The sequence below is a fragment of the Dermacentor variabilis genome, chromosome 11 (assembly GCF_050947875.1).
Source record: "Dermacentor variabilis isolate Ectoservices chromosome 11, ASM5094787v1, whole genome shotgun sequence".
In the NCBI taxonomy this organism is placed as follows: Eukaryota; Metazoa; Arthropoda; class Arachnida; order Ixodida; family Ixodidae; genus Dermacentor; species Dermacentor variabilis.
This window is the reverse complement of record NC_134578.1, coordinates 21,340,761-21,412,849: the sequence shown is the minus strand read 5'-3', so window position 1 is coordinate 21,412,849 and position 72,089 is coordinate 21,340,761. Positions and strand designations below refer to the sequence as shown.

Here is a 72,089-nt window from a genome sequence, read left to right as displayed (position 1 = left end):
TAAAACTGCATAAACTATTAATATTTTAGAAATATTATAAAGTAACCTTTTTGTGTCCACACTAAAACTGCAAATTGTGAGCAAAGGGAATCTATGGGTGAATCCCAGCGAAAACACCTCAAGAGCGAGATTGGCTGGCGAAACTAGTGGTAGTTCAATTTGGCGAAATAAAGCTGCTAAAAAATTAATTTCTCCTAAAAATCTGTGACAAGAAAGAAAAGAATGCTCTGTAGATTAAGACACATTGCAAAAATGGCAAAGGCGACAGAGCCTGACCGGACCTGTGTAAGTCAAATTTTATGACTGTATACGGAAATCGTCGTTTTGTCAAGAAAACTTCACGTTGTCTTGAGGGACGCGAAATAATATTCCATGGTAAACACAAATGATGGAAGTCAGAAGACGATGTTAGAGTGCATTTTGCGAAATTTTGAGATATGAGCTCTGTACCTAAAGCCGCGGTTACATAGGCTGAAGTCGGCAGAATAAAAACAGCAAGGTCAATGAAGGATGCTCACGCGAGCGAATCTGTCATTTCACCCGAGTACAGTCCACGGTTGGCTCGCACCCAACACTAATGAACTTGCAGTAAGCGCGGAGGAACCAGTGAGCCAAATTCTCGTAGAATCGCTGCATTTGAGGATGCAGTAAGTGATGCGCGTAGAGAAAGCTAGCCGCTCGTAATAACAGCTAATGAGGCACTTTGGGGAAGCTTTAGTAATGCTAGTACAACCGCTAGTAATTCTGCCCAAAAATACAGGTGTGAAGTTAGGAAGACGAAGAGAGTAAGACCATAGATGTGTTTGAGAGAGATCGATCTCCCGTAGTCTGCATGCAGAATAATATATGGAGCAATCAAGCAAGCAAGCAAGCAAGCAAGCAAGCAAGCAAGCAAGCAAGCAAGCAAGCAAGCAAGCAAGCAAGGTGCACACTTCTGCATTTTCATTACACAGAGAAGCATGACGTGGTCTCGTAGAATATCAAGTAAATATGTGGTAGGAAATAGTTTAGCATGGTGGAGAAAGGTGTACTTAAACTCAAATTTGAGGTGTTGTGAGACATCACTCGAAGGATGAACTTGGCGTAAGCACTTATTCAGAGGTTACAACTATTCTTCTAGAAATGTCACCTGAGGACTCTCTAACCGACTAGCACGTCATTGGAGCTGTGGTCCGGAGGTACAGCTGACCGGCGATACCCTGGCGGGTCAAGATGCGCTCGCCCAGCAAGTTCGTAGAACATCCATGGCCAGTGGAGTCCCGGAATGCGGACACCACCCACTCGAATTCAAGAGCAATGACCTCGATGGTTTAAGTAAATGTGTTCTCTCTCGGTCTAACGGCGAGCAGGATGCATCAAAACATGCGGACAGTTCAGCGATTAATACAAATTGCCGACGTCTCTAGAAAACGACCACATATATTGAAAAATGTAGCTGAAACGTCAGGACGCGTAATATGCAATCCAGGGTAGGTGTATAGGCTTCCTGATAGGAACCAGTGTTGGCAAGGAATGTACGTAGCCCAAGACATGAGCATGTAGAGCATCTCGTTAAAAAAGCGCATGAGGCATAATTTTGCATACGGTGGGCACCAACACCCACTCAGACGCGTCCTTCTCTTTCTGCCAAGCGCCTACTCTTCTAGCGCAGACGGCTTACAGACAGCATGTGGCAACACGTAACTAAAGGAGAGGTTGGGGTTTTCTAGAGCGCAGCTCTAAGGACGCCCGTTCATGTGTTGAGCGTCGGCACCGGCGGGACAGCACGAACGTGCTCGTTCCACTGCTCGCGCGTTCGCCTTCTTCCACAGCAGGCTCCGATGCCGCTCACCATGCCAGCGTTCAGTTCAAATACTGCCGTTCCCCCCGCAAAAGGCGCTGACGTCACTGGACCAATGCTGGTCGGTGTGGTAATTTGTTCTCATAATTCTTTGCCTCAATATATCGCGAAATAAAACACGTACAGAGCGACGCTCAAATTTCGCATTTGGGAGTATCGTAATGGCCGGAAATTTTATTTCTTTCCTTTTTCTGCAAGAAGCATTTTACATTTAACGTGAGATTTGAACCCTTGGGATCATTCATGATATGATATTTATTCGCTATGATGGCGACTACAGGGCAGCAGGGGGAGGGACCCAATCTGGCACCAGTACGCGTTCCAGCTTTGGCACCCCCTTTTCCCTTTTGGTGGCATGCACTTTCAGAGCATACTAAATAACGACACACTGCCCACTTGCACTGACGGCTCAATTCGCGCCCTGCGCGAAAGAAGGGAGAGGCCCAGTGGCTAGAACATCCGGCATAGATTCGATCCCACAACTTGTATGTCAAAACACACTAGCAGCCTAGACAAAGCATTTGCGTTCATTAGCTAGGACCACAGCATCTGTTGCCAGTGTAGATAACGCAAAATAAACCATTTTTACTTCATTCCTACTACCAGACGTACTCGTTGATGGGCTTGGTGGACTCCTGGCCCAAACGCCATGGCTCAAGCCGCAACAACGCTGGGTCCCAGATGTTTCTTGAAGACGTACAACTCGTGTTCTACCTGTTCTTGCACCGTCAAGTCCAGCTGCAATACTTCGATGTTGGAAAATGTCATCAGCGCTCCTATCGGCCTGTGGTGTAGTTCACTCGCCATGGTATAGCTTAATACCTACGACACTGTTCTGCTAGTCTCGAGGACAGAGGTTCGACCCTGGCCGTGGCAGCCACGTATGTGTGGGAATGAAATGAAGATACGCTCCCGTGCTCGTAATGAATATCTGGTAGCCAAAATTAATTCGGAGTCTCCCACTACGTATCTTCACAACCAGATTGCGATTTTGGTACGTCAGGTCTGAGAATTTTATTTTGTGCTCACGCAACCGGCGCGTGTCACAACCTCTTGGCGAGTCGGCGTCCAAACACAGTGCCTCAGCATCAGGAGCAGGCGAGTTGAATGTCTGTGTAGCGACGACGAAAATGTTTTGGTAGATAAACTGAAAGTGATGTATATGCAGAGCATTTCGTCGTAATCTTAACATTTTATTGTTGTGGCTGTCACTGCAATGCAAATGCGCGATAAACCGCATGCACGCGTAGTGGGTGGTACTTTAGTGTTGGAAAGTAACGCTGTGATGAAATGCAGTAATGTTTTAGCGAAATATGAGTAGACCCGTATTCAACCTGAGAACTAATACAGCAGCGGCGCAAGAGCGAGGAACGTGTGTGCCGCAAGTGCATTAAAATTATATAATGACGTATATTATATGGCACTGCGTTCAATTTCATTGCATTGTTCAATTCGAAGAATACGGGTATATTCAATGATAAAGTTGATATGGCGTAATTTGCTTACTTAAACCGAAAAAGAAAACTGACTCCACTAAGTCCTTGTTCGTCGTATTGAACGTGAAATCTTGCGCAAATGTTCAGGGCTTGTGCAGATTTGCCAGCTCATACGTATCTAAACATAGCAGCGTTGAGGTTGGTGTAAGTTGCGGGCTCTAGTTGTATAAGCCTACGTTAAAGTTACGTATGCAAAGTGCCGATATTTGGCAAGAAACGTAAACGTTAACGCAAAGCGCGCAATTATTCTGTTCAGACTGCAGTCATGTGCATCGAGTGTAGAGAGCACCAAAGTCCCAATGAATCCGGTTGCGTACTTGTTGGGAGGGTCTACATCGACGTCTGATTCATGTACTACAACAGTTGCGCCTTGACCAATGAGCCTGTAAGCTTTTGACTTTCTTTTCGGGTCACGGGACTTCCGATGTACACGTTTAGAGCAATAACCAGCCGGAACGAGTTGCATGAGCGTTTGAGAGCTGTAGCTTTCAGTGAACCTGCAATGCATCATATTGTGTGGTATACTACGTGTATGAGCTGGACCCGGCCTTCCTATTTCTGTGCGCGAGTGTATCCGGCCTAAATGTGCAGATGTCTGTTCGTGACCACGTATATATATCGGCCGGGCACAACATACGCAAGGGGTGCAATTGCTGATATGAAGGACAATCAACGTTTACGATCCTAGCGCTACTAACTCGCAATATTAGTGGACACTACGAATGCGCAATTTTCGAACATTATGACCGCAATCCGAAGCGCTTTAAGTTATCTAAGGACAGCGCAGGCAGCAACAGGATAGTGCGGGATTCAATAATTATGCGTCAGAGAACACGAAACGTCGCGGCCCAACCAGTTTTTACCGCACAAAGCTGCTCCCTCGTCGCCTTTGCGCGTGCGCACTGTGGCGCATCAGTGATGATTGATTACTACAAGAGCGATGCTTGCCGTCTCTCACACCGACTTTATGGTCATGTGTTACACATATGCTACATGTTTTAGGTGTTACACATGTGCACATGTGTTACAAATGTGCGGAGCAAGGGTGGCTTCATGGAACATCCGTCAAGGAATTTGCGCAACACACCTACAGAGCCTGTTTGGATGGATGCAACCTACGGGGGGACATAGAACGATCCGCCGCATCATTCGGAGTGAACTCTGGTGGCAGGTTTGCTACTTCAGAAACCATCTAAAGATAGCGTTCACTCAAAAAAAATGGGCAGGATTGGCTTCGACTATTCAAAAATTGGTGCCAGACCGGTGACGCAACAGCAGAAAGCCTATGGGGGGTGGAGATGCCACTCCCGCAGACTAAGAAGAAACCACTGAGAGGCCGGGGTCATGTCCTGAACCTGAGCTAGACCCAGGTGCCCCAGGACCACATTGAGCTGCTTTTCCAGGGACTTAAGTATTTCATGGAACCAGTCCTCAGCCGCGCCGTCAAGTTGGCAACTGCCAGATCAATATCCAAGCAAGTGTCCGACGAAGATAAAACAAGGTGCATGTCGGAGTGCATGGACTTTATCGGTGCAAATAAAGACTGTAGCACTAGAGTCAAGCTAAAACCTGTCTGTGAATTTATGACCAGGAATGGGTTGCGTTTTGCAGTGGCAGCTAAAGAAGGCTTCTTTGCAATTTTGGACGAAGGAGCATATGGGGCAAAAGGGTTAGCCGCAAGTAAGAAGAATATTGGAATAACTGCAAAGAAAACCAAGAATGTCTTAAAAACAGCGCGATCCCTGCTAACCGATATTAACTTGGAAGGTTTGGCATCACAGGTAAAGAAAGCAAAGAAACAGGAACTATAGTTATTCTTTTCAATCAAAACTCATAAACCTCATATGTAGTTTAGGGCAATAGTTTTGAAGAGGAAGGCCTGGCAAAATATTGTAGGCAAATATTTGCAGAAAAACTTGGGCAGCCTCACTTGCAAGGATGTTTTTCGCGTAAAAAACTTGGAATATTTGGCAAGGTTTCTCATGGATCACAATCTTTGTCATTATTATGCATTCAGCCTTGGTATTCAGGATTTGTTATTCTACCCCCCACGAAGAAGTGACGATCTCGGTAAACGATTGCACAGAGAATATAAATGATGAAACGAAATTCTGCGAAAAAGTCGGCGTCAATGTTGCGGCCTTCACAGAGCTATTTTCACTCTACTCACGATCAACGTTCGTGGCTTGAGAAAACAAGTTATACATTCAGCGTTCCGTAGTATGCATAGTGTCCGCAGGTGCACCAATACTTATCGAAACATTTTTAGCAAGTTTGACAGACAAGTTTAAAGCCAACTCTTCGGTATTGCTAATCGCATCTTCAGGTACGTTTATAATTTACTGATCTTCAGGCAGAACAGGAATCCTTCCCGCGAAGTGGTAAATGTTTTAAAAATTTTTAAAGGAAATAGCATTGGACTCACTTTGACAATGGAACCTCCTAAGAATAATGAATTACAATTTCTAGATTTGCGACTGGTCCTTATTAAATACCATATATGCTGGTGCTACCGGCCAATGACTGTGAAACCTGTTGTGGGTTTCGCGTTCAGGCACTCCAAGTTATTCAAGAGGGGCGTAGTCAAAGCCAGTATTACATCAGCTTTGCAAAAATCATGTGTTTACTCCATGAGTGAGAGTTTAAACGGCGAGTTGGAAAAATTCCAAAATTCAGGTTACCCCACACAGGTAATCCTATCGACGTGCAGTAAGATAGCCATAGAATTAAAGGGCAAAAAGAAGCAACCATGAAATAAGAGGGAGGAGAAAATGACTTTTATCGCTTACGTTCATAAGTAAGCACATAATTTGAAAAATATTGGAAGTAGCTGCAACGCTGACATGGTAGTCACAGCATGAAATAATCTCGCGCGTATCTGCCCATGCGTTAAAGCAGTAGAAGCAGGGTATTGTTCTCTTTATCATCAGAATAAATTTGCTAAATGCAGAAAGGGTGTGGTTTACGTAATGCCATTCCCTTGCGGTAAAGTATGCCTGGGGCAATCCGGCAGATGCGTAAACAATCTATTTATACCCTTGTTACAAGGGCGACCTTAGCCGCGGTAAACGTAACCGCGGTTAGCGCTAAAAGCGTTTAGCGCGGTTACGCGGCAGGCGAAACTGCGATTAGGCCGCTAACCACGGTTGACGGCCGACCGAGCTTGGCAACCTCGGTTTAATGTAACCGGCGTTTCGGAAACGGGCCAAATGGCGGACGGTACTTTGCCGAGTGCAGCGCTGGCGCTTCCCTGATATCTTCCAAAAAGCGTATCATTTGGCCTGACGCGACAACTGAGGCACTGATACGCACTTGGGAAGATAATCTGGCCGCTCGGCGCTCAAGTAGTCGAAACGCGCGCCTCTGCACGGAGATGAAGGCTAAGTACAAACTTCAACATTTAAGAACAGCGCAAGACAAGAACAGTGCGTCCCACTTTCATGTCCAGTTTCCTGGCGGTGCTTTTAAACTTGTAACTTCAGTATTTTTTAACATGTACTTTTTTGTGATAACTTGTGCAATGTGAAATACCAATTTACATACCTTAACATCTGAAAGCACTGCCTTTTCTGTCTTTTATATCTTTATTTTTTGTAAATGCAAGCGTACAGTTCCAAAGTGCATTCGCGTAAAGACGCGCTCATTTAATTATGAACCAATGTTTTTAGTTGAAACATGCATTTCTTCATTAAGGCTTTCTTTAATTGCCTTTTCGTTCAGTGCATTTAATTTTATTTGATATTTACCCATTTGTGACCCTTAATTCTGACTTTTTATGCAGTTGTATGCTCACAGGCATGCTCACAACTGAGAGCAGAAGTATCGAAAATAAATAACCTACACGTGCAAAACGCAGTCTTACAGGCTGAAACTCTCAAATATCACAATTTTGTTGCTGAAAAATAATATCTTTATACCACTGTAATCAAACGTCGAAGAAAAAGTAGTGAAAATGAACCCTGTACGCAAGAGATCACGTGGCGCGTTATTATACCATTAACCGCGTTCGGGATAGCCCGTGTAACTGGAGTACTACGGTTCACGTTAACCATGGTTGAGCGAGCTAACCACGGTTAAGTTTAAACGCGGTTAAGCTTCCCGTGTAACTAGGGTATTAGAGAACACAACGCATAGTTAAAATCCCCAAGTTATACTCATCTAGCCATGCACTGCATGCAGAAACTGCAGCAGTGATGGGTGTATGCCACAGTTTAGTGACACACATATTATTTTTAAACACAAAGATCAATCATCTTATGAAATAGTTGAAGCATACCATATTAGGAAAACGGGTAGTGATTTCATCAGTCAAACAACCCTTACGCTGCACGATAAAGAGTATGCGTATCTACGTAGACAAACAATCACGATATAATTTTGACGGGTCTAAAGTCTTCGCGTTGGTGTCATCACTGCATCATCGTGCTTTGTCGCGCATGCGCAAGAACACTGTAGCATCCTTGTAAATGTTTTTTTCTCTTCATTAATAAATTCAGTTGATAGTCAAGTGCCATCCTGTCTACTCACCTATTTGTGTACCCGTGTTATGCGCACTTCAATCAAATTTCAAACATGAACATCAACCAAGTAGCCCAACTCGCCATCCTATTAGAAGATCAGTATTTCATTTACTGATAATAAAATTCCCAATCAATCAGCTTTTATTTAAGTGTGACCCAGAAGTAAACACCAATAAACAAGAAGAAGCACTTGTAGCTAAGGCAGCGCAGGGGTTCGATTCTGGACATTGTGTAATTTGAGCACGCTGTCAAGCTCTGTTATGGCGGGAATTTGAGCCAGTCGCGAAGGCCGTAGAAGTCCTTTGGCCAAATCAGAGCTGACTAAATGGCGAACTTGACAATGGCCAAATAGATGCACTCCAGTTCTAGAGTTCGAAAAGCTGCGCTCGCAAACTTCGCCTACTATCAAAGGATCTGCTCCTTTCAAAATAGCATACTTTTAACCCTTGAGCTCACTCTCTCGATAAGTGCATCCCCTGATAAACGCAACTTTTTTCCCTTGAGGTACAATAGAGCTTCTGTATTTACTCACTTTAGTAAAATTTTCACGCCAGGTTGCTGTGGCGTCAAAAACTGCGACAGCGTCTGGCAGAACCTAGCTCGCTGTTTATTGATAAACAAAGTGTTACATTGTATTCGAAAGGAACCAAAAGCCCAATGTTCCGCAATGTTTTCCTGTGCCAAAACAGCCCATAGGCAAGAACTGATTTTGGATCCATGACGTAGCACTGATCACTCACCGCTGTGGAGGTCCTGACGCCAACTTCAAAAAATAAATTTAAGAAATGAGGTTCCATGTTCATTACTTGGACTAGTACCAAAGCATTTTCCAGGACAACAACGAAAACAGCTTTGAAAGAAGTGTTTATTAATGGGAAATTGTTTATAGTTGCTTTTTAATGCCCGTTTAAAGTACTGGATTTAGACGGTGGTGACCATAATAACATCTTCCTCTGCAGTTTCGTGGTGATACTGATGATGAGGTCGGCGGCCTCGCTCGGCAGGGACGAGATCAGCAATGGGTAGAGTCGGTCTAATCCCAAGGGTGACTGGTAGTGAGTCTTCGGGTGTGTCTCCCTGATTGCCCTCTCCAAGATGTCGACGCACTCCTCTGGGTCATCCCTGATGAGTAATTTAGTGAAGCCGTCAACAATCCTGAGTGCATCGCCGATTTCTGCATCGCTGTAGTCCGCGATGACTTCGGGTGCTTGTTTACGCAACTCCAACATCACGCGTTCCTTGGGAACGCTGTACATCGAGACGAGTGAGGTCCTTTTAGAAAAACAAAGAAAATAAGCGTTTACGAGTAAGAGAAAGTCAGGGCAATCAGTGATCGATTGATTGATATTGTTTATAAGTTCATGACAGAGAGATTTTGAGAGGCTGTTCCTAAAGTAGAGCTAGGTATGTTAGCGTGAGTGAATAATTAAATTGTAGGGTGTAGTTTCGTCAGACGCCAGAGTGGATTATGAGGGATGCAACAGCAAAAACAAACTGCATTTCTGGAATCGTTCAAATATTGCGTGAAACTTCAGTGATGCACCGGTTGTTCTACCATGCGGTACAGCTCAATTTCATCGAGCTTTATCTTGCAGTGTTTGCTAATATTGAAGAAATGTTTCTTCTTCACAAATAATTTAGGTAACTGCGTGATTTTTAGTCCACTCAATCCCCTCGAGCTGGCATTCAGGTCAATTTTTAGATAATGCTTGGACGGGAACACTTGGCATGGATGATTATTTTTAGTATGAGTATTGCGCACTCATAGTACGCAATACTCACTGCATGTAGAGTTCTCAGAAACATTTAGCAGAACAAGTTAGAAACTAAATGATGGTAATTGCAGCAACGCGGGGAATGTTCAATGAGAAATTGGCTTCCAGAAACTCGGTAGAAGAAGTCGCACGATCGGTCGAAACCGGAAACACAAAGTTTATGTCCATTGTATGCTGCAAGGTCATTATGAGGCTAGCTTAAACTTCACAGCAATGTGGCATACTGGCGATAGCCGTCAGGTATCCAGCTAGTATTCGCTGGGCCATTTCCTTGGAAATATATTTAGGAAACCACTCAGAGCCGACAGCGGAGTTCGACCTCTTTATAGGAGTATTACCCCAAGAGGAGGTCGTTAGTTTCACAACCAATCGCGAGGTTGGCTTTTGCCATAAACATTCGTAATAACAAATTGATGCGCACGTGGAAATCACAATATTGAAGCATAGAAACAGTGAAGTAATGTCTGGTTAACAGAAATCTTATGACTAGCACCACTTTCTATATGCCCGTCCTCACGATGTCCTACGAGATACACTGGCGTTATTGTCGTTTCCTGAAAGCAGCGGTTTAGCAGCTTGGACTGGTGTTAACTGTCACAACAGTACTGTTACTTTTTTTTGTGTGCCGATTTTAGGGAAGGATATCACGATATCCCTGGTAATCCAATAGAATTCGCGCTTTACAGACGGTACTTCACTCCTGGTCGGCTTCATATTAGCGATTTCAACAGCGTAAAACAGAGTCATAAAAAGCTGTTCAATGAATATTTTAAGTAGATGGTTGCGCGTTGCGATTTCCCATGTTGGCAATCTCTATCATATTAAAAAATCTATCTGAAAAGAAAGCGATTTACTCTATTCATTATGAGAGTGTGCCACGTCGTCCGGTTATCAATTCATACAAAAGACTGAAGAGTGCTATTTCGCAGAAGCGATGAAAAAGTGTGCTCTAATTAATGAAAAAGATGTGGTTACAGGCAGTAGTGTAGATAGGTCGTCTGGCACCCAGAGCCCATAGATCTTCTGTCCCCCACCACACCCCGGGTGTAGTCAGTAAAGCGAGAATGTAGAAAATTTTCAGGCAGTGGGAGGGGAGGGGTGATGTTTCAGCACCAGTACAGCTGCCTTGACCCCCCCCTCCCCGTGATTTGCTTTCGTTCCCAGAGATTGCTAATGTAGCAGTTATACAGACTGTATTATGTTCCGCACCAAATAGCACAGGGTGCTGCACTGATAGCTTGTGATAGGCGCATTTGTACATCTACTGTCAGACCGTAAGGCTTGGCAGCCAATACAGATAACGATTTAATTAGCGATTTTAGAAGCGGTATTGCATTCGCAAAATTGGAGCACGACAGTCATATATTGTCCAACAACAACTTCACAAAAATCGTCGCAGGTACTACGGCGTGCAGTATTTTGTCTGTTTCCAGGCCTGAACCCAAACGAAAATTAAATAGCGTGTGAGTGACGCTGATCTCCCCACGCTATCAGAAAACGCCACCTGCATCCCTGCTAAGTGGGCGCCAGTGCTATGACAATCCCGGGTTCTCTTCATTCTGATCCATAAAGCCTTTCTTTATTTGCTGCTATTGGCAAACGTGATCTTACGAGCTGGAGTACCGCCACAAGAATGGAAACGGAATGGAGCACGCACCACGGCTATTCCTGGCGTGACCATGGAAAAAATGAGTAGGCCAGCATGAAGCCTGTGCCAGCGAGAGCTTGTGCTACCATTGGTCTGCACTCGCAATGAAGAGGCTAGGGAGATCGAAGTCACTGGTGCATAATTTCATACTTCTTTCGGTACTGCCATGCCGGGCTGCCCGCAGTGCCAAAGTACTGCATGCTTGAGCACCCAAGACGGTTTTGTTTAGAGAGGGTTTTGCTTAGTTCATGGTATAAATTTAGGTCCTCAATTCCCGAATGGTGATGTTTTCTAAATAATTGCTAATTAAGCAGTTACATTGAATTCAATTGAATATAACTTTAATTCCAACAGATTGGGGGAGGCAGCCAAGGAAAGCTGCAAGGGCAGCTTGAAAAAGCACCCTGCCCCCTATTATCACAACACATGGGCTGCGCGAAGCAGCCGCGTGTTTTTGACAATACAAAAATACACAGTTGTGCTAGAATGCACGAGAAGCACTAAGTGAATCGTCAGCAGTTGCACGTAGAGAAGTTACACAACATGTGACACATCACAGAACACACACACATGCGCATATATATATATATATATATATATATATATATATATATATATATATATATATATATATATATATATATATATATATATATATATATATAAACAAGCAACAAGCAACTGTGCACTCAACTAATCTGCTCTCCTGAAATGGCTGGCCGTATAAACATGAATATTAGTCCTGCTTATTAATACGAGAACATTCGGAGGGGCAAGGGCACATATATCAATTCCAGATTTGCTGTAAGCATTTAAAAGCCTAATTAATAAGATATCCTTATTCATGTTCTGCCATATTTTGCACAATACCAAGTTCCTAGTGGTCACAAAGACACATAACCTGATAAAATACCGGGACATATCCTCCTAAAATTCACCATTTTGTAATATTCCGTGTAGCTGAATCAGGAAAGTGCATTTGGGACATGAAGTCGCACAACTACAACAACAAGAGGTGGTAGAGGAGGAAAGAAAGAAAGAAAGAAAGAAAGGAAACGTAGAAAGGTCAACAACACGCACGTCCAGTCTTCTACCCTAGACAGGGGAAGGGGTTTAAGGGACGAAAAGAAACGAGAAGGAGGGAAGAAGGTACTATCAGTGTGAATACGTGCGGATGTCCATAACTTCGCGCCTGTAATCGGTCGCTGAGGCCAGTCGACTTCATGAAACGTAGCAGTGCCTGCGTCACTTTTTGTGCACGTGCGACGCGTGTTGCCATGGTCCAAAACTCTTAGTCTCTGAAAATGGTCTGCTATCTAATCGGCTTACCGCCGTCCGAAGAACGCCGCGTTCGATCTCATAGAGATTACAAAAACGCAACACGTGCTCGATCGTCTCTTCACATTTGCACAAGAAACAAATTGGTGAGTCGGTCATTCCAATAAAGAATGAGTAGGCTTTCGTAATTGCCACCCCTAACCGGAGGCGGCACAGTGAAGTTGCTTCCCGGTGGAAGAAGTTCGATGGAACCTGCAGCCTCAATGTAGGACCCAGCCGGTGGAGATGGCAGTTGGAGATAATCGGGGTGTTCCACAAAGTTTCAGTCTTGTTTTGAGCAAGTAAACGACCCCTCGCAGCGTCTGTCCTTGATAAGGGTATGGGAAGTGTCACGGTTTCTCTATGGACTGACCAGGCAGCATCATCAGCAAGGTCATTTCCGACGATACCGCAGTGCCCTGGAAGCCATTGGAGGATCATGGCATGTCCGTTTCTGAGGGCTTGATGAAGAACCTCTATGGTCTGAAACACCAGTTGTTCACGACTCTTGCGTCGTAAGGCTAACTGCAGACTGTGAAGGGCTGCCTTGGAGTAACGGAAACGACCCACTTTCGAGGTTGGCTTGTGCGATGTAATTAACAGCGGCTCATAGAGCGGCAAGTTCTGTTGCCGTAGAGGTCGTTATATGGGACACTTTCAACGTAACTGTGACTTGTAAGGCCGGGACGATAGCAGCGCCTGTAGAGCTGGTGGCAGAGACAGATGAATCAGTGTAAATCTGCGTTCTGTGTTCACGTGTTTCATTCAGTAATGGCAGTGTGAACAGACGTAGAGCCACTGTTGATTGATGGGCCTTTGTAATGCCCAGAATCATGAGGCGTACTTGTGGTTGTCGTAGGCACCACAGTGGTAACAGTGGTCTTGCGGCTGGATAAAGCACGACGGTAGCTTTGATGTGTCGCGACAAATTTGGAAAATGTGGCTTGAAGTCTTTGTACTGGCAAAACAGCAATATAGTCACTGGTAATGTGTGCTTTAAGGTTGTCAATCGTTACATATGTTGGAACCAAGCAGTCTCCAGCAATCGTGAGTGTTGCGTGAGTCGAGGCGCATCGTGGTATTCCAAGACATGTACGTAGAGCCTGGCCTTGCAATCTTTTGAGAATACGAATGTTTGTTTTACAATGGATCGGCAAAACCAGGCGAGCTGTATCGTAAAGAGCCCAGAAATAGTGCTCTGTACAGCTACAGCATGGACTGCACCGACATGCCCCAGGCTTTTCCGCACAGGAACCTCATTATATGCACAATCGAAATTTGTCTCCGCTTCTGGTAGATGCAGTGGGGGCTCCATGCAAGGTTCACACCTAAGAAGCGGTGATGCGTCTAGTATTTGATGACCTGGCCATTGAGAGAAAAAGGGTACGGTGCCATGGGTTTGTGCATGAACCTGATTAAGGCACATTTTTCGATGGATACACTAAGGCCTTGTTTGTGGAGATACGAACAAGTTCGGGTGGCTGGCCGCTGAATTCTTGCGCGCTCTTGAAGACGGGTCACCACAGAAAAGAAAAAACAAATGTCATCAGCGTACATTGGTAGGTCAATTGTGTTGGATAATATTGCAACAAGGCCAACTATAGTTAGTTTAAAGAGAATAGGGCTCAATACCGCGCTCTGTGGGACGCCACCGTGACAACATCAAAATGACGAAGAGATAGCTATGACTAGCAGACATTGTTTTTATTCAATACCGCGAAACTTGGTAACGATTGGTAGGTCAATTGTCTTGGATAATATTTAAACAAGGCCAACTATAGTTAGGTTAAAGAAAATAGGGCTCAATACAGCACTCTGTGAGACGCCACCGTGACAACATCAATATGACGAAGAGATAGTTAGCCATGACTAGCAGACATTGTTTTTATTCAATACCGCGAAACTGATGGAAAACTAATGCAAACGATACGAAATTGATCAATGGACCACTATAAATTTTGACGATACACAGACCATGGTGGGACATGAACCGTTCCACTACCATTTACGCCCAGTCAAGCTGGCATATATGGCAGACATATAGGACACCCCCTTCCACCTGGCTCCTGGCAACCGGGTCCCACATTCGCTCCCCCCTCTTGTTACTACGCCACTGGTTATAAGCAATGTAAGGGAGAATGCCGCGGACAAACTGGCACTCTTGTAATACAATGTATTCCGTGCGCACAACACTAGACGTGCTCACTTGTAAGCGGAAGGCTCCACGGTGACCATGTCGACACTCTTCGCACTGCACTCCCTGCGGAAAGCATCCATCATGGACACGACGGCGTGCTTTGTCATGCAGTACGGCGCCACCATGGGCACTGTGAAATGGCCTGGAGGGAAGAAGACGCCACAGCTGAGAAAGCAGTAACAAAATCAATGCAGACGTACGTATAAGAAATGCCGATATATCTTCCTACACAGAATGTAAATACTCCTCGACTTACGACCTTACACTTCTTGTAGACTTTTATCTAGCCACCACAGAGTGACGGTAAGACTGTGAGTGAGAACGAACGGATGAATAGAAAGGCAGGTAAGTTAACCAGAGGTAGCTCTAGTTAAGCAGCGGGTGAATAGGGTGCGGTTATAAAAGGATAAATATAGGGGTACAAAAAAGGAAAGCCATGTATATATAGCATATCATATTGACCGCAAATAAAGATGGGCACAACGGAAGAGAACACGTAAACAACACGGGCGGTAACTTTCAACTGTGGGTATATATAGACATATAGAACATGCGCAGATCGCAGCAAACAAGGACACTCATCAGCCTAGCGTGGCAACCAATTGTATATATGTATGTATAATCCATCAGCAGTTAGTAGCGTTCTCAAACTCTATTTTAAATCTAGTGGAGCCAAGGAGCTTTGACGGCGTAGTTTAGTCTCCTCCTGCGTGAAGTCCTTTTAGGCGCACTGACAGAAATTTCAGTTCCGATAGCCGTCGATTATGATTATCGATTATTTTATAACGCTTTATGAACAACACTAGGTTACTTCTCGGCACTACAGCGCGGGGAGGCATATAGGTCTGGGAATGTCTCGTCGCAGGTGCGTGTGTCGGTCGCACACAGACGTTCTCGATTGGGTAAGAAGCTGGAGCTCATATAGCACTCACAAAAAAATATGAAGAAAATTCATTCGAAGTATGCAAGCGTATTTATATGCTAAGTACGGCCTCTAAGGTGGCTATACCTCTTGACTTATGATCTTGCTGTTGCATTCCACTATGGGCAAATATCCATAAAACCGCAGCGAACATCTTACTAAACGCCTGTCTATTTCGCTAACTGAATGACATATACCCTTTGTGTTCATCATACATTCATAGAAGCGATCTTCATGCAATAATTGGATTGAAGGCCCACACACAAAGTACAAGTACAGTCCGAAGTACAGCACATAAGTGCGTCCCTTATTACACAACGGCAGAAGAGGAGTTACTACTAACGCTGATTTCTGTGCATTAAAAAAGCATTTTTAGAACTTTCGCTTCTGCCTCATTTATAGCGTGTTATTTTAATATTAAAGCATGAATTGTAAAGGACAGAGCCAGAACGTCCGCAATAACAAGAATAAAACAAGAATTTCAGTTACAAACCGAGGGGGCTGGCCAATGTGACGACTCTGCCTTGACTGTTTTTCAGCAGAGGCAGGAATTTCTTGATCACACGAAGAGTTCCAAGAACATTCACGTCAAAGACTTTCGCGACTGTGTCCGTCGTCAGCCATTCGAGGTAACCACCGGTTCCGATTCCAGCGTTCGCCACCACCGACCATAGCACTGCAGCCAAAGCGCATCAGCTGAGTCATAAACAATAGCCGACACAAATAAACGGCATTAATAACTTTTTACTTGTCATGCTCTGTAAGTGGTACTATTTATCAAACTTCAATTTTTTACGTTTGCGGCGAGGGGATATTCAACTTGTTTATTCCGCCTTGAAATTTGGATATCCTGCGGAATACATACGTTTAGTTCAATAATAACGAGATGGAAACTATGCGGGGATAAAATTTGCTTCGTCGCGTGCTAATCGCTTGATGGTTTATTTTTCAGAAGTGATCACAGCGCGATTTGATCATCATCATCATCATCATCATCATCATCATCATCATCATCATCATCATCATCATCATCATCATCATCAGCCTGGTTACGCCCACTGCAGGGCAAAGGCCTCTCCCATACTTCTCCAACAACCCCGGTCATGTACTAATTGTGGCCATGCCGTCCCTGCAAACTTCTTAATCTCATCCGCCCACCTAACTTTCTGCCGCCCCCTGCTACGCTTCCCTTCCCTTGGGATACAGTCCGTAACCCTTAATGACCATCGGGTATCTTCCCTCCTCATTACATGTCCTGCCCATGCCCATTTCTTTTTCTTGATTTCAACTAAGATGTCGTTAACTCGCGTTTGTTCCCTCACCCAATCTGCTCTTTTCTTATCCCTTAACGTTACACCTATCATTCTTCTTTCCATAGCTCGTTGTGTCGTCCTCAATTTGAGTAGAACCCTTTTAGTAAGCCTCCAGGTTTCTGCCCCGTAAGTGAGTACTGGTAAGACACAGCTATTATATACTTTTCTCTTGAGGGATAATGGCAACCTGCTGTTCATGATTTGGGAATGCCTGCCAAACGCACCCCAGCCCATTCTTATTCTTCTGATTATTTCCGTCTCATGATCCGGATCCGCCGTCACTACCTGCCCTAACTAGATGTATTCCCTTACGACTTCCAGTGCCTCGCTGCCTATTGTAAATTGCTGTTCTCTCCCGAGACTGTTAAGCATTACTTTAGTTTTCTGCAGATTAATTTTTAGACCCACTCTTCTGCTTTGCCTCTCCAGGTCAGTGAGCATGCATTGCAATTGGTCCCCTGAGTTACTAAGCAAGGCAATATCATCAGCGAATAGCAAGTTACTAAGGTATTCTCCATTAACTTTTATCCCCAATTCTTCCCAATCCAGGTCTCTGAATACCTCCTGTAAACACGCTGTGAATAGCATTGGAGATATCGTATCTCCCTGCCTGACGCCTTTCTTTATTGGGATTTTGTTGCTTGCTTTTTGTTGCGATTTGTTAACATGGCGTAAATAACTTCTAGTGAGCATGACGTCGATAATCGGGATCGGCATTCTACTAGCACCTTTGAAGTATCACTGCGCTTTCTTTCTTCAAAGGTGTACATTTGAGGCACTTTTTCTCTAGCCGAAACAGACAGAAAACTTATAGAGCGTAAGCCCTGTGCCAAAATGGGCAAAACCAGTGATGTACAGCCTTGCTTGGGTGCCTTTATCTTGTACGTCCTTAGACTGCGCGTTGCAGTTCCCATGGCGCTCCTAACACTCCAGGCATGGTGACAGCGTTACAGATCGTCTTCATTTCACAGGGTTTTGTAAATTCTGAGTCATGGCATACCAAAGTAACCCCTTTAAACAGCATGTAGTCAGCCTGGCGGGCCCAGGTAACGTAACCTGTTTACTTCGGACAAGAAGCGTACGGCCAGTTAGAAGCCCGTATGCCGCCGTTTGTGTGTGTGCATGTGTGTTTTACAATATAGGATTGCAGCTCTGAGAGGCATGTACAGCACAAGCCAACCAGTTCGAGCCCTCTATCAGCTATAACCGCTCCCGTTTAGTAAAGCGCTCTCCGCCGGCACGAATCTGGCGCTTCAGAGAGCAGCATATTTGTACGTCAAGCCACCGGCTGCCGCAAGGGCTTCGAACATTTCTCTCAACGAATCGGGCAAACCTGCGAAGCGAAAGGGCGCTCAGGTAGGGGCATTGCGAATCGGTGTAGCCAGAATTGGCAGCTTCAGAATGGTAGGTTCACGCCGTCCATCCTAACCTAAGCTAAGCTAACCCAAGCTAGCAAGATAAAGGGAACGTAACTGAAGTTGGCTGTGCATGAATGTGTAATTATTTTCCGCCTTTCATTGCTTCATCCATATTTATTAGGACTGATGCCACGCACGTAGTTTCCCTCAAGAAGGTGCGGTCCGTCATGCCAAGGCGATGCCGACATCAGCGGGAATAAAGGCTGGAATCTCAGCATTAGATAATCGTAGAGTTAAAAACAAATGAAGTCTTGGCAATTCCCTAGTGCGTGTGTACCTGTTCGACCAGTGCAAATAGCTGCATTTTGCAGTCTTTGCATGCACATCAATGAAGCTGGGTCGCATATGTACGTGCCAAACGTTCTACACAGGAGAGCTCTTAGAAATGAATTTAAATACGGTGTACTCAATTACATCTGTACAGTGTAAGAACCAGCAGTCACTTTAATGGTCGTACTTTTACCACTTTTAATAAGCCATCAGTGTCATTATGACAAGACGTTTCTATAGCCGATACAAGGAACGGAGGAGAGATCCACGAATACCGCATGAAAAAAATAAATATATTGCTCCAGTTAATAACACGATTTCATTGGCTGCCGTGTGCAATACGTCGTGGGGCACGCCTTACAAAATGATGGCCTGCCGTAATTTTGATGGTCAAATGGTTGGAAATAGAGCTACCAGGGTAATTCGCGTCGGTCACTGCAATATTTCTCAAAATTTAGAAGTTTCTGAAGATGCGTCTGTTTATTCATGGAATCTACCAATGCAGATTTTATGGTTTCATTAAACTTTAGGAACTAAAATACAACGTCGCGATTGGTCTGTTGCACGTGGTATGTTACGCGTCCTCGCGTTAGCCCCAATGTCAAATTCGCGCGTCGTCATATGGTGCAAGTGACTCACCTCTGCTGTCCAGCTGTTCCTTCACAGCGTCCAGAGCATCGTCGATTTGCTTTTGATCCGTGACGTCGAGCTGCATGACGTTTATGTTAGGTAGGAGCTTAAGTTCCTTCGCTCCGTCACTTTTCGAGCTCAGGCAACCGGCGAACACTAGGAAACCTTTACGGGAGAGCCGCTTCGCAAGCCTGTGGCCGAAACCGGTGTCGCAACCTGTGGAACGTGAAAGAACATCGAGATGATACAATTAATGAGAAGAGCGAACTGAACATGTTGGGATTGATTCATGTGTGTGTATTTTTCCCTAGGTCTTTGTCTTTCCTTTAGAGCTGTAATCTTCGACATGGTATAATTCTTGACATTTTCTAGGTCACGTTACCGTGCTGTCAAATGTTAACACCTCGTGAACACGAAAACACTTAGGACACATAGCTTGCTACAATTATAGGTGTGTTTATTGAGACAATAAATGTAGGCACTTAATCAGTTTGGATTGATTATCTGTTCTTTCAACACTATAGTTTTGTGAACTTTGCGTCAATATTTGCGTTCATTACTAATAAAAAAGTTAGGAGGCCAAAAGAGGCATATACAGTGCTAAAAAGCGGGCACGTCCTGTGCTACCGGGGCTTAGCGGAGAGAAGAGAACTAGGCGTCGGATTCCTGATTAATAAGAATATAGCTGGTAACATACAAGAACTCTATAGCATTAACGAGAGGGTGGCAGGTCTTGTTGTGAAACTTAATAAGAGGTACAAAATGAAGATAGTACAGGTCTACGCCCCTACATCCAGTCATGATGACCAGGAAGCCGAAAGATTCTATGAAGACGTGGAATCGGCGATGGATAGAGTGAAAACTAAATACACTATACTAATGGGCGACTTTAATGCCAAGGTAGGCAAGAAGCAGGCTGGAGACAAGGCAGTGGGGGAATATGGCATAGGCACTAGGAATATCAGGGGAGAGTTATTAGTAGAGTTTGCGGAACAGAATAATATGAGGATAATGAATACCTTCTTCCGCAAGCGGGATAGCCGAAAGTGGACGTGGAGGAGCCCGAACGGCGAGACTAGAAATGAAATAGACTTCATACTCTGCGCTAACCCTGGCATCATACAAGATGTGGACGTGCTCGGCAAGGTGCGCTGCAGTGACCACAGGATGGTAAGAACTCGAATTAGCCTAGACCTGAGAAGGGAACGGAAGAAACTGATACATAAGAAGCCGATCAATGAGTTAGCGGTAAGAGGGAAAATAGAGGAATTCCAGATCAAGCTACAGAACAGGTATTCGGCTTTAACTCAGGAAGAGGACCTTAGTGTTGAAGCAATGAATGACAATCTTGTGGGCATCATTAAGGAGTGTGCAATGGAAGTCGGTGGTAACTCCGTTAGGCAGGATACCAGTAAACTATCGCAGGAGACGAAAGATCTGATCAAGAAACGCCAATGTATGAAAGCCTCTAACCCTACAGCTAGAATAGAACTGGCAGAACTTTCGAAGTTAATCAACAAGCGTAAGACAGCAGACATAAGGAAGTATAATATGGATAGAATTGAACATGCTCTCAGGAACGGAGGAAGCCTAAAAACAGTCAAGAAGAAACTAGGAATTGGCAAGAATCAGATGTATGCGTTAAGAGACAAAACCGGCAATATCATCACTAATATGGATGAGATAGTTCAAGTGGCTGAGGAGTTCTATAGAGATCTATACAGTACCAGTGGCACCCACGACGGTAATGGAAGAGAAAATAGTCTAGAGGAACTCGAAATCCCACAGGTAATGCCGGAAGAAGTAAAGAAAGCCTTGGGAGATATGCAAAGGGGGAAGGCAGCTGGGGAGGATCAGGTAACAGCAGATTTGTTGAAGGATGGTGGGCAGATTGTTCTAGATAAACTGGCCACCCTGTATACGCAATGCCTCATGACGTCGAGCGTACCGCAATCTTGGAAAAACGCTAACATAATCCTAATCCATAAGAAAGGGGATGCCAAAGACTTGAAAAATTATAGACCGATCAGCTTACTGTCCGTTGCCTACAAACTATTTACTAAGGTAATCGCAAATAGAATCAGGAACACCTTAGACTTCTGCCAAGCAAAGGACCAGGCAGGATTCCGTAAAGGCTACTCAACAATAGATCATATTCACACTATCAATCAGGTGATAGAGAAATGTGCGGAATATAACCAACCCTTATATATAGCTTTCATTGATTACGAGAAAGCATTTGATTCTGTCGAAACCTCAGCAGTCATGGAGGCATTACGGAATCAGGGTGTAGACGAGCCGTATGTAAAGATACTGAAAGATATCTATAGCGGCTCCACAGCCACCGTAGTCCTCCACAAAGAAAGTAACAAAATCCCTATAAAGAAAGGCGTCAGACAGGGAGATACGATATCTCCAATGCTATTCACAGCATGTTTACAGGAGGTATTCAGAGACCTGGATTGGGAAGAAATGGGGATAAAAGTTAATGGAGAATACCTTAGTAACTTGCGATTCGCTGATGATATTGCCTTACTTAGTAACTCAGGGGACCAACTGCAATGCATGCTCACTGACCTGGAGAGGCAAAGCAGAAGAGTGGGCCTAAAAATTAATCTGCAGAAAACTAAAGTAATGTTTAACAGTCTCAGAAGAAAACAGCAATTTACAATAGGCAACCAGGCACTGGAAGTCGTAAGGGAATACATCTACTTAGGGCAGGTAGTGACTGCGGATCCGGATCATGAGACAGAAATAATCAGAAGAATAAGAATGGGGTGGGCTGCGTTTGGCAGGCATTCTCAGATCATGAACAGCAGGTTGCCATTATCCCTCAAGAGAAAAGTGTATAATAGCTGTGTCTTACCAGTACTCACCTACGGGGCAGAAACATGGAGGCTTACGAAAAGGGTTCTACTCAAATTGAGGACGACGCAACGAGCTATGGAAAGAAGAATGATAGGTGTAACGTTAAGGGATAAGAAAAGAGCAGATTGGGTGAGGGAACAAACGCGAGTTAATGACATCTTAGTTGAAATCAAGAAAAAGAAATGGGCATGGGCAGGACATGTAATGAGGAGGGAAGATAACCGATGGTCATTAAGGGTTACGGACTGGATTCCAAGGGAAGGGAAGCGTAGCAGGGGGCGGCAGAAAGTTAGGTGGGCGGATGAGATTAAGAAGTTTGCAGGGACGGCATGGCCACAATTAGTACATGACCGGAGCTGTTGGAGAAATATGGGAGAGGCCTTTGCCCTGCAGTGGGCGTAACCAGGCTGATGATGATGATGATGACTAATAAAAGAGCTAGGTCAAAACTTTTTTTTTTATTATTTCGTGCCGTAGTGGTCTTCAACGACTCTCTAGCAGCGGCACACAACTACATGAAAGACAGGGTCTCCATCAAAGCGATCAACATACTGAAACGTGGTAGCAGTCCTCCCCCCTACACCTGCCTCATGTGGTTTTTTATGACACGAGGGACTCGAGGGGACTGAAGCGGGGCACACCGTGGCCCTCCCAAGTGTCAACCATGTCTCCGCGCATTAGATTCTAGACACGTCCCACCCACCTACATCAGAGGAGAAAACAGAAACCGTAGCACTAACTTAACCGAGCATTAACGCATCACTATCGGCTTGGACGCGGGGCATACCCTCCCCCATATCCAAAACTAACAATAAGCGCAGGCACCGACACAGGCAATACCTTCACCCACGGAATCTCACTGCACCATTTCCAACCGCTACACATGCCCGCATTGCAACGTGCCAGACATCCTCGCACACCTTCTGCAGCAATACAAGAATAACTGAGCAAGCGTCACTGCGACACCAGCAGCAGCAGCAGACCTATTCAGTGAAACATAGGAGACTGCGATCTCCAAGCCGGATCTGGTCGACCAGCGCTAACTCGTCGCCCGGGTCCACCGGGCCCAGCGGGCGGTCCAGGGCAGAGGGCTCCTGAAATAAAAGAGTCTCCCACTTCGAGTAACAAGTCAGTGTTTCAAATAAGGGTTCATTCATTCATTCATTCATTCATTCATTCATTCATTCATTCATTCATTCATTCATTCATTCATTCATTCATTCATTCATTCATTCCGAAATAGTGCGCGTGTGCGTCATTGTGACATCACGGATTTCAAAGTATGCTTTTGTATTTGTTCTGCTGTGGTTGAGTAAACGTTGTTGGCAATATCTATGTTCAGTATCTGGCTCTCTGAAAATAGGATATAGACTGTCTTTACTGCTAAAAGCTGAACTAGGTCCGAGCAGTCGCCAACAAAATCTATGACGACATGACGAAATGTTTGCGGTAACTTCCACTAAGGCGTCACCTACTGTCTTTCGTTTTTGTCTTTTTGGAGTATAAAGCCTCCTATTAAAAGAACGTTTTTTTGTATGGTAGAACTTATGCCGCGTTCAGACTACAGTCGCATCCGCTATCAGTGGCGTATATATCGCAATTTGCGCAACTGCTGGTACGACTGTTTACGCAGCTAGCAACCGCCTATGTTCACATTGAGCCTTTCGATAAAGTATGTTTTTTACGACTGACCAATCACCGTTCTCGGACAGCCGCGTTTCGCATTTTCCAACATGGCGCCGATCAGCAAGCGGCTATTAGTGCAGGTCGAGGCTCTTCAAGCCCAAAGTTTTCAGGTGCTGGTCATAGAGTATCGGCCTCTGTCGCACTTCTTTAATTGTAATTCATCGCTGCACAGCGAAGAATCTCCCGCACATAGCATCACAACTAGGCACATGCAGTGTACACAACACAATCAGACCGGAAAACCGCTCTGCACTCAGGGACACCGCGCGCGTTCGGCGCGAACCCGGGAAAACGCGGATGGCGTCGGCGGCAGCAGCAAGGAACAGCGTTGCAACGCCGGACGGCTGGGATGGCGGTCACGCAGAGGCTTCTAACGCTAGTATCATCAACAGCCACAAGCACACACAGCCCAATAAGACTGTCCAACCGCATAGACACGCAAAGAACAACGGTGCTACGTCGAATTGCTGGGATGGCGGGCACCGGATGAAAATGCGGAATCTGGGGAGGCAGGAAGCTCCGTGACCGGAAGATGCAAACCGAAACTGCTTCGTGCATTGGCGGCGTCGTAACAGTCGTATCTATGCCTGTCGTAAAAGTAGCGGGTACTCCAACATTTACGCCCAGGCTGGTTGCGATTGTTGCGTACTTTTCGCTGAATGCAATAGTAGTGTGAACAAACTAGTTGCGCTTTTTGCGTTTACGCTTACGGTCCGTGCGAACGATCTGTACGTAGCGCACGTAGTCTGAACGCGGCATTACATTTCAATGCGTAAGCATTCCTATGCCTACCAAATGACGCAAACCATCCGTTCGTCCACCCATCACGTAAGACGATCGCATTCAAGATAGGGCCCGCAGCAGTGAGCGAATTGACATTCGTGCGGCCTCGCGCTTCAACGCGAACAGCGATAGCACAGTGCACACCAAGCTATCAGCATTCAACGCACTCTTTCCCCAGCTTAGATGGCTTTATAGCTAAGGCCCATGCGGCCGTGCCATGAGCGGCTGCGGCCGGAGTACGTTTGATCGCGGTTGATAATGGTTCGAAGCGGATAGATACGGCGCTAAAGAAAAACGTTCATAATGATCAGAAGGCAATCAGTGCATCAGGCGCCGCCGCCTGCAGTAGTTGCGTTGCGTTATCAATACACCTTGCGCCTTGCGCCGCCGTTCACAGCACTACGTGTCACAGCAGCACTGTCGTTCATACTGGCTTGACCGAGTTTCATAACACTGAGTTCTTTTTTTATCCCTAAAAGGACTTGCGGCAACTTAGAAGTACTCGTTGCACAGAGAACAATTAATGAGTTTCAGGGTGCCTGGTATCTTGGCATACGCAAGGGCGTTTGCGTAATACAGGATTACCGAACACTCGTACCGACACCTTCTGACGCTTCGTCTAACCACAATGCATTATAGAAAAGATTTCTTGTTCTATGAGTGTTTTTGTCGGAAAAAAAGAATACATTTATGAAGGCAACGTGTTCATAATTACGCCGCTGTCAAAGAGTTTACTTCAGCAGCAAATTAGAATACTCTTCGTTACTGCAATATTTCTGTGGTGCCTGGTTACGCTCTGGGCCACCAATCCAGCCGTTATATAAGGTGGGTCGATGCTAGCGCCGTGGTATTCAGGCACACCTGGTTATTCACGTGTACGCCTCGGCTCACCCAACAATCCACTCAATCTGCCTGCTTTTACCGGAACCTTTCTATTTGTTGGCATATTTCAACTGTATACTGTAAAGCTCTGGCTATTGAGTCGACGGTTTTGTGATGTTATAGAGAATTAATAAATTATTTCCTTTTTTAATGCTGGAAGTTTTAGTTATTGAAAAAAAAAAGAACTGAATTCCCCTAGTTTATCTTTAGTTGTCAGCTCCTTTTTTGATTCTACAAGGGTCTCAACGCTTCCCTTCACTTCTGATTGATTACCTTTTCCTTGTTCCATCGTTTCGTTCAATCGACTTGTAGCTGTTAGGCTGCGCATTTATGTTCGCATTGTTGGTACCCCGTGCCTTTCGCGTTCACAATACTGTTCACCAATTCAACCCCATCTAAGGTGAATGTTAGAAGTTATGAGCACGTTTGTTTCTTTTTATTTCCCTACTAACTTACGTCGACACTGCCTGCTCACCTGAACATCAGATGTTATGAAAAGCCTGAGGGCGAAAGTTGCGAACACTCAATTATCAAATAAATTAAATTGCTGCAATTTTCCTTTGCCAACACATCTAAGTTGCTTCAGTAAAAAATGTGGCACTTGTGGCTGTAGAGCATTTGCTTGTTTGAGTAAAGCAGCTTTATTAGACTCCATTATTTCAATAATACCAGCGTTTAGAACGATGATCAAGTTGACGTGCTCAATTAGCCTTGTAGTTATTGGCGGCTCACGCTCAAGACGCCCAGCCGTATTCATTGACGCGTTCAACACCTCCGAGAACAGAAATCTGGCCCACACGAACAGGACGACTACTTCAATTGAGTTCTTTATATTATATTTTCTGTACTAGCTTGCAGGATGCAGATTCTCCCGTCCAAGGGTACTTTATCTACTTTGCCTAGCAAGTCACCAAGCGCAGACTCACTTTTGCGCAAATGAATTAAAATGTAAATTTAGATCTACAAGTGTCTCAAGAAGTAGGTTAACGAGCTCGCGACAAATAATGAACTGAATGAAATAATGACTTTGAGGAGAAATAATTTCTAACCAAAATCATTAAACAACCTGGTACTGCGCACGCGAAGCAGAATAAGCTTAAATGTCTATTACCTTATAACAAGTTAATACAACGAGAACACAACAATAATAATTTTCTGCTCAAACGTATTTTATGAGAGAAACAATAAATTTGTCTGAGGTGAGTAGGCCGTCGCCTAAATCACTCGTTTTAAGAAGAAAGAAATAACCTTGTTCGCCCAAATTTTACAAGGGCGTGGACGGATCATGATCACCTCACTGACGTCTGACTTGAGACCTCCCTTTGACAGGTGAAACCGCGAGCGAAATTGCACCCCAATTTACTCGCCGATAGCACCACCTACCCGGTAATGTAGAGACTGCCTGATAATCCAAACATTGCAAATACCAGAAGTCACACATTCGAGAATTGTCGCCGAAAGCATGACTGCACACGTATGCATGCACACAGGGATTCGCTGGGATCATATACTTGCCGGTAATGAGCACAGCCTTGCCCTCTCCACACACTTCCCTTACAAAAGCAGTCGATAGGAGGCCGGACAGTTTGTAGGAGATCCAAAGAGCAACCCACACGGACCCAATTTTCGCCGATATCTCCTGCAGAGGTGTCAGGTGGTCCCATAGGCTCCACAACAAGAACAGGAACGCAAAGAACAGTGTCCACGACGTCCTCATTTTAGGATCGATCAAGGCGTTTGCACACTATAGATGCCGAACCCGAAGACTCCTACACTTCACACTGGGAATTCTTCCCTCGAACTTGGATGTTCTCGGCGAAGTAGCGTTGAAAGCTGCTTCGGGTCACTATTTGGAGGGAAGCGGACGAGATGACAAAACAATGGCTGGAGTACACTCAGACGAAGCTGGAAGTCGTTAATGCACGCTCGAGCGCACTCCGCATATCAAGTCCACCTGCAGCTTCGATCTTCTCGGCGACGAGCGTTCGCAGCTGCTTTCGGTCTATAGCAGTAAGCGAGCGGCCGTTTTTTCCTTCAATACGATGTGACGAGTTTCAGAAGTACGGAATAGCGAAGCTGGCGGACGACCGAGTATTTTTGCTGCGATAGAATCACCTGCTGTACGAGTGCGCCTTCTATGGGGAAAAAAACAACGAGTGTCACGGAATGAGGAAGTGCGGCTGCCCGAATAGCGATCACTCTGTGTTGCAAGAGCCAAGAGCGAATAGGAACTGCGTATGGCGGCCGCCTATAAATCTGAGCTCTAAGGCACGTCGGAGCAGGATATCCAACATAGGAGATGCGTGTGTACAGGTGAGTGCTCCGGTGACAACTGATTTTCCTATCGTCCACACAAAAAGACATATATGTATACAGAGAGAGAGAGAGAGAGAGAGAGAGAGAGAGTAAGAAAGAAAGAAAGAAAGAAAGAATGAATGGAAGAAGAAAAAATAAAAATAAAGGAAGAGGTGAACATTGTTGGATAATTCATTGGCGAATAATAGCGGCAATAAATGTCAAGAAAAGAACATGGCTGTGCAATACAAAGTGAGTAGCTTCGAGCAGAAGTATGGCGCGCGGATCGCCAATTATTCGGCCGCCGTGGTCTCAGAGAAGTTATGAACCATTCACTTCTTCCTTACGCAACACTTTATCGCTCATGTTTGAAAACAGTTCGCCCATGTGGGAAGAATACAGAGAGGAATAGAGAGAAAAAAGATATATATTTCACAAAAGAGAAGCGCGCAAAGCATTTGTAGATTCCTTGCTGGTTTTATGTTCGCGTCTTTTATGGAGATAATTACAATGCAGCTTAAGGGGTCTTCTTGCTTCACATGACCCGCCGTGATTGCTTAGTGGCTTTGGTGTTGGGCTGCTGAGCAAGAGGTCGCGGGATCGAATTCCGGCCACGACGGCCGCATTTCGATGGGGGCGAAATGCGAAAACACCCGTGTATTTAGATTTAGGTGCACGTTAAACAACTCCAGGGGGTCGAAATTTCCGTAGTCTGCCACTACAGCGTGCCTCCTAATCAGAAAGTGGTTTTGGCACGTAAAACCCCATATATTTTTTTTGCTTTACATGAGCCCAACGATAGCGAATTTTATTGGTACCACGATCTCGGTACAGTGCACTAAGGCATTTTAATGCAGACATACTTTTCAAGGTTAGGCTGCGTTATTACATTATCGAAGCTAGTAGACCTCGTTGATTTGATACATTCTTCTGAAGAGCTACGGCATATTTTCGGTTGTTTCATGTGGGAATCTAGTATTTGCGGTGTGGCATTTGTTTGTTCAGTCCGGAGTCCAGAGATTCGATAATTGGCAGACACAAGATGGTATGTATTAATAAAAAATTCTTGGATTTTACATACCAAAACCACAATCAGATTGTGAGGTAAACAGTGTAGTGAGGGACTCCGGATTGAATTTGACCACCTAGTGATCTTTGACGGGCGCCAAATGCACGGAACACGGATGATTTTGTTACGTGTCAGCGTAAAATGTATGAAAATTGTAATTTGCATGAAGGAACATTTCTCCTGCTTGGGCAATAAAAACTTACGATTTTTAATAAAGAGAAAAGTTTTTCCATATATGTGACAGGCACTCCATTTGCGTTTAATGGAACTGAATTTATTCCGCAACAAAATTGCAAAGATCAAGAAAGAACGCACCATGTGTAATTTCTAGGGTAATCTTGCCACTAAATGCATATGGTGTCGCAGCTAACGTTAGCTAGGCTCTGCAACAAAAAAAAAAATTTTTTTCGAACAGTTTGGCTAACATTATCTGCGACCCGGTACACAGAGCAACTTCTTAGAGGATGATCGAAAGCACAATTTTTTCATAACAGAGTAAACAAAAAAGGACCCTAATACTAAAAGACGCAGAAACCACGGACAAACTGCACGAACAAAGTTACCACGGGCACATTTCGCGCAGCATTTCCAAACTGAAACAGTAGTGAGGAAACAAAACAGAACAACCATGAACTTGTCGCACCAACAAAACCTCAGTCTACAATTATTGCGCGCATTAAAAAAAAAAACGGGAGATGCATTGAAACTATCCTCTCTCAACATTAGGCTTAAATATGTTACATTGCCGCTTGTAAAGGACAGTAAAGAAGACCATTCAAGCCAAGCTTTGTCAGTTAGCTACGGTCCTGCATTCACAAAATGGCCACATCATGCTATGAGATGAGGCTCATGAGGCTTCACAGGCGACAAAAGATGCTAAAACGAAAGGCTGGTGATGACGCCGCCCAGAAGTTTGTGCACGAGCTAGTTTTGATGCCTTGTTTTTTATAGCGTCTAATCATCTTGAGTTAGCTCTTTAGTAGCAAATAAATATGACATTAGTTCTAAATGGAACCAGAACCTAGCAAGTTTGGAGAACCTTCATGTGCCGTAATAACCCTAATATATGAAGATGTATTTTGAAATTGGTCACGTCGCAGTCACGTATTGGCGCAGAGATTTTTGCTGCGTAGTATGTTTTTACGTTCCTGCGGCATTGTGCAGATTTTTGTAAAAAACAAAAACAAAAAAGAAACGGAAAAAGCAAACTGGAAGCGAATAAAGTCCCGTTTCGCGAAGCATTCATTGACCTGGAACAATTCATAGAAACTATATTGTGGCAATGATTACAATGTGAAATAATTTATAGTGCTACGTGTGGATAAGGGTGCAAACCGATCAACGACACCCACCCTTACACCCTTTATGGGTGTGAAGGTGTGAGTTATAGATCGATTTGCACACTTATTGCTTTAGCACTCTAAATTATTTTACAGAGTATGGCGCGCTTAGGTTTCGAAAGGTACCGGCTACTGAGAAACCATATTCTTACGAAACTCTTGTGAAATGGCTTTTAGCATTTAAAATAATTCGGGCCTCCCGCTCGTAAGTGCTCGCGCTTTCCACTTTGAGGCCCGGGCCTCCGAAAGTGTTGAGCTCTGGCAAGCTCCAAAAGTTACGAGGTAGCCGCAAGATGCACCCTTGAGGTGTCGTCACAGCATTCATGTAGGTGTGGGGATTGCGAATACTTAAATACTGCCCCTGCGTACCTAAAAATTAATGCGAGGTTTGCAATGCAATATGATAATGAGGGGGTCTAGTCAGTAAAATGACTCGTCTCCATTTCCCTTTACGGACGATGTCAGCTCAAACTAACGATTCGTCCTCCGTATAAGTTTGCCTTAGGAGGAGGGTCCTCTTGGCAGTTTGAATCATGAAGCTTGCCTCATATATATGCGATGCTTGTCTTCGGATTTCCAAATGCTCGTTCGATCAGGGTCGTCCGCGAGTTCTTGCATCAACACATGCGGACTGCGTCCGACTATGCAATGACGAAAGCTCGTCTGGTCGGGAATAAACGGCATAATAGGAAGAAAAACAGAACGGCGACAAAATTCAGTTACTTAAAAAAACCCAATTTGGTCAGCGTTCTGTCTTTTTTATTATATATATATATATATATATATATTGCATTGCCTTTTCTTTGGCAGTTTGCTGATACGAGGATTTTCAAGGAAAATATTACAGCCGACACCCGCGCACCCACGTCATAGCTATCGCGTATACTATTTCTAACAGCCTGCTTTTACTTCAGAATTACGTCAACGCATGTAAACCATGGATAGCAGCTTCCATGCTTAATATGATAAAAGAAAAATATAGTCATTGTAATATGTTCTTACAGGACGCGACAGAGCTGCTTTCAGGACTTTAAAAGTGTGCCGAAATAACTTGACTAAACTCCGGAGACAAACTAAACGCAACTACAATTTTAGTTTGTCTGATGGTGTAGTTAACAGGAAAGTGATCTGGAGCAAATTAAATGCTATAATATCAGCAAAGCACTCGGAAAACAGCATTGATGATCTTACGATATGTAATTAAGTATCCAAAATAACTTAATGGGCTACGAAATTCAATTTGCATTTTACTATAGAAAATTGTGTATATGATGCTGAAACGCTGAACTACCTGCCCCTTTCTAATAAGCATTCCCTGTGTGCCACACGAACATCTAGATGAACATGAGGTAATTAAGATATTTTGATGCATTAGTGTACGTAAGAGTGACGACATCAATGGTTTAAAACTACAACCTTTTTTTTTTAAACGAGAAGAAAGTGGCTTAATCGAGGGGCTCGATTTTTATTAGTCATATCATAAGAAGCCAACAAATATTGACACCTAGGAAAACACAGGGGAAATTACTTGTGCGCAAATGAAATAAAGGAACGATAAATTAATGGAAATGAAAGGGGTTGAAGAAACAAAAATGCCGCAGGTGGGGAACGATCCCACAACCTTCGCATTTCGCGTGCGATGTTCTACCAATTGAGCTACCGCTGCGCCGTTTCCCCATCCACTTTTCTTGGGTATTTAAGTTTCCTCGTAGAACCCTGGGAGTGTTAGTCAGCGCCACCACTCGCAGACCTTGGCGGTGGATGTGGAACATCCTTTCTGCCGCAGGCGTCACCAGAACGTGATCTTTTGAGGTGAAGGCAACCGGTCAATAAACCCACACGTGATACCTGAAAGCATCAACGTCGTGGGGTTCGAGACCCTCGTTATGTAATAAACGTCAAGAAAGGGGGTTAACCGAGGGGCCCATAAGAAGAAGTCAACCAACAGTGACACCAAGGAAAACATAGGGGAAATTACTTATGCTTAATAAATGAAATAAAGAAACGATAAAAATAACTGAAATGAAAGTAGATGAAAAAACAACATGCCGCAGGGTGGGAACGATCCCACAACCTTCGCATTTCACGTGCGATGCTCTACCGATTGAGCTACCGCGGCGCCGTTTTCGTGCACTTTTCTTGGGTATTTGTTTCCTAGTAGAACCCCGGGACCTTTCATTTTTGTTACTGACCTCCTAAGTTCCTATTTAACGCATATACAAACTTCCTTTAAGTGCCGGTTCTTTTCCTCAACGTATAAAATGCGCCAAGGGAACTGTAATACACAATGAGGGAAAGAAAAATAATCTAGGTAATTAAAGGCCAATTTCAATATAACCATTGTTCTCAAAGAGGCAAGGGAAGCTTATCTTTATTAAGCTGTCGAGATTTTTGACGAACATCTGATTATAACATCATCCCAGTTCGGTTTCAAACCTGGCCTCTCAGCCCAATGTGCGCTGCTTCATCAAAAGCAATTATTATTTAAGCTATAGAAGCGAAAACAACATTAACGTTAGGCGTTTCCGTAGATATCGCCAAGGCCTTCGACGTCATAAACCACGTAACATTACTGCAAGCATAAAACGCTATGGCATTCGATGTCGTGTTAAATTAAGTTCAGTTACTTGAACGATGGCCTCCCGTGTTTATCAATAAATTAAGAACTGTCCACACTAGCAAAAATTGGACATGGCGTACTGCAGGGTAGTATATACTTGGACCACTTTTATTTATCATTTTTATAAATTACATCACAAGAATACACAGTTCAATGAAATATGTCATTTATGCAGATGATACTAGTTTGGTATTTCTGGAAAGAATGTTGATAATATCATAGAATTGGCAAATGACACACTAGGTGTCCTAATACTGTACACTTGGGCGGTAAAAAACTCTTTACGAATAGACGATGAGCAAAGCGTGAACAAGGTGAATGCAGGAGCCAACGTTTCGACAAGTGGACTTGTCTTCTTCAAGGTGACATATGCTTTCTTCGCCACATTATATATAGGTGGGGTTCTTCGAAAGGGGAGAGGGTGTGAAGCGGGAGGATGCGGAAACGAGGGAAAATGTGTTAGCACATCGAATTGAGAGTAAAGGAATCCTGTGTACAAGGTAAAGCTTCTAATTCTAATGTGGGCTGCCTCTTCGGCTGCCTCTTCGAGAGACAGTCGGAAATGGAGAAGAGGCAGCCCAAATTAGAATCTGACAGACCGCCGGCCTTTATAACCAAATATTCTGATGCACTCCCAAACATAAACATCATCCAAAGAAAATACCAGCCAATATTATCAAGTAACGAGCGTCTGCGAAGAGCGTTCTCGGATGTACCCAGGGTTACCTATCGCCGAAACAAGAACATTAAAGAGATGTTAGTGCACGCAAAAGTCAGCCAACAGCATTCCTCCGTAATATAAGCATGTTGTCGCCCTAGGTGCAAAACCTGCAGGCACCTTCAAAGTGAGATTAAAATTAAAAGCACCGCAAATAGTTAAACACATGAAGTCAAATCTAGCTTCAGTTGTACAAGTTCGGATGTGATTTATATGCTTGAATGTTCCTTCTGTAAGAAACAATATATCGGTGCAACAGGACAATCAACTTCCCAAAAACTTCCCAAAGCCATCGCAGAGCATTTCATTTAACCAGGTCATAACTTTGATGAACTTAAACTTTACATCTTACAGTCAAATTTCCGTTCTGAACGACAAAGAAAATACAGAGAATCATACCTTATTCATAAGTTCACGACATTGCAACCAACAGGCATAAACGTTTCAAAGGGAGCTTTAGAATCTATTCGCTATGCTAAACTTCAAGCTATAGGCAACAACACTTAGTTTGATTTCTTGGCGCATTCCCCCGCCCCCTTTTTTCCCATTTCGTTCCCTTTTCTTTTTTTTCTTTTTTTGTCAGCCGGCGTGTCAGACGTGCTTGACACGCCGGCTAATGAGCGTGCATTGACAGCCCGGGGGGGGGGGGAGGGGGGTGCCCTGGCTTTGACCTTGTACACAGGGTTCCTTTACTCTCAATTCGATACGCTAAGACATTTTCCCTCGTTTCCGCATCCTCCTGCCTCACACCCTCTCCCCTTTCGAAGAACCCCACCTATATATACTGTGGCGAGGAAAGCATACGTCGCCTTAAAGAAGACAAGTCCACTTGTCGAAACGTTGGCTCCTGCATACACCTTGTTCACGTCTTGCTCATCGTCTTGAATCTCCATCTCCCGCATTCCCCGTCTTTTCTTTACAAATAGAGTGTTCTAAAATGAAAGTTGTTCTTTTCTGTGCGAAATCTACAAAATGCCCTATGCTCAATTCTTTATACTTAAAAATATTACAATATAATTCTTTCCCGTTGCAAAGATATTGGGAGCTGTGTTTCACGCATGTCCTTGGAGCAGCACACCAATTACATAAGGAATGAACTTTGCAGAGCTGTAGGAATCCTTAGAAAATGTCACCGCATAATACGACAACAGCAGAAACTTATCATACATAATACTCTATTTACTCCCAATATACGCTACCGTCATTTCACTTGGGTTACTGTCCCCAAGAAATCATTACATAACTTAATCATATTGCAAAAAACGCCGTCCATTGCATTGCAGGTATACCCTACAATGCACATACGTCCGAATCATTTGCAAGATTTAATATTTTAAAATTGATACTTTCTACAAATACCATCTTTTAACGACATTTAGATCAAAACTTATCCAAAACAGCCGCCACATACGTACATTAGCAAACTTTAGCCTATATCCTTCGGTGGGTTGAGCAAGACATACTGTTCACTGGTACACTCCACGGTCGCTTACAAACTATGGATCACAGCTACTACAGTATTGCCTACCCAATGCACTAAATACATTCAAACAGATGACACTTTAAGTGCTGTGTTTAAAAATTCAATTTTATATGTGATGCCTTTGAATGCTTTTTTTCTTTCTGATGTAAATATGACATCTTGTGAGTTTTTATGTTATGGTTTTCGAATTGTGAGTTCAACTTTTGCGTACGACATAAAGTCATATACCGCATGTTGCTACCTTCGGGCCAATACTTTGAGAATTCTTTGATGCTCGTTAAATCTGCAGTAAGCTTAATATTCCTAATGCTGAAAAAAAGTTATGAAAAGCGGGATGAATCACTCGTGTATTTACTGGCAGCTGTAAAAGCGGTAACTCATTTACCGTAGTTTCTAGTTTTCAAAGCAAGCCTAAACTGTACATTAAGACAGTTTAAAATGAATGAGAATTAATTTCTGACTTTTGTGGTGGGTAAACATAAACACAGCTGAAGATTATACGCTGTATAGAACGAAATTAAAGAAAATTTGGTGCATTGACACTACTTGCGAAGCATTTAGTTGCCCAATTCTCTTAGGCTTTGTTTCACATAGATTCCTACATGCGCGTTGAGAGAAAGCTCGGGACCTGCTTTATGAACACAGAGGGAGGAAAAAATTGTTTCGCTCCGCAACTATTGCACAGATTTTGATAAAGTTCTCGCATACAAAATAATAAGGTAAAATATAGTGACTGACAGAAGCAGATGCTTCATTTAGGCTGCATTCTGTACAAGTATTGTTCAAAATTGCAAAATTGAGAAACGGACCGGCCATGTCAAGTTTGCTACGCTGCAACGCGACAGTCAAAAACGATTTCACAACTTAATGAACTCCATCTAATATTACATCTGAAACGTCAAAATCTGTGTGTCACATAACGCTCCAAAATATACAAGTGATATGCGAGCAGTACTATTGCAGATCCCTCGTAAATATTGCAAGAATTTCACCTAGCCTGTAAATTTATGCATGACATTTGTACACTTTAGATGCTCTAACCCATGCGGTTAACAGAACTTCGATATCTCTTTTCGTGCATAATTACAAATTTTTAAACATGTTGCTAACATATTTTCTAAGCTTACCAATTACCGGGAAATATTATAAAAGCTTTCAGGTTCTACGTCATATTCCTGCTTCCTAATTTCACTATAATATAAATTTTTCTCTGAAACGAAGTGCATTGAATTGAAATCGGTCCAATGGCTCAGCATAAAACGTTTCATTCTTTCCCATTTCTTTGAACAAGGAAATGGGAGTGCGTGCCAAGGTTGATCCAAGTAGGTCGCGAAACTTCGGGCGAAAGGCGGTTCAGAACGAATTGTCACCGACATCAGCAAGGGTGGTATAGGAGCAGCTATTGAAGGGGTATTCTGTTTGGAGGGAACACATATTGTGAAAAAAGTGGTTTTTAATTAGCGTGAGACATAGTTAGATTCGTTCATTGAAAATAAAAGACATATCAAATTTTATATGTTAGTGACGGGTAAAGAAAAGAGAACTCTAATATATATTATTATTATCATCAATAAATACCTTTTTTCAGCGCCCATCGTAAAGCCGCTATCATGCCGCTATCTCTTGCAATGGAATGCAGCTCTTGAAGTGTGCAGAAAGGCGCACTCGTAATGTGCACTTGTTACAATCTGCCCCCTTGGCACGTCGCGCTGCTTTGCTTGTCGAAGTTCGTATGAATTTGGTGACGCGGGTGCCTTCACCGTTTTTTAACTTGTTCAGTCGAAAGTAGTTAGTTACGATAACCAGATAATTGCTTACTTTAGTTCTTTTCGTGGGACTGCGCTGGTCAACGGGCTTGGCGTCCGAAAACAGGACCAGCCCTCTACGCCTAAAGCTTTCGTCGGCCTCCAAAGAAAGTATGCTCCGTGCAGGGAGGGGGTCGACTTCGACACCCGTACGGCAGATCTTTTCTTGCATCGCTTTCCGCGCTGAAAGCTCAGCACGCCAATCAAGTAGAATGGTGGGGCATTTAAGCATACAGCTCTAATGACGGGCCGCCAAAACAAATTTCGCGCCTTCGAGAACAAAATGACGTCACTTCCGTTTTTGACGCATATGGCATCACATTATTTTTTCTTCCGCCGGAAGTGTTCCCTCGTCCCACAGATGGCGCTAAGCCCCATGAACCGTTTGAAAACAGTGAACAGACAGTTGAGATACAGGGCGGAGAAATACCCTGAATAACAGAATAACCTTGGTATATGGATAAACGAAGGCAATGGATATATGGAAACACAGGAAAAAACCATAACAGTAAAGGGGAAGAGAAACGCAGCCATAATGAAGCACGGAGCGCCATGGGGATACAATAGGTACGAGGACCTCCGAGGTATCTGGAAAGGTGTAATGGTTCCAGGACTTACTTTTCGAAATGCTGTTGTTTGATTTAAATCAGGGGTACAATCAGGACTCGATGGGAACCAAAGGTCAGTGGGTCGCCTCGCATTGGGCGCTCACTGGAAGACTACAAATGAAGCTGTGCAGGGTGATATGGGCTAGACTAGATTTGAAGTAAGGGAAGCTCGCACTAAAATTGAGTATGAAGAACGGCTGAGGAATATGGAAGAAAGTAAATGGGCTGGGAGAGTGTTAAGGTATCTGTACAGGAAAAACATTGATTCACAGTGGAGGAAAAGAACTAGGAAGCTTACCAGCAAGTATGCGGCCTCTAGGGTGGACAACACAGCAACAAAGAAGGTCAAGCGGAAAGTCAAAGAGGCTGAATTAATCTCAAGGGTGGCGGCAATGGAAAAGAAACCTGCCATGAGTAACTACTTAAGAGGAAAAAAACGAAATCAGGAAAGAAACCATTTATGGTAACTCAAAGGGAAGCTCATTACTTTTCGATGCGAGATCGGGATGCCTTAGAACACGCACCTATAAAGCGAGATATAAGACGGAAGAAGAAGCATGTGCTTGCTGCGGTAAAGCTAGGGAGACTACGGAGCATGTTTTATTAGAATGTGAAGACGTCTATCCAGCGGTAGATTTAGGCACCACTGGCCTCCTTGAAGCCCTTGGGTTCAGAGGGAGCAGTGGTAAAGCAAACATGTGCGCAATAGACATTAGTAAGAGGCGACTGGAGGATCGGTGGAAGAAAAGTAGGGAAACGAGAAAAGACGGAGACGTACAGAAGCACAGTTCGCAATATGGGATCAGAAAATTTGGGCGTGGTGGTTCACAGTGTTTTCTTTTCCTTTTTTTCATTGTTTAACCTAGGTAGGATATTAGGCAGTATAGTAGCAAGAGCTTGGTGGCGCTACCCACCGCCCCGTTCCAAAGGGCACGCTCATAATATCCATCCATCCATCCATCCATCCATCGTTAGGGTGCATCGATGCGCGCGTTCCCCTCCGCCGCCGTGAGGGCGAGCGCATCGAGGCACCCTATGAACCGTCGATGAACTGCCGTGTTTTGAATGTATGGGCTTCTATAGAACCTTCACTACCCGGTACATTTGCCTTGCTAAAGCTTTCTCATGTTTCTATACACCTTGGATGACACTGGCGCAGACACAGTGGCCCAGGAATTGGGGCAATTGAAACGTAGGCCCGGGAGTGAATCCCGGCCACGGTGGCTGCATATCGATGGGGGCGAAAGGCGAAAACACCCGTGTACTTAGATTTAGGTGCACGTTAAAAAACTCTAGGGGGTCCTAATTTCTGGAGTCTTCTGCTACGGCGTGCCTCACGATCAGAAAGTTGTCTTGGCACGTAAAACCCCATAAGTTATCATTTCTTTCTTTAAATATAGGAAAATAAAGCCTAAGAAGTCGTTTATATATCACCGCCAGTTTTTACGAGGTCTATATGCTCTCGAGATGCTCGATGAACCACTGATCAACCACGATTATATGCACAGGCTCTACGGCCCGATTTAATGCTTAATTGCGCCGAACAGAGTCCCACTGGTACCACTTTCTTGGTCAACGTTAGGCACTATAATATTCGGCTATTCGTCGGGCACCCTACGCACACTTACCCCAATGCCCCTCTCCTCTCCCCCGCCCCCCTATTCCGCGCAAAGGGCGGAGGCATGTATGCGTAAGCAAGGGCGCGTTCGCTTTAAAAGATATTTTTTGTATCAAGCAATTTTGCCCTTCTGCCAGTCAAGCAACAAAGGGAATGCTGATGACTATTTTGGCTGGGCTGTTTGTTTGTTGTATATTCAATCTTGACCTTCGAGGGTACTCACCGTCTCATCAGGGTGTAAGAAAGCTTCCGAAAATGTACTTGAGCTTATAACAAGCCGCTACTTTCACATGAAGTTAGCAGCTTGGTAATGCTGCTGAGCGTAGGTACTGATGCTTGATGGAAGACTGCGAAGTGTTCTTGACTAATTGCAGTTCTCCTGTCGCGACAGTCACAATGCCTTCATGATTGTCAGAGTGATGTCGCATATTACGTCCATGTCACGACTGATTATAACAAATGATTGCCACAAATGCTTGACATCTGTAGCATTACATTACGTGTGACATTGTCACTTTCACATTAAGCGGGACATTTCCAAATCGATAATTGTCCAACAGTGACACGTAGAGTAAAAATGTTAGAAATGTTAAACTATTGTCCCAATGATCTGTCCTGACTTGTAACAATACTTTGACATTTGTCTCATTAACACTGTGTGTGACTTGTCACATACAATAATAATCTTTCAATTGTCAAACAATCTTAACCTTCCTAATTCCACACCAAATGACCTGCGGTTCGCAAGTCTCAAAAAAGCAGCAATGCATGCAGTGGCTTTCACAGAGCTGTGCATCGACATTCAATTTAGCGTGACTCACGTTTTTCCCTGTTGCTTAGCGCTGTACAAGAAAGAAATAATCCACTTCCCCTAGATTACGCTCTTGACAGCCTCCTTGGCTAACCGTTGGCGCTCGGAAGGCACTGCAATCAGACTGCTTGCGTCGCTCAGAAAGTTTCTTGATTGTCTTGTTACCTCGCAGACACGTAGCATGTGTCGTTTAGCCAAGAACACGTATTCGTCGTACCTCAGCTTTTTACCCCTTTCTGCCCTCGTTGTGGCTTCTCGTCGTGGCCAGTTGAGCAGAAAGGACGCCACGGCGTTGAAACCCTGCGCCTGTGCGTGAACAGCTCAGAAGTACAGCATGACCTCTGCTTCATGCGGCACAAAAAGAGGCTGCCTTGCACCTTCATCGCACAGCTGCCCTCCATCTGATAAACTCCTTGCAGTGAAAGGAAGCCTATCACTAGTGGGAACCTATCATAAACGAGAGTCGTCTGCATGTTCTGAGGAGGGACGGGGACTCACCCATTGTGGGCCATTGATCCTTCCTTGCAGATTCCATTTACTCGGCATTGCGAGGAGGCGGACATAGGAGTAGCATTTCTTTCTTGTTTTTCACCTGAGGCCAATACAACAAAAACTGCCGGACCATTCATTGATAAAATTTCTTCTTCTTCTTCTATATTGGTTGGCTAAGACAACCAGCTGCTTGAACAGCACTTCACGAAGTTGATGAGACGGACTGTACCTACGCCAGATATTAGACAATGTCACAATTTATTAAATATGAAAGGCCAGGAAGCAGGATGTCTTGACCAAACTGTTTATTTGGGCAAATTTTAAGGTCACAAAATTTGGATTTTGACGGCGGCAATACCTGCGAGCCCGTCCGTTGGTAGTCAGATCCAATTACGCGACTATCACGTGGCCTCCTATATAAAGGGCAGTCATCGTGCATCCTAGATTACACGCGATCGAGAACTTCCCACTGTATACTGCTCAATTCTGTGACCTCACCTGTACTCTGTCCATGTGCGTTTCTACATGGGGGTACAACATTCGAAATGCAAGAACTCTCTCATATCGTGTACGCATACCTGTAAATGTGATAACGCGTATCACATTTAATCTGTAAACACTGTATGCGACATGCATTTTTTCTGTCAGTTGCAACGTGACATGAACAATGTATCCAGACGTGACTTTTCACGAAAGTCTATCAACTAGCCAACTTGTGGCATTGGGACTTTACGATCAATCAGTCCATACAGTCATTGCTGAAGTTATTAATGGGAAGCAGCAGCTTTCGCACATTCTTGAGCTGCAGTTTACAAATGTTCACAGTAGCGGGAACAGTCCTGCTAAATGAGTGACGTAATCAATTAAATCACATATGCTGTCGCCTGTTGGAGACAGTGGCTTTTGCATTATCTATAGATGGTCCTTTAGGTGACGGCAGTATTAGCAACCACGCTCAATCCATTGATCGACCGATCGATCAATAATTAATTAATTAATTAATTAATTCATGTATCAATCAATCTAATGCGTTCATTGATAGAAGTAACCTTTACATAATCTTCAGATGAACTTTCCGGATGACTGCTACGGCAGCGTCAAAGACGTCACTGGGTAAGGATAGCATCACCGAAAGGTAGAGCAAGTCAATTCCCCATGGGGACCAGTAGTGAGTCATCGGCTGCGTCTCCCTGATCGCTTTCTCGAGAACATCGACGCACTCTTCCGGCTCCGTCCTAAGCAACGGCCCGGAGCACTTGTCCGACACTTCAAGCCAGTTGTCGATCTCCTCCTCGCTGTAGTCGGCAATCACCTCGGGAGCCTGCTTTCGGAGCTCCCGCATCACGTGATCCTTGGACGCAAGAAACATCCAAGTGATGGGCGTCCTTCAAAAAAGAAAAAAGAAAGGAAATCGGGGAATTTTTTTGTACTGCGAGTGTTTCATCGAGTGAATAATATCGTATTTATCGTATGTCCATTCAGTGACAAAAGATGCGGCAATATGTTTAAATTCAAGTTTATTTACCAGAGAATATGCTGGAAGGTTCGCTGGACTAAAAGCCGTAAGAACGGCTCGATGGGGCTCAGGTGACCGTAACATGCAAGCAGCTATACAATGTGCATAGGTACAGATTAAGATACGCTGTGGCAAAGGAAAAAATGAAAACATACAGATTACAATACGTAATACAGCATATACATAAATAACACAAATACACTTGGAAAAACCATGCACATGGAAATGAATCTGCAAACTAAAACACGTAGTACAACATATTTATCACTCACACAAAAACACTGAAAATCCTGCAAAATGCTCGATGATATTAATGATCGATTAGCAAGCAGTATAATATTGCAGATATTATTTCTAGTTGCTAAATCTTTGGCTAGCAAACAATAGAACAAAAGAAAAAAACAAAACTGTTTTTATACACCAAGTGGTTGCGTTTCCATGTGTTTTTAGTGCTGTTGGGACGTTGTATGCCAAAGTTTGATACTAACAAGCTGTACGAAATCAAGGTAAATGCCATATGTGGGTGTTTTTTTGTAGTAACTGTAATAACATGACGCTCTAGACATGATAAAGCTGTAAGGAAGTTCAGGAGTTTGCAGTTTTAAAAGTAGTGTGTAGAACAAACGATATGAGTAAATTTTGTCAACCCGTATTATGCTCTTATGAGTAGTTCCCATTTGTTCAATGTTTCTAATATTGCAAAATATCCATTTTGGTAGAACAAATATATTATTAATGTTTGCTTTTGTTCTTGTGCCTCATATCCACGTACAATAATTTAAATTCGAGTTAAATAACGCGCGATATAGTTGATGTATTTGATGGTATTGATTCGAGATGAAATGTTTATTAATGATGTTCTGTATGAGATTACAGGACATATGTGGTTTTGAACAGACCACGTTAAGAATAATACTTGCCGCAGTGGCTCGTAATTAGGGCGAACTCCTGCCGAGCATGAGGTTCGGGGTTTGATTCCCGGCCACGTTGGCAGCGCTTTTATAAGGGTGAAATGCAAATTGGGTTGCTTCTAATTTTGCTAAAAGTGAATTTATTAGACGTTTCTTAAAGAAAGATTTGTTTCTACGTTTTTTATGGTGTTTAGCGTTTACCTTAACAGTGTTTGACGTGTATTGTCTGCATCAAAACTTTATGGCACGCGGTATTTCAGAAGCCGCAAAACATTTGCCGGGCAGGGGCACGCAGCCTGAGTTTCAGATGTGCTACCAGTACACGGACATCTTGTGGTATGATTCACTGGCTGCAAACTAAAAGTAGGCTGCAATTCAGCCTTTTCGCAGAGAACTCGCAAGCTTTTCGCGCCGAGAGCAGACGAATGAGTTCCATATTTTCGTGTTTGACAACGTAAGCTGTTATGTGCTCGTTCCAATGGCTGTTTCGGTTGTTGATGTTGTCTGCCACCGCCACCTGTGTCTGTCGCAGCTCTCGGGAGGAATAAAAAAGGAAAAATGCCCAGCTCCCGCCGGAATCGGCGCCGGGCTCTCTGCGCGGGAGTTAGCTGCTCTACCAGTGCGCCACGCCAGCGCTTGCTAGCTATTGCGGAAGCATGTCATGTACAGGAGTTCTAGCGCACGATGATTAACGTAATGTGAGATGCGCGCCGCGTAGCGTCGATATGTGCACACTTTGCATTGCAGTTGCACATCATTTCACCAGGTGGCACGACATGTTGCAGTTGCTTAGCTAGTGGTACAAGGTAGATAGAAAAGTTTTGAGGAAGAAAAGAAGACCAAGGAGATGTGCACAAAAATGCTAGAATGCAAAATATTGTCACGTGGTAGTGACGGTGAAGAAAGAAGCAATACGGTGGAATACAAAACTAGCTTTTATTGGGCGAACCTGTGCCCACAAAAACAGGCTACACTTATAGCACAACGATAGCGGCGAACACGGTCGGCGATCGTCGGAAAACTGATCAGCGGGTCAAGCGCGTGGGCTTTTATAGATCAGTCGTCGAATGTTCCAGATTAACTGATGGGACCCGCGTGTCTTCCACAAAGTTCTACACCATTCGTGTCACGCGATGAAATCTGATAACACAAGGTTCGGCGACAACAGACACGCGGATAGAAGCGTCGATAACTTTCCAGAAACGTCGGATACATGCAGGCGCGTGCCTCGCTGTGGGATTACAGTTGTTAAGCGGCGAAACGTAGTTGCCCGATAAAGATAAGTACACGTGTCATTACCCCCCTTCTTAAAAAGCATCGACCCGATGCTGTAAACAAACGAAAGTAACAAAGAAAATCACTCGTAGCAAAGAAAACAACAAACTAAAGGAAGTTCATCAGCGTCCGTAAAATGGTTTAAGGCGCACCACGTGGACCACTTCAGATCGTGCGCGACGCCGCTGTGAGTGCGAAATGCCGTCTGGCACGACCTCATAGTCTAGTGCGCCAATACGTCGGATGACCTTGTAGGGTCCGAAATAGCGTCGCAGCAGCTTCTCACTGAGTCCTCGCCGGCGTATCGGGGTCCATACCCAAACACGGTCGCCGGGCTGGTACTCGACGAAGCGTCGTCGGAGGTTGTAGTGTCGGCTGTCGGTACGCTGCTGGGTCTTGATCCGTAGGCGGGCGAGCTGTCGGGCTTCTTCGGCGCGCTGGAGATAGGTAGCGACGTCAAGATTCTCCTCGTCAGTGACGTGCGGCAGCATGGCGTCGAGCGTCGTCGTCGGGTTCCTGCCGTAAACCAACTTGAATGGCGTGATCTGTGTTGTTTCTTGCACCGCCGTGTTGTAGGCGAAGGTGACATACGGCAGGACCGCGTCCCACGTCTTGTGCTCGACGTCGACGTACATTGCTAGCATGTCGGTGAGGGTCTTGTTCAGGCGCTCCGTGAGACCATTCGTCTGCGGATGGTAGGCAGTTGTCCTCCTGTGGCTCGTCTGGCTGTACTGCAGAATGGCTTGGGTGAGCTCTGCTGTAAAAGCCGTTCCTCTGTCGGTGATGAGGACTTCTGGCGCACCATGTCGCAGCAGGATGTTCTCGACGAAAAATTTCGCCACTTCGGCTGCGCTGCCTTTTGGTAGAGCTTTGGTTTCAGCAAAGCGGGTGAGATAGTCCGTCGCCACGATGATCCACTTATTCCTGGATGTTGACATCGGAAACGGCCCCAACAAATCCATCCCAATCTGCTGGAATGGTCGACGAGGAGGTTCGATCGGCTGTAGTAATCCTGCTGGCCTTGTCTGTGGTGTCTTGCGTCGTTGACAGTCTCTGCATGTCTTGACGTAACGGGCGACGTCGGCGGTCAGACGCGGCCAGTAATACTTTTCCTGTATCCTCGACAGCGTCCGGGAGAATCCGAGGTGCCCAGCGGTTGGATCGTCGTGTAGGGCATGCAGTATTTCTGGACGGAGCGCTGACGGCACCACAAGAAGGTAGCTGGCGTGGACTGGTGAGAAGTTCTTCACGAGCAGGTTGTTTCGTAGCGTGAACGAAGACAACACGCGCTTAAATGCCCTGGGGACAACGTCGGTGTTCCCTTTCAAATACTCGACGAGGCCTTTTAGCTCCGGGTCTGCTCGTTGCTGTTTAGTGAAGTCTTCCGCGCTTATTATCCCAAGGAAGGCGTCGTCGTCCACGTCGTCTTGCGGCGGGGGATCGATTGGGGCGCGTGATAAGCAGTCGGCGTCGGAGTGTTTTCTTCCGGACTTGTATATTACCGTTACGTCATATTCTTGTAGTCTGAGGCTCCACCGCGCCAGCCGTCCTGAAGGGTCCTTTAAGTTAGCTAGCCAACACAACGCGTGGTGGTCGCTGACGACTTTGAATGGCCTGCCATAGAGGTAAGGGCGGAATTTAGCAGTAGCCCAAATGATGGCGAGGCATTCCTTTTCAGTCGTAGAATAATTGCTTTCCGCTTTTGACAGCGACCGGCTAGCATACGATATCACCCGTTCAAGTCCTTCTTTCCTCTGGACTAGGACGGCACCGAGGCCTAGGCTACTGGCGTCAGTGTGGATTTCAGTATCGGCGTCCTCGTCGAAGTGTGCAAGTACCGGCGGCGACTGCATGCGTCGTTTGAGTTCTTGAAATGCGTCGGCCTGCGGCGTTTCCCAATTGAACTCGACATCAGATTTCGTTAGATGTATTAGCGGCTCCGCGATGCGCGAAAAGTCCTTGACAAAGCGCCTATAGTAGGCACACATGCCAAGGAATCTGCGCACTGCCTTCTTGTCGATTGGCTGCGGGAACTTTGCGATGGCAGCTGTCTTCTGCGGGTCGGGGCGCACTCCTGATTTGCTGATGACATGGCCTAGGAATAGAAGCTCATCGTAAGCAAAGTGACACTTTTCCGGCTTCAGGGTGAGCCCTGATGACTTGATGGCCTCTAATATTGTCGCAAGCCGCTTAAGGTGATCGTCGAAATTTCCGGCGAAGATGACGACGTCATCCAAGTAAACAAGACAGGTCTGCCACTTCAATCCTGCTAAAACCGTGTCCATCACGCGCTGGAACGTTGCAGGCGCCGAGCACAGTCCAAATGGCATAACCTTGAATTCATAGAGGCCGTCTGGCGTGATGAAGGCGGTCTTTTCGCGATCCCTTTCGTCGACTTCTATTTGCCAGTAGCCAGACTTGAGGTCCATCGATGAGAAGTATTTAGCATTGCAGAGCCGATCTAATGCGTCGTCTATCCGTGGGAGGGGGTATACGTCTTTCTTCGTGATTTTGTTCAGTCCACGATAATCGACGCAGAAACGTAGGGTTCCGTCCTTTTTCTTCACTAAAACAACTGGAGACGCCCACGGGCTTTTCGACGGCTGGATGATGTCGTCGCGCAGCATTTCGTCGACTTGTTGTCTTATAGCTTCGCGTTCTCGCGTCGAAACTCGGTAAGGGCTCTGGCGTAGTGGTCAAGCGCTCTCTTCGGTGATTATGCGATGCTTTGCGACTGGTGTTTGTCGAATTGCGGCGTTACAGGGCCCTGGCGTTGTCGCGGAGGGGGCGCTTGACGGCGTGCGACGGCGGCGTAAGTCATCGCTTCTGGCTGGGGCTGCGGTAATTGTGGTTGCACCTCAGGAACTCCTAGCGATCGGTGCACCTCTTCTTTCACGATGTCGGCGATCGAGGCCACTTGAGGCTGCGACGATGGCAAGACCTTGCGCAGTTCTTCGCGCACGATGGCCCTGATGGTCTCGCACAAATCGTCCGTGGCCAGAGATTGAATTCCGGAGTAGCTTGTTGGCTTGGTGCGTCGGTCAAATTGCCGGTTCCGCAATTCCAGTGTCTTCTCGATGCTCGTCGCCTCACGAAGAAACTCGTCGACGGTCTTCGGTGGGCTTCTTACCATACCGGCGAAAAGTTCCTCCTTGACACCACGCATCAGTAGACGTACTTTCTTCTCCTCGGACATTTCTGGGTCGGCCTGGCGGAACAGACGGCTCATTTCCTCAGTGAAAATCGCGATCGTCTCATTCGGCAGCTGCGCTCTTGTCTCCAGTAGAGCTTGGGCTCGCTCTTTTCGCAGGACGCTTTGAAATGTTTGCAGGAAGCCGCTTCGGAAGAGGTCCCACGTCGTCAAGGTGGCTTCTCGATTCTCTAACCACGTCTTGGCGGCGTCCTCCAGTGCGAAATAGACATGGCGTAGCTTGTCGTCGCTTGCCCAGTTGTTAAACGTAGCGACCCTCTCATACGTTTCCAGCCAGGTTTCCGGGTCCTCAAATGTGGAACCGCGGAACGTCGGTGGTTCCCTCGGCTGCTGCAGCACGATGGGGGACGCTGGGGCTGCCATTGCGGTTGCCTTGGCCACAATCTTCTTGGTCTTCTCAGGTAAAAGTCCGTGCTCCGGGGGCAGCTGTTGAAGACGGCGGCTTGCTCGGTGGTCCGGGACTACGTTGGTGTTCTGTTTGCGGTCTGGGCTGGGATCACGGCTTGTCGGGGGCGTCCTGTACATGGACGAAAAGCACCTCCACCAGATGTCACGTGGTAGTGACGGTGAAGAAAGAAGCAATGCGGTGGAATACAAAACTAGCTTTTATTGGGCGAACCTGTGCCCACAAAAACAGGCTACACTTATAGCCCAACGATAGCGGCGAACACGGTCGGCGATCGTCGGAAAACTGATCAGCGGGTCAAGCGCGTCGGCTTTTATAGATCAGTCGTCGAATGTTCCAGATTAACTGATGGGACCCGCGTGTCTTCCACAAAGTTCTACACCATTCGTGTCACGCGATGAAATCTGATAACACAAGGTTCGGCGACAACAGACACGCGGATAGAAGCGTCGATAACTTTCCAGAAACGTCGGATACATGCAGGCGCGTGCCTCGCTGTGGGATTACAGTTGTTAAGCGGCGAAACGTAGTTGCCCGATAAAGATAAGTACACGTGTCAATATGTATAGCAGACCTGATTAAAGTACGCAGGCTAGGTGACTGTTTGTTACGGCCTCGTTTCATAGGTGATGCCAATATTGCCATCTAGTGTTTTGAGCCAGCAAACGGTCAGCATTGCGTGCTTAGCAAAAACGGCGAAGAAGACGACGAAGCCAAAGATCCCGTACCAGCTGGAGAGCCGTCCCTCCCTTGTTATCATTATTATTTTTAGGCACCTAATTAAACCGTCCGATTCTTGGCCAATCCCCCACTGTGGGTATGTGCCACGGCCACTCGGGACAACAACAACCACAACACCAACCGTCCCTTCGTGTCTGACTGCTGTTACTTTTGCTTACTCTTTCCTTAGCGCGTTACAAACTGGTGGATGTGCTGGGTAATCTACTCTATGCACCAAATCCCTCCGAGCAGCAGGAGCTCCTGCCCGGTAGCGGTGGTTACGCCTTTACACCGCGCCAGCTGAAGGATCCGTGGACAAGCCCCTGAGTTTGGACTCCTCCTAGAGAAAATGGCAACACGTATGGAAGGCACGACGCCGATTGATTGTACGCTACTCTATCCGCGAACGCCGAATCCCTTCCACGGCGCCATACATGAGGATGTTGAAGATTGGCTGGTGCAACATGAACGTGTTGCCGCGTTCATCAAGTGGGATGACGCAGAAAAACTGAAAAACGTATATTTCAGCCTTAACGATGGCACACGTGTTTGGTATGAGGACCATGCAGATGACATAACTTCATGGGCAGAATTCAAACGCCGAATTCTTGAGACGTATGCGAGCCCTGATCGCCGAGAGCGAGTTGAGCGTGATCTCCACTCCCGTATAGAAACGCCAAACGAAGGTGTCGCAATCTATTTCGAGGACATCACGTGTCTCTTTCGACGAGCCGACCCCAGCATGTCGGAAGAAAAGAAGGCGCGGTACCTGATGCGTGGAGTGAAAGAGCAGCTGTTCGGCAGTCTCGTGCGCAGTCCTCCCAAGAGTGTGCCAGAATTTCTTTCCGAGGCCGTCACCATGGAACAGATTTTTCGGCAGCGGGCACCATCATACGAACCTCAAGTGAACGCTGCCTCACCTACGGAGTTCTTCGGAGCTCTCGGGGCCACGTCAATTTGTTTCGAGAGCTCATTTGTTCCATAATCCGCGAAGAACTCCAGAAACTGTTGGTATCCTCACAGCCGATGCTCAGCACATTGCCCAACGTTCTCCGTCACGAAGTCCCCATGCACTAAGAGAGCCACCCTTCAACCCAGAAGCTCGAGTACTAAGAGCTGACAGCCCCCGTATGTCATATTCGCATGCTTTGTTGCCAGCTTGAGCATTCTCCCTCAGTTCTCGAGACCTAATCATTGGCATGGACTTTCTCAGGGATCTCGGAGCTATCATCAACATTCGACAACTCCTAGTCACTTTCTCGACAAAGAGCGCTGCATCGACGACCAAAACCATCCACCCTCGATCATCTCTTCATGTCATCGGCGGCGCTGTCACGTTACCACCGCGTGCAAGTTTCGTGGTTCAAGTGGCATGTGACAGACTCTTACTCGGTGAAGCGGTCGCAGAAAGCAATCGCGCTTTCCTGCTTTCTCGAGGTGTTTGCGTAGCAAGAAGCCTTATTGATCTCCATGACGACCACTGTGAGGTTCTTGTCACGAACTTAAGCTACGAACGCCGGCTCCTTTTCCCCGGTACTGTCATCGCGTAAGCCGACCCGATAGCCGATGTCACTGAGTGTTTTGTTTCCGAAGCAATCGGCACTGCTGAAGCACCTCTACGCAACGTCGACATTAGTCCAACGCTTCCTGAAGAGAACAAACAACCCCTGCGCGAGCTGTTTCTCGAGTTCCACTCTTGCTTTGCACGGTGGTTGAAGATACGTCAAACATCGATTACGAAACTCCGCATCATTACCTATGACGACGTGCCCCCCATATGGCAACAGCCTCATCGTGTTTCCCCGACCGAACAACATGCGATTCAAACGCAGGTAAAGGAAATGCTTCAAGACAGCGTAATACAGCTTTCATGCAGTCCCTGGTCATTGCCAGTCGTTCTTGTTAAAAAGAAATATGGCACGCTTCGGTTTTGTGCTGACTACCGGAAGCTAAACAACGTCACAACGAAAGACGTGTACCCGTTGCCTCGTGTCGACAATTCTCTGGACAGGCTGAGGCGCGCGAAGTATTTCTCCACTATCTATCTGAAAAGTGGCTACTGGCAATGTGAAGTAGATGAGCGGGACTGCGACAAAACTGCTTTTGTGACTCAGGACGGCCTTTACGAATTTAAACTACTCCCTTTCTGCTTCTGTTCCGCTCCAGCCACATTCCAGCGAATGAGGATACCGTTCTCGCTGACCTCAAATGGAAAAAGCTGCCTCGTCTATCTCGATGATGTCGTTGTCTTTTCGAAAACTTTTGACGAGCACCTTCGAAGCCTTCGGAATGTACTCGAAGCCATTCGATCGGCTGGCCTTACACTCAAGTCAGAGAAATGCTATTTCGGTTACAAGGAACTGAAGTTCCTTGGTCACGTGAGCGCGGCAGGTGTTCGGGCCGATCCTGAAAAGACTGCTGCGGTAGCTGCTTTTCTCGCTCCAACCGGCAAGAAAAGTGTCCAATGATTTTTGGGCTGGTGTGCATATTATCGACGCTTCATAGAAAATTTTTCGGAGCTTGCAGAGTCACTACTTTGCCTTACACTTGACGACGCGCCACTCCTCTGGACTGATGAAAAACACGCGACCTTTGCGGAGCTACAACGTCGATTGTCTACCCCGCCCGTGCTCGGTCATTTTGATGAGGATGCTGACACCGAACTACGCATTGACGCCAGAAATATCTGTCTCGGAGCTATCCTGGTGCAATGGCAAGACGGAACTGAACGAGTTATCGCCTACGCGAGCCGCACTCTGTCCCACACCGAGTCCAATTAATCCACCACAGAGAAGAAGTGCGTCGTTATTATTTGGGCTACTACAAAGTTTAGGCCGTATCTCTACGGGCGGCCATTTAACCTTGTGACCGATCATCACGCTTTGTGCTGGTTGACCAACCTCCGAGACTCTTCTGAACAATTGGCACGTTGGAGTCGGCGACTCCAGGAATTTAACGGCACCATCTTATACAAGTCAGGCAGAAAACATGAAGATGCTGATGCGCTATGACGAGCACCTGTTGAATCTCAGAATCCTAACGAGGAAGACGACAGCGCCTTCTTGACGACAGCCCTCAGTGGGTCGGATCTGCTCGCTAAACAGGGATCGGACCCTGAGTTAAAACCCATTATCGATCATTTAGAAGGCGGCATGGCGTCCATTCCTCGTTCTATTTCGTGACGGTTGTCGTCATTTTGCCTACGAGAGGGCATCTTATACTAAAGAAACTCAGGTGCCGGCGACTAACGACACCTTCTAGTAGTGCCTCAAGCCCTTCGCGACGACATCTTATTAGCCTACCACGGCGAGCCGACATCTGGTCACTTGGCCTACTCAAAGACTCTGGACAGGGTACGACAACTGTACTACTGGCCTAGACTGACTGCTTGCGTCAAACGCTACGTGAAAGGATGCCATGAATGCCAGCGCCGCAAGTCACCACCCTTCAAGCGTGCAGGCCTTCTACAACCCATCGACCCTCCGCGTACGCCGTTTGAGCTAGTTGGAATGGACCTTCTTGGACCATTTGCCTTGTCTGGCTCCAGCAATAAGTGGATCATTGTCGAAACTGATTAGTTGACGCGTTACGCTGAGACGAAGGCACTACCACGCGGGACAGCATCTGAAGTTGCCCAGTTTTTTTATGCATCGCAATGTGCTTCAGATGGCTCACCGTCATTCCTCATCATTGACCGAAGGACCGCATTTACGGCGAAAATTCTGGACGACATCTTCAAGTTGAGTTACACGAGTCATCGAAAGGCCACTGCACACCACCCTCAGACTAACGGCTTGACAGAAAGACTAAACAAAACACGGGCAGACATGATCTTTATGAACGTAGATGTGCAGCACAAAACGCAGGACGATATGCTGCCGTAAGCAATGTTTGCGTACAACATTGCCACGCAGAAAACTACACGATTCATGCCGTTTCGCCTCGTTTATGGTCGAGATGTTAAAACTATGCTAGATGCGATCATTCTTTACGAAGACATCGATCAGCTCGACCACTTAGCTCCTGACGTCGAGGAGTACATTCAGCGCGCCGAGGAAGCACATCAACTGGGCCACGTGCACATAAGACAGCCACAGTGTACAGATGCAATAAGGTAGAATCTCCTCCATCGACAAATTACCTATGAGCCTGCAGACCAAGTTTGGGTTTGGACCCCCATTAGATGGCGAGGCCTCATCGAGAAATTCCTGAGCGAGTACTTCGGACCATACACAGTACGAAGGCGTGTAAGCGACGTGAACTACGAAGTGATTCCAGACGGAGACCTGCCATCGGCCAAGCGCCGTTTACCACGCGCAGGGACTGTACATGTCGTCCGCCTCAAGCAGTATTTTACAGAGTGATGTTAAGTGTACTAGTGAAAGAAATCTCTTCTTTTCTTTTTTTGCTGTCGTCGCGTCGTCCTCCAAAGAACTGCGAAGCATTTTTTTTGCCTCGTATGCATGTCGGTATGAGTGCTAGCGCATTTACCCTTTTTTGTCTTACCTAGCTTGTGTACCTGCCGTGTACGTCATGCGTTTGAGCATCGAGTGGATGCTTCATTGGGAGGGGGAATAATGCCACCTTGTGTTTTGAGCCACCAAATGGTCAGCATAGCGTGCCCAGCACAAACAGCGAAGACGACGAAGTCTAAGATCTCGCGCCAGCTGGAGAACCGTCCCTTCGTGTCTGGCATTTTTCGTGTCTGGCTGCTTGTTCTGTTGCTTACTCTTGCCTTAGCACGTGACAATATATTATCGTCAGCAGCAACTTCAGCTGTAGCAGCGGTAGCAACATCGTATCGTGCCACTAGTCACGCAATGTCAGATGCCGGGCGAACAGTTCAGTTCGCTCTCGTGAAAACAATGCATGGAGACGTCGCCGCAAAGACCCTGTAGTCGGTGCTGCAGAAAATAGAGTTCCTATGGATTCACTTCTCCAGCTGACGTTGTGACTATGCCGTGTATGCCGCACAGGCGTTGGGTTCTTTTAAATGAACATAGTGCAATAAAAAAAAGCTGACAGTTACGCGAACCCGTGCCTTTACTATTCGCCATGTCAAAGAAAACTTTTGTAAATATAGGTTTTGTAAACATGGTCAAGCCAATAATTCTTCTCTTGCAAGAAGGCTAACTCAAGTACAGTTTTCTTAATTTGCTTTTATAGTGCCCGCATTGTGACGGTGGCACAACCACAACTATGTGACGTCAAACTCGGCACTTTGTCTATAAATTGCGGAATGTTGGACAATGAGAGCATCTAAAGCACATGCGAACTTTTCATATAGCTGTCACAAAAAAAGAAAGCTGACAGGTACGCAAACCCGTGCCTTTACTATTCGCCATGTCAAAGTTATGGGGAAAAGAAAAAAATTGTCTAAGTTACTATAGGCTATTGCGAATAGTATGCGTTCGGTTCAATTCACTTCCAATGCGCCTTTCATTCTTAAATTCTTGGCTCAAGTTATGTGGGACACCCTGTACAGCCAGATCTTTTTCAACCAAATGGCCTCCAGGCAAATTTACGTTTTTTATTTTATCCGGAAATTTCACTACTCGAACACCAATAATAAAGGGAAGAAATATAAACTAGACATAGGCAAAATACTTATCTGCGATAGGTAGGCTAAATCCTAATTAGCTCAAGCAGTGTCCCTGATTTTTTGTCTGCGCTTTGTTTTGAAGACGGTTTCATGAAGTGCCATCATCATGATGTAGCGGCAGCAAAGGAACCATGTCGAATGGGGAAACTTGCAGAATGAGAGAGCTATGAATGGCCGATGTGCGGTGCTTATAGTTTTGGGTGGCGCTGCGAATGTGTGACTGGCAATCACTGCAGTTCATTGACATGACCCAGCAGACTGACTTACCCACGTGTCCGTCATTTGTGGCATCTGGTGACGATCACCTCAAATTTTCGTGATTTAAAAAGCCTGCTCGTTAACGCACGTCACACGAGAAAGCCGCATGGCTCTTGACGCGGGATTGGAACAGTTTCCAATAAAGAGGATATTGCCAACATGCCATCGCATGGAAAAATCATTTCTCGCACGTTGAAGAAATTATGGCACAATAGCGCCGTTATGCTGTCTACATTGTATAATAAAGGAGAAAACTTGCATTCGCACTTTAGGAAAAAGTGGGGTGTGGTGACTGTAAACTGTGTGCATGTAAAGGTATATTGCTCACTTGTAGGCTGCAGGCTCCACTGTGACAAAGTCGACACCCCTGCCGCGACACTCGCGCCGAAAGGCATCCATCATGGAGATGACGGCGCTCTTCGTCATGCAGTATGGCGCTACCATGGGCAGTGTGAGGCGGCCTGGAAAGGAGCGAACGGCAGTGGAAGCGGCAAGCCTGGTAACGTGCGTACATTTCAAATTTCGCATGGAAATCGAGTACTTTTGCAATAAGTAAGAACATTGAATAACGAAATTTCTGTATTCGTCTTCTTTGGGTTATAGAAGAATATGCGAGGTTTCTCGAATGTCTCTGCCGTCAGCGACAGCAGCGATACACCGATGGCTTCAAGTAGCCGCTATAAGCGAACAATAAATACTGATTCTCAAGATTTGTGAATAGATCATGGCGTATTACGTGCTAAAGCCACGACCTCATTATCAGCGACAACGTAGCTTTTTTTTGACAACTTAGGGTTAGTTAATGTGCACCCATTACGTGGTCCACGAGAAATTTGAATTCCTCCTTTATTAGAAGGCGGCCATCGCCGGCAGAATCTAACCCGCGACATCGTGCACAGCGGCGCGACGCCATAACCATTGAGCTACCGCACCAGGTACATACAAGAATTTTGTTTTCTTATGAGTTCAATGGTTTCTACAGAACAGGTCGCGAATATAAACGCGCATCGAGGAAAAGAACAAATTTGTTTACAGTTCTTTCTATCCATGTTTCCTGGTTTGCTTTCCGAAAGAAAAAAAAATCGATTGATTCCTCGTTTGAAGTAACTGGTAGTAACAGGAAAGAGAATCGTCTATTCTACGAAGCAGCACTGGCAGCTATGTTTTACTGTCCACCAGTACCAGCCCATATATGTGCACATTCATTTAAGAATTACAGTTTCGCCCGAAGGGCGAAGCAATGCCAGCAATAACAAGCGCGTGAGGACTGCGCTACTATGCAGTTTCAACAGCACCCCGGAGGCTACCAGGCGTCACAGGTATGACGTCACGCTGAGTGCGTATATGGCGAAACTGCGGCGTTACAACTCCGGCAGAACCAATACACACGTTTAAAGCTCAATAGAAGCGCGTTCTGTGAGCTTGCTCATCGAGTGGCATGTCTGAGCAGAAACCAAGCACACAGTGAAAAGCGAGTGACCTTGTGGCGGCGGACACGCTGTTTCCCTCCACCGTTTTCTTTCAAATCGCCCCTTAAGATCCCTCACCCTTCTATGGATGACCCGCCCTCTCCACTCTCCTTGTCGTCCGAACCTTCTCCGATCGTCGCCTTTCGACTGCCACGTTTTCACGATTATGATGAGGATGATGCTTATTGGCATCACCTTTGAAAGGGAGGATGACAAATGGCCACCAAGCCTGCCGGAGTTAATCAGGTGGGTTAGAACTGTAACGGATGGATGGATGCTATGGGCGGCCCCTTTGGAACGGAGTGGTGGGTTGCACCGCCATGCTTTTGTCATCATTTTGCCTAATGTCTTAACTATATTTAAAAGAAAACAAGGAACAATAAAACGGCAAATTATCGGCATCTCGCGGAAATTCCAGGAAATTTGTTTGATGATGTATGGCCTCCGAGATTTAGCAGCGCGCGCTGTCTTCGGGATCACGTGACTTGCGTACATGGGATAGATTTTCGCTCGAGCTCGTCAGACCACATGGTAGTGTTAATATACTTTAATGTTCATTTGGCATAGGGCGCCCGATTTTCTCAGATGTTATATTATTTGATATATATTTAAACCAAAACCAATTTTCAACCAAAAATTGTTTTCTTCTGTGCCTTCCTTACTTTTATAGTGTTTTAAGATACTCTCCCGCTTCATTATGCATGACTGCTCTGTGCAATCTCCCAAATGCAGAAAATGGGGGACACCGCACATTTGTGTCGACAATGCTGGAGAAAATTATACCTTTCATTGTATTACGTGTATTGTCGAAGGTTGGGTATTTCTAGTGAGGTTGTTGTAACAGAGCTTCTACAGTCGGATACAACTTAAGTCTGCAGTGAAGCCCTGCCCGTTCCCTAGTCCAGTCGATGTTTATCCGCGAGACTGCAAATAGTTCGAAGTTAAACTTTCCGTGTTATTTAAACAAGGTGGTAACCACAAAAATAATATTATAGGCGCGTAATGTTATACGTTTTCATTCGTCTATTATAGTGGGAAGGTGAAAGCCTAACCCTTTATAGAACTGATATGAACGCTTGCTTGGCTGCGACTATTTATTGACAAGTTTCACTTCAGTTGGCAGTGAAATTTCATATAACGCGTTCAGCAGTGAACTGAACTGCACCGCGGACTTTTGAAGAGTGTAATGCTCAGACTCCATACGCTTTGTCCATGTCTGTTGCACACCTCATCGCTTCCGCCGATGGAAATACTCTTAAAGAACAGCAGACGCTCCGGGGGCATCAAGTACGACGCCATTTTGAAAAGGTCGCATGGTGATTTTGTTTGCTTCTGTGATTGACTGACAAAGTCACACACTACGCGCGGTCCGTGTGCCTTGGTTGCCAACTGCTGTTTGTTTCTAAGTTGTATCTTACTATAGTACTGGTACCAAATTAAACTGCCGTATGCAAGCGTTTCAACATGCTAATTGGTAGGACGGTTGTATTATCACATAATCTAGTGAGTTGTGCTGCCATTTTTCAGAGGCAGTTATTGCTGCGCTGCCTTACATTCAGTTGCACCCACTGTGGCTACGATTTTCCAAACTTCAACCTGTAGTGCGAACACAAGAATGAGAAAGGGCATAAGTAAAGACTGAGTGTAGGTAAGAAATAATCTACAATTTAAAGTACAACAGAAAGCCCTCACGCTTGGTAGGGTAAATAGCTTTAAAAACTTTTAGATTTAAACTGGGCATTCAATTTTGTATGATTTCTACAAGAATCGCTGAAATAAACATTCAATGGCGTTTCGCATGTAAAATTAGCCTCATAAGTCTGTCTTATTGTATCTGAAAGGTTGTGGTATGCGTAATGGTTACAGTTCTGAAGGTCCTCTGAAGCTCAAGTTGTATTCATTTACTATTTTTTTAATATGTGAGTTTCATTTTATACTCAACCACCGGCGTATAGGTAGCGAAGAACACAGCACATCTATACTAGGGGCGTCAAATGCACGCACTTTGATAATAAGTCACCTCGCGCAGGTATCATGCATAGTCGTTTATGAGCCTCTCAACTATCGAGGTGGTTTAGTGGCAGGGGTTTTGCGCTGCTGATCATGATGTCTGGGCTTTGCTTCTCGGCTGCAGCTGCTACTTTCCGATAAGGTGGAGCGCAAAAGTACTTGCTCGCCTAGGTTCAACTTTAGGTTAAAGAACCCTAGATGGTAAAACTTAATCCGGGGCTCAACCCCCAACCGCTGCTCCATCTACGCTACGGCATCTTTGCTGATTTCGCGTGTTCAGCCCCACATTTTCTGCGAAAGCATATATTTAATTCAATGGCTAGTGTGGCGATTGCAATTGAAGGTTTACGTTACTGAGCTCTCAACGCAAACAAGAAGTATGAGTCAACATGTGTCACTCTTACCCAGGGGACTGGCTACAGTGACGACTCTGCCTTGACTCTTCCTCAGGAGTGGCAGGAATCGTTTGATTACACGAAGGGCACCGAAGAGGTTGACGTCAAATATTTTGGTTACTGTTTCCATTGTCGTCCACTCAAGAAGTCCGCTGCTTCCGATTCCAGCATTCGCCACCACCGACCAGAGTACTGCGTTGAGAGCGACAGCGAGAGAAAGCGCAAGGAAAAGAAAGGCAGGAAATTACTGTGACCGAGCGTGCTGCGTTCCAAAACTACAAGTGCTCAACACGATGGCAAAGAAGATTGAGAATTGAAATGTTGAGCGCTAGGGCCGAACAAAAGCGGCTTCACATTCGGGTCGTCTTTTTGACAAGGGGCTGTGACTTGTAGAAACATTGCTTCCTGACTAAGGCTTTCCTTCTTCGACCAAAGTTGATAAGTTCAAGTCCTCAGTTTGTCCTTCATATAATTTAACTCAGTACGCCAGCTTGAAGTGGTGAAATCGTGCTCTGTCCACATGACTTCACCAAATTATATCCTCTTGAGACTCATCGTACGTCATACTGTATTGCATATTGCCTTTCACTCTCTCTCAAAAATAAATCGGAAGTGATTACGAATAAAACTAATCCTGGCACGAAGTTAGATGCACGTTTATCAGTATGGAACTGGTTTGATCACATCCTTGCACTTAGGTTTGAGAAAATTGGCACTAATTATTGACACAACAGTCTTGGCATAGACCACGAAAATTGCTTGTTAAGCGGATTTCAAATGCTGAGATCACTTGAAATTTAGGGATCCCGTATCAACGTTTCCGCAGCCCAGCGCAAAATGCTCATTTTCTTCTATGTAGTTCTCTCTAGCTTATATCTTGTCTTTAACTGTCAAGTGACACTGATACAGAAAGCAGTATTAAGTGACAAACGTGAAATGACTCTGAGTTTGTTCACGTAAATGGTGACGTTACAGCAACCAAGCATGCTATTTCGAACTAAAATAAGGCTTTCGCGTTCGTAGCAGCCCTGTGCACAGAAAGAAAGTACCCGAAAAGCACTTATGTTTTTATCAGCTGCCGAAGGGGCTGAGGTGAATATCAGGAATGACTAGACATACATATTCAAAGAGCCACGATGAAATCGTTCATCTTGTTGAAGATTGTGGCGTGCGAAATCACTGATGACGGTGAGCCACAGTAAACAGGACTATATTTTTGCTGAACAGAAGGCCCTAGCTGACGGTCGTTCGCATCGGCGGATCAATGTCCTAGCGGCCTTGTGCCGGCCACATGGGATCTGAGCCACGCTCCCGCTTCGAATCCTAGGCAATGGCATGTCCCTAACCAGCCGTCGTTGTCCTCATCCTCCTCGACGTCGATACTGCTACAAGACAATTTCGGAACTAAATGTCAATAGGACATTTGACTGCTGTTTCTCTTCGCCGAGAAACACTGTTCTAGTTGCCACGATTGGCTGACACTAAAAGTTTGTGAAAACCGCCCAGTTCGTCAAAAGGTAGCACAATATTGCAGAGGACAGTGATTAGCGACAGCGAGTAGCCGATCGTGAGCAGCAAGCAGACTGAGGCAAATGGCGGTAAGTGAAAAGGGCGGTAAATGAATGCTATGGCTGGCATGAGGAATGCTCATATTTCTTCGGTCGGCCCCTGTCTTTCCAGGTGCTAGAAGAAAATAAGTTTTCTGCGATGTTGCCATTTTCCTTTGATATATAGATTATGTCTAATGCGAATGCGGTACACAGGAGGACAACCATAACCTATGTTTCCATATTTTGTTGTAAATTGGTAATACCATACAATATTGTTTGTTTCATATGTTAAAGCCCCGCAAGTACTTTTATTGTTTATTCGATGTACTAAAACCATACCCATAAAGTACTCTTTTGTATTCTAAAAGCATGTCAAAAGGACTTCACTGGCTTAGCGGCTCATATGCATGATAAAAAAACTGTCAGCTATTTGCTTGATATGGCGTTTAATTTATGCCTCGTTACATTACCTCAATATCTATGATTTAACTGACAGTTAATAGGATTCGTACTTCATGATTAAAAACAACGTACAGCGCGAAGGACAAAGGCTGCGAGAGACGCCATACACAGCGCTGACATCCAACAATATTTTATTGCGTTGCCACATCGTGTGTATATATACAAGAGGGGGCATGCGCAGAAAATGAAAGGCAGTCACAAGGATTGTTCAAACAGCAAGTCATTGTAGTAAGAGCATGGTCACTTGAAAACCTCGATCGCACTGACTTCTAGTGAAGTCACGTATCTAAACAGATAGAAATCCTAATGTTCATTTTTTCAAGTGACCATGCTCTCAGTACAGTGACTTGCTGTTAGAACGCTCCTTGTGACTGCCTTTCATTTTCTGCGCATGCCCCCTCTTCTACATATACACACGATGTGGCAACGCAATAAAATATTGTTGGAAGTCAGCGCTGTGTATGTCTTAAAAAGCTTTTTGTGCGCAAACAAACAGGGACAAAGAAGAGGAGGAACACAAGGACGAGCGCTTCGTTTCGCTCGTCCTTGTGTTCCTCCCCTTCTTTGTCCCTGTTTGTTTGCGCACAAAAAGCTTTTAAAAAAATTTATCTTTTACAACTAGGCCGACTCGCAGTTATGCTCCTGTGTATGTCGTCTCTCGCTGTCCTTGTCCTTCGCGCTGTACGCTGTTTTTAATAATAAATTTCCAACTAGCCCAAGCAACCATCCTAATTCGTACTTACTACGAGTAGAGCAGCTTTCGACCTGCTATATACGGCGATGGTCCTGCGCCGTCCCACTCCTAAAAACACTTGATCGTGGGCTACGCCGCCGGATGTGGTGGCCGCATTTTGGTCAGGGGAAATGCAGAAATACTAGTGGGCGTTAGCATGACCTGGTGTTTGTGAACGACATGGGAACAAGATCAAACGCGAGAAATTATTACTGCCTCTCTCACAACTACCTTATGAGTTTGAGCCACGAAACCTGCCGAATTCAGCCTCACGCAAATCCCTTGCCTTGGCTGAACTCCATTTCGCAATGGTTCGGGCATCCGTAAAGTTTCAGTTTCAGCTGGGATGCTTTTTGCTCCTACCGGAAAAACCATGAGAATAGCGTTGACGAGCCTTTGAATGCCAAGTAAACATAAAAGTGTGATTTCTGTGTAATGAAGAGCTAAGCGGCTGTCACGCCAAGAAATAGGTCTGAATGATTGAACGTGATGTATGTGTCTCGCTTTCTCATTTTTCTTGTCGTCAATGACGCACGGTCCTATATATTTAAGTTTTGGAGCACGATATGTTTCGCCTGTGCACTCGATGTGCGCAGGCTGTTCTTGAGCTTGCGCTGCTATCGCACCATTTATATCCAACGTGACGCTTCCAGCTCCACGTCGAACATTCGCCGTGCTTTACGAAGGTCTTCGAAAAAAATGCCTCGTGTATGAATGCGGATTTCCGAGAGCTGCTTCAGTTCTGATTCAACGATAGTGTGCATTAAGTTTCTCCTTTCGTTGCCACATTCCACAATTCACATCGCTCGCTTTATGGGCACAACTTCGACAAAGTGTTTACACTATAGTAATCGTCCATCGTCTCAGCCTGCTTGCTGTTGGCTTCCTCATGCCCACTAAACTACGACAGCATTGTCGTTCTTCTTATTGTATAGGTTCATAGAAACACGCACGTCGCGGTACGTGCTTGGAAAGCTGAAGCTGGCCTACCTGCATCATGTATTTTTCCAACGTACAGTCACTTACCTCTGGCACCCAACTTTTCTTTAACGGCGACGAAGGCTTCATTCACTTGTTCTTGTTTCGTGACGTCCATTTGCAAGACGACGATGTTTTTCAGGTGTTTCAGCTCATCGGCCCCGTCGCCGTTCGAGTTGAGACAACCGGCGAACACCAAGAAGTCTTTGTGAGACAGCCGCTTCGCTAGCCGGTGGCCGAAGCCGGTGTCGCATCCTGTTGAGAGAAGCGGCTGTGTTCAGTGAGGCGTTCATTTAATATAGTTGTGCGTTTTTACGCCACCGCAGTTTATCCGTCATGCACTAAAGCATCGCACGTGATGAGTGCACGCTATATGCAAGTTGGGTGGTACAATGCAATTAGACAGCTGCGTGATACTTAAGAAAAACTGCAGAAATCACATATTACCTGCTGTGTCAATACGTCTACTGCGCGCTGTTCCTTTACTTCTGTTTAACGCCGTGCTGCTATTAAGTGCGTGTTCGTGAACTTGGCCAATGTGCCGTGCTGACAAGTTTCATCTGTGGGACGATACTCTTCATGGAGCATTCACGGTGTTTGCGGATAGACGAACCAAAGCCTATTCTCGAAAAAAAAGAAAGACAGACACCGTGAGATCGAACAATGCCTTAAATATGGAGCTATTGTGCTAAAACAGTTGCAATAGAGTTGTTATCATGCCTTGGGTTTCGAGATCCATTATAGAACGAAAAAGGGCAGCCTTGCCCGAATTTCGCTATAGCTTGAACTATGTCTTGTATGGCAGCAGAATGTAGAAACTTCTTTTTTGTTATGGAAAATAATTGAGGGCCATCAGTGTGACGATTCAATACACGGGACAATATGTGTAGTCGGAGGGAGTTTCCTTGTGAACTTGAAGTACACGTCGCCAATAGCCAACGTACGTATACGTAGTTGCTTTCTCCTTATGAGACATCAGCTATTTGTCAAGGTGGTCTTTCTGTCATTTCTTTCATTTCAGACGTGCGGCGTAGGAAGCTAGTCCGACCTGTTTTTCTCTGAGCTCAGTTTGACGTAAACAGGGTGATAAGGAGGCCGTTGTTACGCTTCGTAATGACACGTTGCCAAGTTGCATGTTTACAGAGATGTCCTAGGAAGATAAGCACCGTAGGAAGTAATCGTTGTTCAAGGTAAAGTTATAGGCCTTAAGCGTGGTACATGTAAGATTATTATAAAGTGAGTGATGTTACAGAAGCTCTCACAGTCAAAGCCCTGCCGAGAAGACACCGTAATAGAGAAATAAATGGGCGTTGAAATAAAAGCATTGAAATAAAGGAAAAGCACTGACATAAAGGCATTGAAATAAAACACACGGCCAGTGGAAGCTGCGCCTGCTTTATGCGTTTGCAAGGGAAACGAAAAACTTAACGCTTTATAGTATTATATTGAGATGTTGAAGATGGGCCAGGTATGTGCATAAAAAAAGTGTTCACCAGTTAGGCAACTTTCTCAGCATTTTCTAGAAGCTAGATGTGCATAACGAGTTAGCCCGCTCGCTCAGGTAGGCCCCTGTCCTACCTAGAGGGCAGAGTTTTGATGTTATCTAGGCTTAGGCGTTAGATTTCCAATAGTGGGTTTAATATGAAAAAAAAAAACAATATATAACGCACAGTGCGATTAAGCTCTTTAGTTGCCAAACTATTTGAAACTGCTAATTTATTGCAAATTTAAGTGGCATGCCTCCCCGACCGTTGCCTTGGGCATTGCCTTGAGCATGCGGACGGACACTTGCACATAACCGCTGTAACCCTTTTAAAGCGGCACATGTTTCTGCTGAGAAGTGACAGCATTGTCTTGCACATAACCGCTGCGACCCTTCTGAAGCGGCACATTTTCCTATTTAGAAGTGACAGCATTACCTATTTTGGCGAGTTTGCTTTCTTTGACCTTTGAGAAGCTTTACATAGCAATTACTCACAGCCCACTTCTGTAAAAAATTTAACTGTATAATTATATGATCATATTCGCTGTTACCTTTAGACATGCTGAAAAATAACAAAAACGAGTGCCATTAATGTACGGACTGTGTGAGCGCATCTGTAAGGTTGAAAGCAAATATTCTTACCGTCATTGAAGTGCACATGCGTCAGTGTGCGCTCCTCAGTGATGTTGATCATCTCGTTTTGCAAGTTTACTTAAATCAGTCTTTCTTATCCCGGGGCGACTGAGTGCCTTACTTCCATAAATTCTTCATTAAATAAGGGCTAGAGACAACGTAACGGGGAAGGGATGCGAAGGCCATGTTTTTTTAGATTACCTGCGTTTTTTACTTTATCAGAGTGTTCCATGACATCTGCCTTTCACTGAATGTCTCTGTCCCTTCGTAATTGACCTGTCATCTGCATAAGGACTCGTGTTCATTCGTAAAAAGCTCAGGTCAACAGAAACCCGGGCCACTTTCGAGGTTTCGTTTGGGGCCTTCTGCATCTAAACCTGCAAGCTGGTAAAAGTTGCTTTTCCACTCAAAATACAAAGAAAACAAATGACAAAATGGTAAACTTCAACCAAGCACAACATTTGCTGAGAGCTCGAAGCACACAGGCATGGCCTTCGGGACGTGGAGGTATGATTTTTACTTGTGAAGCCATGTAGAAACCAGGACATGTACCCAGACATGACAAGCAGGTCCCCTGCTAATTTCGAGGTCACTAGGTGCAATTTACATAAAAGTATCTCACTCTTCAGTGAACTAGAAGAATAAGGGTAAACTTATTCGTGAATGTAAGCAAATGTTACTAAATAAAGGCGAAAAGATTGCTTTCAGTTCCACTTCCACTTGCCTGTTTCTTTTTACGAATGTGAAGTTTATCGCTATATCATGTCTCGCAATGTCTTGCGATTGGAAGGCAGTATATGCATATGAAAAAAAAATACCGCAGTTCATTGAAGAAACAAGTTAGTTTTCCTTGCTTTTCTTGAGTTCATCGTCGGTCATCTTCGTGCGGTTTGTTCTGCATTCTGACTAACGCGGTACGGTTCTCCTCACCGATAATCCAAGCAGAGCCAGTTGAATCTGCAAGATGATGCCATACCGGCTAAAAGCACCTGAATCTATGCTAATGAATTTACTTACCTGTAATGAGCACCGCTTTCCCTTCTCCTTGCACTTCCGCTACGAAGGCCCACCTGGGAAGGAATCGGGACACAGCGTAGGACAGCTTGAGTGCAACCCATAGTGAACCGACTACCACTGATATCTCATGTAGCGGCGTCAGGAAGTTCCACAAGTTCCACAGCAGCAATAATGAAATAAAAAAAAGCATCCACGGTGTTCTTATTGGGCTAATGGTCGAGTTCTTCATACGCTGCAGACACAACAATGACATTTCTCGGTTCTCAGCTTGAAGCAGTCTCGTTGGTTTTGACAGTATGATATCCGCTTTCACTTTCGATGAGACACTGCAGATCAACGATCGCTGTTCAGAACAAGGGTGTCCTACAGCGTGGGCACAGCGGCGCTCAAAGTGGAATCTATGTCGCGCAGTTTGACGCAATGAGTGGCACTATGTAACACAACTGCTGTCACAAAACGCTCAGTGGACGCACTAGCTTCGATGAAGCCGCTGAGTATAGACGGTCCTCTCGACAGCACTGGTCTCTCGCACACCAGCAGCGTGCGTTCTTCATTGACTAACAAGAGCTGATCTGTCGAAAGCAAGTGAGAGAAAAAAGCAGCACGTGCCAAATTTGCCGAAGCTGTTCGCTATAGGCACGGGCCGGGTAACTGGCCAACACAGCGTAGGCCAATCACGAAGGCAAAGAAGAAGGAAAGAAACATTGAAAGAAAAAGAAATGGGTTCGCATAGGGAAATGCTAACCCACAAAATCGGAGGAAGAGAACTCCGAGCAGCAGCCTACCGGAGAAGCTCATTTAGAATTGGTCCTCTCCATAAAGCAAGAATACATTAAAGTTTTGCGTCCATTCATCCATAAAACAAGAATACGAAACACAGATAAGTAAAAATGGAAACGTAAAAGGAAGCGCTATAATAAACATGAAAGCGGGGAGAGGATGCTATACAAGGTCGCCACACAAGGGAAAGTTCTTGAACGGCCTGGGCGGATGTGGCAAGCCAGTGGCTATTAACGCGCTCGCGTGGGCTTCGTAGAAATAATTGGCGCGGTGGCATCGGGCGAGGAGGAAAAGATGCGCGGCGAGCCTTTCCTCCTCTATGGCTTGTGCGGTCCGGCGCGGCGCTGCTTAAAAGTATTGCTGTCGCGTGCTGTGGAACGATTTGGAGATGTTTTACTTCGTACTTAGGGAAATTTGGGCAATGTCCGTTAATACAAGGTCGTCGGGGAACCAGTGTGTAGCCTTTCGGTGGATCGGTAACTACAGCATGGGGAAATATCCCTTGGGTGCGCAAACATGTGACGCGCATCATCAGTCGTGGTGTGTTTACATACCTGTTGTGAACTATTTTGGGTGTATCGGTTTTAATTCAACGAAGAGAACCACATCTGTGTATTGCTGGGAAACGGAAAATCTCATCAATATGTGATCGCTTGGCGTAGGAACTGAAACATATGTGCGCATGCTCGTGCACGCCCAACCTAAGGCAACCACGAAACATGTAAGCGCCAGAGGCTATGAAATGTTTGTGATACACCGGCATCGTTCTCACCAATTTCAAATCTAGTCAACTTGAACTCGCTATGGTATGTCTACGATAGCTTCCTGTATGAGGCCGATGGCGCTGCTCAACTTGACCATGAATGCGATTAGTGAACCAGCATGATACATATATAAGCTACGTGCTTCGGCATAGCGTTTTTTGCCCCGTAGAGCCCTAATTTCCGAGAAGGATATATACGTATACCTGCATGGCATACAAGACGGAGCGCTCGCCCAAGCCGGCAAGTAATGAAGTATGTACTTTAGCAAGTTAGTAAGTGAGTGGTCCGGATCCTTTTTGACTGAGGGCAGGCCACAGGAGAGTTGAAAGCACGAAGAAAAGAAGTAAGGCGTAGAAAGCAAGGAGAGAAAGAAAATAAAACACAGTTTCGTCACAGTCACATTCTGTGAGGCCATCTAGTATGTCCGGTTCCCTGCACTCCAGGCTCCAGACGTCTTGGATTTCACCAAAGCCACGACGATCCAATCCGCCTGCCACGCCTGTTCAAGTGAGCGCGTCCCAGGCACATCGCTGCCTGGTCAGTCGGGATCTGTCGTAGTAGCTCATGTAGTTGAAGTGGTCGGCATCGGCGGCCGCTCGCTATCGTAGTTCATTGTTGCTGCGATGGGGTGGCTCTACCTGGACCATGTCTGTCTGGGGTTTTCCTCCAGATTTTCGACTCTCCTGCCCAGCCCTTCCCACTGTTGTAGCCGGGTCTTCGTTGCCTCGGCACGCGCAGCTCGGTCCTCCTCGCTGAGACCAGTCAGCGCCAGGCTCTTGGCCGGGGAGCCCGATTGGGGATCTGCGGGAGGCCTCAGACATTGCTGTAGCCCGTGTAGAAGGAATTCTTCTGGTGCACCGCACAAGCGACGCGTCGGATCCACGCCGAATAGCTCATGGCGGCGTTGGTTTGGGAGGAGAGTGCCAGTTCGGGCTTGAAACACCAGGGTGCTGCCTCTATCTCCTCGGTAGTGTGGTGATGGGCACGGTTCCTGCTTGTGGTGGTGATAAGTGCCAGGCTTTGCTTTTTCGCCACTGTCGTGTGCCACACAGTTTTTTTCAGCGTCATTGATTACCTCGATGACTGCCTTGCGCCACTCTGCCTCTGTCTTAGTGTCATGGCGTTTTGAATTTTGGCTGTATTTCGTGTCTAGGGACGTGTATTTCCGAATCCAAGCCGTCTTGATGTTTTTGTATCTTAGGTGTAAGTGCATTCTGTGACTGTGATTTCGGTTTGCCATGAATTTGAATCTGCCGGCGTATCGTAATTTGGACCGCACCTGCCTTGCCTCGTACGAGGACCAGCTCATTTCCGCGCTTACTGCTACATTTGCCGTGGCTATGCTGCCTCCTAGCAGCCAGCGGCCTAGTTCTGTTTGGTGACGCTCAAGGCATTTCATGGTTTCACTGGAGTAGGCCAGCGCGCCGTCTTCGTATGTTGTCGCTAGTACTGCTATTCCCTTCCACAGTGTGCGTCCAACAGTATGTGGGTTGTATGAATGTCTGGCCAAGTGCCAGACGCGGCCTTTGAGGCAATGAGATTTTTTTTACTAATGCTTTTTGGAGCGGATCCAGAAAATTAGGTTAGTCGCTGAGGGTCACGCTCAGGTATCTGTATTCCGATGTTTTTTTAATGTGGTTCCCTTGTAGGGTGAATTTGTCGCTAGTGTTGTTTGTGTTTATTCCCATCCACTGTGTTTTGTCAGTGTTCAATCTTAGCTGGTCGTTTCTGCAGCTTGGGAGCAGATGTCGGGCTACTGTTGGAGGTCAGCTGCTGATTCTGCTAGCAGCACAATATCGTCAGCGAATGCCAGACATGAAATGTTGGTGTATTCTTCTTGCTTGTCAGTTGTTATCGTGGACAGGTGGAGGCCTGGTCCCTTGTTGTCTAAAGTTTGGAGAAGTTGTGTTATATATATGTTAAATAGTGTTGGGGACAACGGGCCAGCACGCCAACTGTCCATACATGGCATCACTGCGTAGCAATATGGTGGCGTCCATGAAAAAAAATGGTCTATACGTAGCGCACACGCTCCCGCACGTCGAGTTTAAGAATATGGAACGGTCAACAACGACTGGCGCCGAATGAGCGAGCGTGCGAAAGAGAGAGAGAGAGAGAGAGAGAGAGATTGCAAAGAAAGTGCGTCCGCTTTCCAGAGACAGACGCACCCGGATTGTATTGGCACGTGTCATGTTGTCTTCTTCACGCCACTGATTTTCAGGGCGCTATACTTTGATGGTGCGCGAGAGGTCAGTTTTGTTTCTATTCTGGTTCGAGGCGGCGATGCTGAGAATAAACGCAGCCTGCACTGCTTTACGGAAGCACGCACAAAGGCCATTCATGTTTTTATCAGCTTATTTTAGCGTCCACTTGCGGGCGAAGCCCTCCAGTGATATAATTCATGTCCCTGCAAATTCTGTCATATCCGACTGCCTACATCTCTGACTTCTAAACTGTGTTCTCCTTGGCCCCTATTATATTACTCCATTAGGTCATCGGTCATCTACTCTACAAAGATAACGGCAGTGACCCTCTGTGTCATTACTACATCAGTTATGCGTACTTCATCCATTGATCGTGGCGTGAGTGGCAGCCTTCGTTACCAAACGTTCACCATGCATATCGTGATCATCACGTTTTTGTAACAAGAATAGTCGCTAGGAAAGCTAAGTACACCATAGTTGTTTAGGTGTAATTTATATTTGTACATTTCATTCATGTAGATCCTGCTCCATTGCTTGACGTCCCATGCAGAGGAATTGGCAAAGCGATTTCGCGTGGTGTGGCATAGAGGTATAGTATGGAGTTTTGCTTAGGTTTGTTATACGCACAAAACTGGATTTTCGCAACACGAGAGCTCACCTAACCAGTTTTGCGCTAATTAAGAATAGATTGTGGTCGCGTACAAGTATTCTTGTCCTTGAGAGGCTCTTCACGCGGAGCACTTTCCTGCACCTCCTTTCCCTGCTCGTTCAGCAACCATTCTTGTACACTGCACTTGCCAATGGCCAGGAGGAGGGATTCCACCTTTCGAGCTGCTTCTAGTTCCTTATTCAACTTCGGCAAAATGAAGGGGGTGCATTACGATGTGAGGAATGCATAAGTAGCACGATATAATCACGGCTTTCACCGGTTCCTATTTATTTGTTCATTTGGCAGACATCGCATGAGCGATGTCCCTAGTTTGCTTCTTAACCTATTGCTGGCAACGTATGTACATTAATAAATTCATAATTTTTACGCCGGAATCCACCGTGTACTCCTAACTCTGGGCACTTGTGGTTCTAACTGACTACCTTAGGAAGGAATGCTAACAGCCCGGGGTTTCCTGCCTCAAAGAGTTTTGTTTCTTTCAAGCCTTCCCACATGGTAGGTATGATTTTTGTATAATAGCCCATCAGCAGCCTACACAAAGTAGCTGAAACCATAAGCTCAGCATTGGGTCAGTGTTATAGAGTGAAGTCAAATGGCCACAAGTAGTTGTCAAATCTGGTAATTCAGTATTTCGGTTGTGATCTCTTGGTCGGTAGGTAAAAAAGTGGATGATCGCATAACAGTGTAAGTTTCGTACATTCGAAGTAGAATGCCAAGGCATAGAACTGCAAGCGCTCCCTTTTTGGAAAGCGTGCAGTCAACCGTCATATGACTTGAATAACTATTATTCATCAACGCGACACCGATCCTAGCCTAGCCTTTAACGGCGTTTTTGAGGCAGAACTGTGTATGTGTCGTCGTTACAGACATCTTGGTGCAGCTGCAATAAGCAATGCATTATGAATAAGAGAAGGTCTGCACAGAATTTCGCACCAATTCGTGATGAGTAATCTAGCATTTTCATTCCACTCAAACGCCGCTTCTTTATGGGTGATATCAGCGAGGTTACCTTTCCTTTGTTGTGAAGGGCTTTCTGAAAGGCCTTAAATGGTCTGCCAGTCCTAAGAGCGCTCAAACTGAGTGGACATCACATGCTTTAACCGCATGAGAGGCCATATCCTATCAATGAAATCGTGCTCCTCCTAGGCCTGTGGAAAACACTACAAGAGACGGAACTTTGCATGGCGGGATGTCTTTTGGTCTAGATGAATCGCAAGGGCCCGATGACCTAGCGAATATATCAATGCACTCGCATGGTTTTTTAGACGTTTTACTCAGACTTGCACGCAGCGAATTACATGTAAAAATTACTTGAAATCAATTGTGGTTTAGGTATTTTTTTAATCACGATTACTTTGCTGACTCGGTAAAGCTTATTAATTGTATCTTTTTTTCAGTTATCAATTGCATGTAACCAGTTGCATTTCTCTCTCAGCTTTGAGCACTTACATTTGGCAGGAAATATACTGTGTTGAAAGGAATGAGAAGATGTGAATGGATTACCTCCTTCTGAGAATCCGTATCCAGTAGTTTAGTCTCGATCACCCGAATATGGCGGGCTTGAAGATTTGCCCACCCGTCTTGTAAGTCCTACCTCTCAGCTTTTTTGTATAACTTTCTATCTCGCACTCCTGCAAACGCTTTTAACGGCCTTCCTAGACGCTAAGAGTTGCTGCCTAATTCTCCTTCACTTAGTGAAGTCTATGACTTCCCTTATAAAGACAGAAGCTTTTGGTCGTTTCAATCTTATGTTTCTTTCTGTTTCGTATGCACGCGACATATGTCGACCTATTTTTGCGATTTAACACGCGAACAATATTATTGTGGCTGAATAACATGCCGCTTTATAACGAATTACGGTACAGATTTCGCCACATTTTCAAGGGATGTGAATGTTTGCTGGCTTCTGTTTGTGATGAGCATCAGAAATACTGATGCTCATCTATATTTTCCTATAATATAGGCCTTTAACGTGGTCCCAAATTTCATTGCAGTTGGCCTTCATGGATTTTTATCTGCCTTGTGTGCCACTCCCCGCCAAAATATTAATGAACAGTAGTAGTGGAAACCATCCTACTGCCAAACTCATAATTTCAACTACACCACTCTCATTACTAGGCTGATTTCTCTGTTTTTATTGAGAGCGAGCGCGCGGGTGCCTTCTGCCCGGAGATCTTCGCCCGGATATATCAGCGCGCAGAACTAAGGGCTCCTGTTTTTCTGCATGACGTCCATGAGTGAAGTCATCTTTGTCCTGATGAAGGCTAATATAGCGTCTGTCGCCTCATCCGGCAGGTACGTACAGGGAAACAGCACCGCCGTGCTGAGACTCAGTGGCGTTGTGTACCACGTCCTCAGATGCATTTCCCGCACTGCCAGTACCATCGCGTCCGCGACCTCCTGGAGGTTGTCTCTGTTGAGGACGTCGAAGTACTTCTTCGAGGAGCGTATCCAGCCATCGATTTCCTCTTGCGTGAAGTCAGCGACCTCTGGATAGTTTTTTCTTAAGTCATCTGTGGTGAACTGCTGTGAGCACGAAAAAGCGGTGATGCTCGTTCTGCAGGAAAGGTGGGAGGACCGGATAAATTGAAAGAATGATATAATTACACTGTAAGCGC

General features: G+C 45.4%; 2 protein-coding genes across 2 annotated transcripts; both read right to left on the bottom strand.

The window, feature by feature from the left end:
- Positions 1-8,701: 8,701 nt before the first annotated feature.
- LOC142564700 (retinol dehydrogenase 7-like) lies at positions 8,702-27,800 on the bottom strand. The gene is made up of 5 exons (XM_075675833.1): positions 27,081-27,800; positions 19,356-19,562; positions 16,209-16,391; positions 14,803-14,935; positions 8,702-9,128 (listed from the first exon to the last, which is right to left on the bottom strand). The coding sequence occupies exons 1-5, from the start codon at positions 27,280-27,282 to the stop codon at positions 8,753-8,755; spliced, it is 1,101 nt and encodes a 366-aa protein (XP_075531948.1). The 5' UTR covers positions 27,283-27,800; the 3' UTR covers positions 8,702-8,752.
- Positions 27,801-40,712: 12,912 nt separating this feature from the next.
- Positions 40,713-65,652, bottom strand: LOC142564643 (retinol dehydrogenase 7-like). The gene is made up of 5 exons (XM_075675717.1): positions 65,054-65,652; positions 61,969-62,175; positions 58,207-58,389; positions 54,652-54,784; positions 40,713-41,809 (listed from the first exon to the last, which is right to left on the bottom strand). The coding sequence occupies exons 1-5, from the start codon at positions 65,304-65,306 to the stop codon at positions 41,476-41,478; spliced, it is 1,110 nt and encodes a 369-aa protein (XP_075531832.1). The 5' UTR covers positions 65,307-65,652; the 3' UTR covers positions 40,713-41,475.
- Positions 65,653-72,089: the final 6,437 nt, after the last annotated feature.

Bases quoted from the DNA above. Each gene is read 5' to 3' on its own strand.
- LOC142564700 (XM_075675833.1), bottom strand. From the start codon at position 27,282: ATGAGGACGTCGTGGACACTGTTCTTTGCGTTCCTGTTCTTGTTGTGG. The intron at 16,392-19,355 runs GTGAGTCACTTG...CTTTGGCTGCAG, and splicing joins GGAACAGCTGGACAGCAGAG to TGCTATGGTCGGTGGTGGCG. The intron at 14,936-16,208 runs GTTTGTAACTGA...TCTTCCCTCCAG, and splicing joins CACATTGGCCAGCCCCCTCG to GCCATTTCACAGTGCCCATG.
- LOC142564643 (XM_075675717.1), bottom strand. From the start codon at position 65,306: ATGTCATTGTTGTGTCTGCAGCGTATGAAGAACTCGACCATTAGCCCA. The intron at 54,785-58,206 runs GTAAGAGTGACA...GCTCCTTTCCAG, and splicing joins CACTGTAGCCAGTCCCCTGG to GCCGCCTCACACTGCCCATG. The intron at 41,810-54,651 runs GTGAGCAATATA...TCTTTTTTGAAG, and splicing joins GTGGAGCCTGCAGCCTACAA to GACGCCCATCACTTGGATGT.